The 59,801-nt window shown below is 45.8% G+C and overlaps 2 protein-coding genes across 2 annotated transcripts; both read left to right on the top strand.

Annotated features, from left to right (window-relative positions):
* The first annotated feature begins 39,340 nt into the window (after window positions 1-39,340).
* On the top strand, window positions 39,341-43,863 carry LOC120699477 (wall-associated receptor kinase 2-like). The gene is made up of 3 exons (XM_039983479.1): window positions 39,341-40,312; window positions 40,543-40,704; window positions 42,444-43,863. The coding sequence occupies exons 1-3, from the start codon at window positions 39,385-39,387 to the stop codon at window positions 43,634-43,636; spliced, it is 2,283 nt and encodes a 760-aa protein (XP_039839413.1). The 5' UTR covers window positions 39,341-39,384; the 3' UTR covers window positions 43,637-43,863.
* Window positions 43,864-55,855: 11,992 nt separating this feature from the next.
* On the top strand, window positions 55,856-59,154 carry LOC120699479 (the record flags this gene model as incomplete). The annotated part of the gene is made up of 4 exons (XM_039983481.1): window positions 55,856-56,889; window positions 57,003-57,522; window positions 57,676-58,454; window positions 58,563-59,154. Coding segments are annotated over exons 1-4 (2,925 nt in total), but the record flags the coding sequence as incomplete, so codon positions are not given.
* Between the last annotated feature and the right edge of the window lie 647 nt (window positions 59,155-59,801).

Genomic DNA, 59,801 nt, shown 5'->3' on the forward strand with positions numbered 1-59,801 from the left:
GCTTGTGACCATCGGTTAAACCGATGCTTGGGCGTTGGTTAAACCGGTGGTACTTGATCGTCACGTGTAGCCATTGCACTTGAACAATTTCAGCTGACGCCATTGCACCTACGCATTTCTCCTATCACCATCGGTACAACCGGTGCTAAAAGCTCGGCTTCTACGCACTTGACATCGTCTCTGGGCAATATTATGGTGATTGCACCGATGCCTATCTTTGATGATGCATCCGGCCCAGGTGGGGTTGGCCGATGCCCAACAAATTAAGGTTGCCCGGACCCCAACAATTCTTAGTGCACACTCTTTTAAGGCCCAATCTCCCTAAAAGACTAGTCTGATAGGGAAATGGTGGCTCTCTCTTTTAAGGTGGCTTCCTCTCAAGCTAAGCAATGTGGGATTATTCAGAGACTCACATGGTCGTCGCCCGACTACAATTGGGCCACTTGGCCCATTTTTCGTTGCATCTTTGCCAGCGGGTAATAGTGGAGGATGTCCTCACCATTAGAGCTGTCGGTTAAACCAATGTCTAAGGGCTATCTCGACTTGATCCCATCTGGCGCCACAAATTGCACCGATGCTAAGACGTTGGTGTAACCAGTGACCATTGGATGAACCGATACGTGGGCATCGGTTTAACTGGTGCAGCTGATTTCTATAGAACTCGTCCAATTTAACGTTTCTTTGAGTTCTTTCTTTGTGTTTTGCTTTGCTCGGGCTTTTGACTTCATCCCTGGAATCTAGAGATGTTCACTCAATAAAACCATTAGTCCCATTGATTGTGTTGTCAATCGATCACTAAAATTACTCAAAATGGCATATATGGGGACATGTTCGTTACACTCACCTCCTCGTCAGCTCACCTGCTACCGCCCCCTCCCTCTGCGCGTCCCCATCCCTGCCGCTTGCCTCCCCCTCTCTCCTCCCCTCCCCATCTCTAGCAGCGCAGGCCACAATGGCGCCTGGCAACAGCAGTATTTCCCCTCACCATCTCCCGCAATGTGGCGCCAGCACACGGTGGCCACTTCCTGCGTGGCCCATGTTAGAAATATAGGCATTTCCGGACATATTTTAATTTCAAAATTAAACATGTAATTAAACAATATTTCCATGACTATTGTGAGTGAAACAGAGCATGTGCAAGTGTTCAAAATTAACAAAAAAATAAACAAAATGAAACACTTGAGTTTCAGACTGTACCCCATGACGGGACCAGTGTCGGAGGCACCGGTTGCGTCGTTACCAGCTGGAATAGCATCCATGCTATTCGACTGACCTTGCTTGAAGTAGCCGAACTATGTCGATGCAGGACAATGTTCGTAGTGTAGTCCCACGAACAGCAACCAGGAAGTAGACGAAGTAGTTGTTCTGGTCATCGGGACGTAGTCGTTCAGGCCACCAGGAAGTAGAGGACGTAGTCGTTATGGAGCCTTGCGAGCAGTCGCGTCAAGACACTCCCCAAAAACTTGATTGCCTATCCCGTGCAGGACCTTCAGCGGGCAATGGTTTCAGAGGCCTGCTCTCGCTAGGACTGTGCGCGCAGTGCTAGTGATGGAGATTGCAGAAAGCAACAGAGGGAGAAGGGAGAGGTCTCCTAAGCAGGAGTACCTGAGGCAAGTGCTTGAGTGAGTGAGAATGAGAGGAGAGGGGGCTGGTTTATATAGCTGTGCGGCACCCTTAGATTCAATGAACATGGATGTTTTTAGGTGCAACAATGGCCATAAATTTGCACCATTAACCAGCCATCAATCCTCTATTTTAATCACCAATATTTACCTCCTCATGATTCCCTAGCATTAGTAGTGGGTTTTAATTCTTTTTTATTGAAATATTGAAATAAATTCCAACAATCCCCACAAAAAATTTCAAGCCACACTAGAAATGCTCTCAATCCCTCTTTTGATATACTAGTATTTGACAGAGACTGTTAAGTTGAACTTCTATCTAGAACTAAGGCTACACTTGCTCACAACTGTACAATGGACTATGCCTTAAATTGTTAGTCTTATGCGAACAAGTTTGACCAAAGTCCTACATTGGTACTAGACTGCATAAGCATCCCCGTGGTTTGGAGCTTATAAGTCATACTCCAGGCCTTTCATGAGTTTTTAGAGAATACCCACTTCTCATAGATTATGACTAGTAGTCAAGCTCATATATGTGTGTTTCTTTCAGATGTTCTGTAGGATAACATCTTTGTTTCAAGAAAATAACTCATTTGTTTTCTAGAAACCACATGAAACACATTAAGGTATAAACCATCCTGCCATACAGATTAGAAGAGAAATGCACCTTTCACATGGAACGAGCTTTTTACAAAGGTTCTCTTCTCTTAGTCAGACTATAGTTTGTTTCACCATCCTACTTCATGGGATCTCCGATCACATAGAACAGGTTACCACTACAGAATGACTCACGTGTGTCTCATGTCCAATTCAAAGGATGCATTGTCTATCACATTTCGTGATAGACCCTTTGTGAATTGATCTGCCAGGTTCTTCGCCGTTTGAACATAGTCCAAGGCAATAACTCCGGAGTTTTTCAATTTCCTGAGAGATTTCAACCGCCTTTTTACATGCCTAGAAGACTTCATATTGTCCTTAGAATTGTTCACCTTGACAATCACATATTGATTATTACAGTTCATTAGGATAGCCGATATCGAGTTTTCAACTATCGGCAAATCCATTAGGAGCTCATGAAGCCACTCAGCCTCAACAGTGGCGGTATCTAATGCTGTGAGTTCTGCTTCCATTGTTGACCTCGTTAAGATGGTCTGCTTGCAAGACTTCCAAGAAACAGCGCCACTTCCAAGTGTGAACACATATTCATTTGTGGCTTTTATCTCATCAGCATCAAAAATCCAGTTTGAATCACTATACCTGGCTTTTATCTCATCAGCATTAGAAATCCAGTTTGAATCACTGTACCCTTCTAGTACCCTAGGGTGCCCGGTGTAGTGAATTCCGTAGTCCATTGTACTTTTTAGATAGCGCATAACTCTTTCAAGAGCCTTCCAATGATCATCTCCTGGGTTTGAAATAAACTGGCTCAATTTGCTCACAGCAAATGAGATGTCAGGCCTTGTTGCACTAGCTAAATACATCAATGAACCAATAATCTGGGAATACCTTAGCTGATCTTTCATTATCTCTTTATTCTTCCTCAGAACCACACTGGCATCGTAAGATGTTGAGACAGATTTATAGTCACTATAACCAAAGCGACTTAAAACCTTCTCCACATAGTGAGACAGTGTAAGAGTCACCCCGCCATTACTTTCTTTTACCAGTTTTATATTAAGAATAACATCAGCTTCTCCCAGATCCTTCATCTCAAAACTCCAAGATAAAACATCTTTGACTTCTTTAATCACATTAAGGCTTGTCCCAAAGATTACTATGTCATCAACATACAAGCACAGAATCACTCCTTCAGCCCCACATAAACGATAGTACACACATGTATCAGCTTCGTTTACAACAAAGCCCGCAGATGTTAAATTTCTGTCGAACTTCTCATGCCACTGTTTAGGCACTTGGTTGAGGCCATATAAAGATTTCAGCGACTTACACACCATTCCTTCTTGACTTTTTGATACAAAACCATCTGGCTGATCCATATAGATCTCCTCCTCAACTCTCCATTAAGGAAAGTTGTCTTAACGTCCATCTGATGAACGAGAAGACCATGAGAGGCTGCCAAAAAAAGTAACACTCGAATCGTGGTCAATCGGGGCAACAAGTGAATAAGTATCAAAGAAACCTTCTCCTTCTTTCTGGGTATAACCCTTGGCCACAAGCCTAGCCTTGTACTTTTCAATAGTACCATCTGGCCTGAGCTTTTTTTTGAACACCCACTTGCATCCTATAAGTTTGCACCCATAAGGACGTTCAACAACTTCCCAGGTACCATTAGACATAATAGAATTCATCTCACTCCTCACTGCTTCCTTCCAATATTCAGCATCAGGAGATGAATATGCCTCTTCGATGGTTCTAGGTGTATCATCCACGAAGTATACAATGAAGTCATCACCAAAAGACTTTACAGTCCTTTGTCTCTTACTCTTTCTAAGAGTTTCATTGTTATCCTCCTCAGGATTTTCCACAAGTGTAGGTTCACTGTGTTCTATAGATTCAGTAAAGTTATCATTCTCGATAAACTCTTGCCTAGATGGACTTGTTTCATCTCTCATAGGAAAAATATTTCAAAAAATGTAGCATCTCTATACTCCATTATAGTACCAACATGCATGTCAGGTACTCCAGATTTCATAATTAAAAATCTATAACCAACACTGTGAATAGCATAACCTAGAAAGACACAATCCACAGTTTTAGGTCCAAGCTTACGTTTCTTGTTTATTGGCATATTGACCTTGGCCAAACAACCCCATGTACGTAAGTATGAAAGTGTTGGTCTTTTCTTCTCTCATTTCTCGAATGGTATCATCTCTTTATTATTTGTAGGAACACGATTTAGGACATGACATGCTGTCAATATAGCCTCACCCCACCATTCCTTGGAAAGTCCCGCAGTATCTAACATGGCGTTAACTAAATCAGTTAGAGTGCGATTCTTTCTTTCGGCAACTCCATTTGACTGAGGTGAATAGGGAGGCGTCCTCTCATGAATAATACCATGTTCTGCGCAGAATGAAGTGAAATTATTTGAGAAGTACTCACCACCACGATCCAACCTAACCCTTTTGATCTTTCTCTCAAGTTGGTTTTATGCTTCAGCTTTATAGATTTTAAAGTAGTGTAAAGTTTCATCTTTCGACTTCAACAAATAGATGTAATAATATCTAGTGCAATCATCGACTAAAGTCATGAAATATTTTTTTACCACCTTTTGTCAACACGCCATTCATTTCGCAAAAATCAGAATGAATTAATTCAAGAAGTGCCAAGTCTCTCGCCTCAGCAGCCTTGTGTGGCTTACGAGTTTGTTTTGATTCAACACATACATGGCAATTAGAATTTTTGACAAAGGTAAATTTTGGAATTAAACTCAAATTAGCTAGCCGCATCATACAACCAATACAACTAAAATTAACGTGACAAAGCCTCGAATGCCAAACATTTGATTCATCAACATTAATAACATTGTTCACAACTTTATTACAATCATCTGACAAAGACAAACGGAACAAGCCTCCGCTATCATAATCTTTTCCAATAAAAGTACCAAATTTAGACAAGACACATTTATTGGACTCAAAAACTAACTTATAACCATCTCTACACAGTAGAGAGCCCCTGACTAGATTCTTCTTAATGGTGGGGACATGTTGCACGTTCTTCAACTGCACGGTCTTTCCCGAAGTAAACTTCAGATTTACCGTACCAAGACCAAGAACATGCGCATGTGATCCGTTCCCCATCAACAAGGAGACAGTCCCTGGGACCTGGTAAGAAGAAAACAAAGAAGCATTAGCACACACATGAATATTAGCTCCAGTATCCACCCACCACTTAGGTGAACAAAATACAGAAAGAATTATAGGTAATAAATTACCGTAGCCCGATGTTCCTCCAGGCTCGGTAATGACCATGTTGGCAGATTTCTTGCCTTTGCGATTTGGACACTTTGCAGCAATGTGGTCCGGACTGTCACACACAAAGAAAGCTCCCTTCTTCTTCTTCTTCTTCTTGAACGTGGTTGTTTGTTTAGCCTTTGAATGGTTCTGCGGTGGCTTCTTCTTTTTCTTGTGGGGATTATTCTTTTGAACAAAGTTGGCGCTAGAAGTTCCAACTATTAGTTTCCCACGTGTATCTTTTACTCTCGTCTTCTCTTCAACATCAAGAGTCCCAATGAGTCAATCAATGGTTTAGTGAAGTAGCAAAATCTCCCCAAGAAGGTGGCAACTTAGAGATAATACCTCTGGCCACAAACTTATCGGGAAGTACACATGGAGCATCTTTGCTGCAATTTTTGAGATCTTTTGCCAGCGTATGTATCTCATGAGCTTGTTCTACCACAGAACGGTCTTCAACCATCCTGTAGTCTGGAAATTGCTCCATGATGTACAACTTGCTGCCGGCATAAAAAAACTCCATATTGAGCCTCAAGAGCATCCCACATTTGTTTGCCAGTCGTGAGACAGATATATGTGTCCACAAGGTTTTCAGCAAGCATGCTTATGAGACATCAGAAGTTTATTAACAGAGTCAGGTTTTTGGAAGAGGTTATCGGAAGTTTTGAAAGCACTCCTCCTCTAGAGTGTACTGACTAGGCTTCCCCTCTGTCACATACATCACGCGCATTACCGTAAACCACAATATAGCACGTTCACGCTAACGCTTGTAATTAGAACCAGTAAATAGTGGCGGTTTGATTGATGATGCAAAGCTAGCTACCGAAAGCTTATTAATAGAGTCATGTATTTGGATTGTTAGAAATATAGGCATTTCTAGACATATTTTAATTCCAAAATTAAACATGTAATTAAACAATATTTCCATGACTATTGTGAGTGAAACAGAGCATGTGCAAGTGTTCAAAATTAACACAAAAATAAATAGAATGAAACACTTCAGTTTCAGACTGTACCCCATGATGGGACTAGTGCCGGAGGCACCGGTTGCGTCGTTACTAGCTAGAACAGCATCCATGCTATTCGACTAGCCTTGCTTGAAGTACCCGAACTATGTCAATGCAGGACGATGTTCGCAGTGTAGTCCCACGAACGGCCACCAGGAAGTAGACGAAGTAGTTGTTCTGGTCGCCAGGATGTAGTCGTTCAGGCCACCAGGAAGTAGAGGACGGTATCGTTCAGGAGCCTTGTGAGCAGTCGCGTCAAGACGCTCCCCAAAAACCTGATTACCCCGCTATCCCGTGTAGGACTTTCAGCGGGCAATGGTTTCGGAGGCCTGCTCTCGCTAGGACTGTGCGAGTAGTGCTAGCGATGGAGATTGCAGAAAGCAGCAGAGGGAGAAGGGAGAGGTCTCCTAAGCTGGAGTACCTGACGCAAATGCTTGAGTGAGTGAGAATGAGAAGAGAGGGGGCTGGTTTATATAGTTGTGCGGCACCCTCAGATTCAATGAACATGGACGTTTTTAGGTGCAACAATGGTCACAAATTTGCACTATTAACCAGCCATCAATCTTCTATTTTAATCACTAATATTTACCTCCTCATGATTCCCTAGCATTAGTAGTGGGCTTTAATTCTTTTTCATTGAAATATTGAATTAAATTCCAACAGCCCATCGGGTTATGCCGCTCCAGACCTTGCGGCGGCCGGCCTGTTACCCTCTCCCGTTCCTTCAACGGCGTGGCGACGAGCGGATGGTGACAGCTCCAGGATTTGTTTTTTTAAAGGATAACTCTACCGGGTGAAGAAGTGATGGTAGAGGGTATAGCTATCACTGTCGAATTAAATCCAGCGATGAGCAAAATCGACGGTGATGATGTTTTACAACCAGCGGTGATAGGGGTGGATGGAGTAGTGTAAGGATGAGATAAAAGCCAAAGGGTCAAGAATAATGAACAGGAAGACCAAATATATGTTAAGAATGATTCATATATCTGTTGCTATCTAGGCTAACATTTTATTGTCGACACGGCTCTAATATCACTTGTCACACCCATGCTCCAAAGCCGCATTGCTCAGCCCTTCCGAGGGGCGGGCTCGCATACATAAAACACCCGTGTTTTACTCTTTCATCTTCGTTTTGTGTAAAAAGGGTCAACCTGAAGGTGTTATAGCTGGAGGACCAACGTTTATAAATTGGCTCCATCTTTGCTCAACTAGCAAGATGGTACTGAATATATATACACACGCAACACTCATATCCCGGGCCATTACTAGACCACATCCAAATTGGACCGGGTGTCGCATATATTCAATAGGGATGACCCTCCTATTTCCTTAAAAAGACAATCAAATCCAGACTTGTAACACCCTAGAAGAAAAACACAATAATGCTCTGGAGAATTACCACACTGCAGCACAAGAACATAACCAAGTACGCAGAAGCAACATAAATCGTTCAGATAGATTAACAGAATTCCACTGGAGTGAAATAAACATTTCACAAACTGAACCATGTGAGAGAATTTGAAACAGCATCAGAATCTTCACATCCAAATATTTTATTATAAAACATTGGTTCAAAAAAAATTGATAAGTGTGTGCACACGTGCTACTACTTCCATTCCAAGCATGCAACATCCAAGCTTAAGCACCTATGAGGGGAAAAACAAGTGTAAGGTTTATGAAAAAACCTCAGTAAGCAAACTGCTTTAACCAAGCTATTTAAATCACAATTTGATTAAACATTGAATTAATAATTCATATAAAAGAGCACCATACTGAGACAGTGTAACTTCAGGTAGAGATCTTCATAAAGATGCTTCAATGCATATGCAAATTGTGCAATGCATTATGAATGCTTCAATGCACATGCTTATTGTGTAATGCAATGAATGACTTTACTTCTATCCACAAATTCCAAGGAAAGAAGTGAGGGCTGCAACCACATTGCTATATCTCAACGTGTGTTGCTGTACCGGTACTTACCGCACCAATCCGGCTACGATTTCTTCATATGCATCTTAAATATGAGAGTGCAAAAGTATGATTGCAATGCACGAACTTCATATATATACCTCCAAAATTTATAACTCCAAGAGTAATGCCACAAGTGGATAAACATATAAATCCAGCAATAAAGCAAAATTAAGATCTTATCTGGCTAGTGTGAGCTTCTGAAATTTAATGGAGGCAATTCAAATAACAAAGTTAAAGCGAGTAGACCACATCGCTACGTTTACTTGCCTTCACCGAAGATCAAGAACGTGAGCAAACCACGGTCCGAAGAAGCACCACCTCTTCACAAACATACCTCAGCACCAAAACAAATACACTTCAAAATATAAACATCAAGTAAAGCAATCCTATGCCCAAACCCCACGTCCTCACATCAACACATGTTAATCTAGTGAAAACAATAGCACTGTTATTTCTTTTTTTCGGAGTCTTTAATTCTGATGGTGAAAAATTCTGATATTTTGCCACATGAAATATAACTTCATAGCCTACAACTTTGTAGTTATCAAAAAGTGTAGGAAAAATCATTAGCATTGGGTAAACTCGAGGTGAACATTAATCTGACAATCTGACAGATTCTGCAGAACAGTCCTACTAAAACAGTCATAACTGAAGCTCCAAAATTCTGATGAAAATGATCTTTACCAATATGGAAATCCTATGAAATTCTCTAGAACTCTTTTAACTACCAGGAAGTCCAAAAACGCGATTAATATTTCCAAAACTTCAGGTTAACAGACACTGCCCAGAATTACGAGACTGAAAAACAGTCAGATTCCCTCATCTTAAATCCGATTGAGGTGTTCTCTGCGGCCATGGAAAGATCTCTAACTCTTCTCCAACTCATATAGAAGTTTGATATTTTTTTGAGATAATTAGGAGCACAAAAAACTGCCATGAATAGAAACTGCGCAGATTGATGGTGTGCTGAGATTATTGACGAGGGCAAAACCTTAACCCTAGCCAATAGGTGACCAATACCGCTACTCCCAAGAGCTAAAAACTTCTAAAACTAGGGGGAAATATGTTCTACAGCAAGGGTATGTGAAAGGATCGATGGACCAAGAGGGGGGGGGGGGTGAATTGGGCCTTTTCAATTTCTAAAACACAATAAAGCAACTTTAACCTATGCAATGCTAGTAAGGCACCAATTCAGCAACCAGATAACTAAGCTACCTACACAAGCTATGAGAGATATAACGAGAAGTAAAGCCTAGCAAGGTAGAGCTAAGTTATGATCTCTAAGTCAAGCACATGAATAAATTGCATGAAAGAAAATGCTTGAATAAAGAGAGTGGACAAGAGACGACCGTATTTTTTCCCGTGGTATCGATGTGTTGGCACACACCCCTAATCCACGTTGTGACACTCACAAAGAGTTTTATCACCTCCCATGTCACCGAGACGTGGGTGCTCACTAAGAGTCTCCATTCACCATCCCGGCGTGGTGGAGATCAAGCCATGTACAATCTTCTTCTCCGGGCTCCCACAATCCTTGGCAAGCTCCGCGAGAAACACCTCGATCACCAAGATCGCCTAGGTGATGTCAATCACCAAGAGTAACAAGCTAGAGCCTTTACTTGAGCAAGAACCAATCACCAAGAACGGATGCACACAAGCTTCTCTCTACTCAAGTCCTTAGCCTTGCTTCTTGAATGATTGAATGATCAATTTAATGGAAGATGAAGCTCAAGGTGGCTCTTGACTATATTATGAGTGTATGGATGTTGCCTGGTGTCAAGAGTGGCAAAATGACCCATTGGAGGGGTATATATAGGCAGCTCACACGGACAGAGCCGTTGGAGAAAAAGCTGCCAGAAAAGTCCGTAGCGCCGGTTAATCCGACGTCCCTCCAAAAGTCATCGTCGGTTCAACCGATGAATGTAAACTGCGCCTTCTGAAAACTAGCTGTTACAACTTGGGCAGATTAACCGACGTATCATTGGTTTAACCGGTGAGTGTAGTTTTCCACTGATCAACTGAAAAACCAAGTCTCTGGACAACTGCACCGACGTTAACTCAAAACCATCGTCGGTTTAACCGGTGAGTACAACTTCTGAAATCCCTGGAAAAACCATCTCACTGGTCAATTGAACCAACGTCTCAATTTAGAAAGCGTCGGTTTAACCGGTGTATAGAACCTTGAAACACCCTGGAAAAGCCAACTCTGGACTAATGCACCGACGTTAAATTCAAACACGTCGGTTTAACCGGTGTATTGACTTGTGCAGACTCTGCTGTCTTCGTTTAACCGATGTATAGAAAAATGAAAGCGTCGGTTAAACCGGTGTTAAAGACTTTTTCTGATTTTGCCTTTTCTGATTTGAGTCTTGAATGAAATCCAAATATACTTTGAGATATGAGTTGAAAACCACTTATTTGAACTTCTAGGAACCTGAGTGATCATAGTGTGCATCCATTTTTGATTGACCATGTCCATGCTCAAGTTACTTGGCCTTAACCCCTCTTAATAGTGCGATCACTACAAAACTATAAAACCTATACTAACCTAAGTGTCCTTCTCAACCTTATGACACTTAGGACTAGAAAGATCCTTAGTCTTGACATATAATTGAGTTGAATACCGAGATCGCATTTTTGAATAATGAGATTGAGGGGCCTCTTTTGACATATGACCAAATGAGCGATAATGATCTATTAAGCTGCACAAACTCATTAGTCACAATAATGGTTGTCATTAATCACCGAAACATACCTTGAGGGCCTAGATGCTTACAATCTCCCCCTTTTTGGTGATTGATGACAACACAAACATAAATAACGAGAGAGCGAGAAAGATAAAACAGGATAAACACAAGCAAACTCGAAAAAGAACCAAAGAGCACAACGGCTCAAACGAAATCCATAGATATGTCTCAAACCACAGCATACTCAAGCGACAAATGTACATATCCATGAATTAACTCCAAATGTGATACAAAGCATCAAAGTCCTGATAACTATGAGCTCTCTCTATCTCTACCCTCCCCCTGACTCCAACGCCCCCTGACTCTCTCTCCGCCTTTGGCGTCAAAGCACCAAAAAGGCGAGCTGCTGATCCGGCTGTCGAGGTACGGCAAGGAAGCGGTCCGGATCGTCATCGTCGTCGTCGTCGGACGGAGAGCCCTCTGTGACGGACGGGAGCTGCTGGTCTGAACTGCCTGCTGGATCTGAACTGATTGGGGGTGTAGCTATCGTCGAGGCTCTCGTGCTGGCACTGCCTGGAAGAGGGTCCATAGAAATGGTAACCGGCTCAGCAGAAGATGTGTCAACATCTGAAGTAGTAAGTGCTGAAGCTGCCGGCTGTGTCGACTGCTGAAGTAAAGAACCCTCTCCTCCCCCCTGAAGGTAGTGTCTGTGGTACGACGGTGAGGGCGACTGACTGGACTGCCAAAGGAGACTCCTGGAAGAGTGACGTCGCTGGCAGTGGTGAGAAGAGTGGACGACCGGCAGACCCAAGTAGTGCGGACATCGAGAACGTGGTCTTCGGTGTCGCTGAGGTAGCTGGAGCTGCAGTAGGGGCTGGAGCTGGAGTGACTGCAAGCTGAGGTGCTCCAACACCCTGAAGACCTGGCTGTCCTGGCTGCTGTGGGACGAGTCCAGTGTGAGTGTACAACTGAGTAATCATCCCGAACATCGCCATCATGCCATGCTGTATCTACTGAAATGAGCGTCTGTCCTCTGTGATACTCGATCAATAAGGCCGACAAACCGCTCCTCCGCTGCAGCACGCTCTCGGGCGGCCTACCTCTGTATCGCTGCAAGCTGAGCCTCATGAGCTCTCCTGGCCTCCTCCGGAGCAATCTGATCCTCTCTCTGCTGAGTAACAAGCTGCTGAAGAAGAGAGGTGAGCTCGGACGGCTGAGTCACCTGGGACTCTGTGACAGTGGCAGGTGCTGGTGACTGTGGAGCTGGCTCTCTAGACCCTCCTGCCTCGTGGTCGTGACTAACTGGGGCTACTGCAGGAAAGTACTCGACGTCCTCGGAGGAGTCTGACTCAAGCTCAGACCAGTGTATCTCATCATCTCCTCCGGGAAGCTGGGCTTCGGCAGCTAGCAGTGCCTCATCCTCCTGTGCCACTCGGGCCTGTGCCTCAGGCGACAATTGTGCCATGGCAGCTCTCTCTGCCTGTCTGCCCCTCCTCCGGTCCTGGGGAGCTATCGGACGGTAAACTGGGAACCAGGGAGCCTCGTCCTGACGGTACGCTGCACTGACGGGTGACTCAGCTGGCACGATCATAGAACATATATAGCTTATCCAGAGAGCATACGGAAACTGCCTCACGACCCCCATCCCGTCAGTGATAAAATCCTCGATCTCAGCCAAAATGAAGTCAACTATATCAAATGGCTCGTGAGTGAGGATGTGAAGTAGTAGCAGCTGCTACAGGCCAGTGAACCCCTCTGGGTAGCCACTCCTCGGTAGCAAAGTCCTCCGGAGTGCCATGTGAACAGCGTATGCCTCTGGGGTCAGCAGGCTGGGGACTCTGGCGTACGAAGCTGGAAACGGCTGGTGGAAGCACTGAGAGATCGCCTCGTGAGAAGGTGCAATCCCGCCAATCATCGCTCTGCGCGGTGGATCTGCGTCTCCATAAACCATCTCGAGCAGGGAGACGTCGACCAAGTCAACTCCGAGAATCCCTGCTATAGTCACCCTGGACAGACCAAAGACCTGGCCTCCAAACACGAAGTGTACTGCTCTGCGCTCTGGAGCTATCCAAGCTGTGGCACAAAACACTCTGACCCAGTCCTCGATATATCTGTTCTGCTCTATCTGGAGTAACCTGGGCAGGCCTCTGAAGTGACCGAAGTGCTCTCTGATGTCTGCTCCCCCTGCAGCTGTCCTCAGTGACACCCAGTCAAGCACTCTGTGCGGGAAGATCCTGTGGCCCCGCCTCTGGTAGGTCTCGTAGAAACTGGCCTGAAGAAGCGTTCAGAACCTACGGTCGACCCTGCTGTCACGGGTCACGGGGAATCAGTCCTCCTCCCCAACACTCCACCTGAGCCTCTTGACCTTCGCCGCATTGGCCTTGGTAAAGTTCTGGAGCAGCACACCTGGCTCCAGGCGCACAACAGTGTCCCTACGGAACACTGCGCGCTCGGCCTCTAGGGCCTCGGCTCTACGAGCTGCTGCTGCTGCTGCAGACCTGCGAGGCTCCTGTGGCTGGTGACCTCCTCGCGTCCTCAGTCCAGTGCGACTCTCGGTCGCTGGAGAAGACTTTCCTGCTGGGGACGTCTGCCGAGTGCGGCCAGAACATCGTAGAGTCGGTGACTCCTGTGTGCCCTGCCCCTGCGACTGCTCAGACTGCTCTGCCTCTGAATCTGCATCTGACTCTGCAGCTGAAACTGACTGATCCGACTCTGCTGCTGCCTCTGTCGTGGCTTTGGTGGCCCTGGCACCTCTGACTCGGCCCATACCTCGGCCTCTGCCCCTGCCCCTGGCTGGCAGATCCCTGATCGCGAACGGGCGAGCACGGCCTGACGCCTGCTCCTCGGCGGCCTTGGCCACCATCTCGGCCCTCTCGGCCTCTCTCTCTGCACGAGTCCGCTTGCGGACGGGCTTCTCCACAACTACCTCCTTCCCCTTTCTCTTCTCGCGACCCATGTCGGTCAGGCAAAAATTCGAACACCTGTTGAGCGCGGAGCGGCTGCGGCTGCGGTGTGGATGGCGTGGAGGCGCGGCTGCGTGGGCGGCACAAAGTGCGGGAGCTGCGGCTCAGACGCGGCGGTGGCGCGGAGTAGCACGGCGGTGCCTGGCGGCGGAGGCGCGTGCGAGCAGCGCTTGGCGGTGAAGGCGCGTGCGGGTGGCACTTGGTGGCGGAGGCGCGTGCGGGGATGCGCGGCGGCGGGTGTGGTGCGCGGCGGCGGAGGCTCGGGCTGGTGGCGTGCAGGCGAGCAGCGGCGTGGAAATGGCGATGGCGGCGGCTCGAGTCGGGTGCGGGTGCGGAGCAGCGGCGGCGAGGAGAAGGAACTGAGAAAACAGAGGCCGCGGGCAAGGGATATATGACAGGTGGGCCCTGCGATTTTCTTTAACACCGGTCGATCCGACGCATAGGGTTTGAACGCCGGTTGATTGCGTCGGTTTAGTTGACCCGAGACTTCAGCAAAAATTCATCTGATCGCCGGTTGATCCGACGTAATGCATTTTGAACTCGCCGGTTAAACGCTGCTAACACTGGTTGATTGCTGGGACAGAACTTCATTACGTTCACCGGTTGATCCGATGTCCTGACTTTTGCATACGCCGGTTGAACGCCTGTAACTGACTGAGCTGAGACACAACTTAGTAACGCCGGTTAAACCGATGGGTATAGGTCCATTGAACATCGATTTAACCGGTGAACCTAAAAACCTTCACTCAGCTCACACTTCTATGCTAAGTCCAATAAACTTATAAAATTCAACTAAACTCAAGTTAATGGACTTGCATAGGCGACTTTACCCCTCAAAATAAATAGGATAGCACACTAGCTTAAATATTTTTTCTTTTTGAACACAAGGAAAAGCCGCAAAGCGAGACAAAGCGCCAAATAAAATGTATGAGCCATGTCATAGGAATATTGAAGATAGAGAGCTTCAAACTCATCATGACATGACTCACTAGGCAATAATGCACCTAACACTTTGCTCTTTTCACTTTTCATGAATTAAGATCTTGCATATGAAACAAGTCTCATTTTCATCAAGTGATCTCCTTTGTGACCCTTACGAATGCAATGATGGTGCAAGCTACAGCCATATGCGAAAGTAAAAGTAAACATGAAGTGCACATCTATATGACAAGAAATGCATAACAAGAATTTAAGATCTACTTGTCAAGTTTGAACCCACGGGAAGCTTCTTCATGATGAGCCTTTCTTCAAGTCTAGAGGAAAACAAGTGAACCACCACCTCTAGCTAAACCCTTGCTCATCACTATCTTACCATGGTTAGACAAGTGTCCTATATGTATGCATTTTTCTATATGACATGGCAACTTACATGACGTTTGCCGCATCTAGCACATTAAGCTCATTCCTTAGCCTTACAAAATTACTCTCGTCTAATGGTTTAGTGAAAATATCCGCCAATTGCTCCTCGGATTTCACACCTTGAAGAGATATGGCTCCTTTGGCTTCGTGATCACGCAAGAAGTGATGGCGAATATCAATGTGCTTTGTGCGAGAGTGTTGAACCGGATTCTTGGCAATTTTTACGGCACTTTCATTGTCACAAAGGAGTGGTATCCTATCTAGTTTCACACCAAAGTCCAAAAGGGTTTGCTTCATATATAGGATTTGGGCACAACATGCACCGGCCGCTATATATTCCGCTTCCGCGGTGGACAAAGCCACGGAATTTTGCTTCTTACTCGACCAAGAAACTAGAGAACGCCCAAGCAAGTGGCAACCCCCGGAGGTACTCTTGCAATCCACACGGCTTCCGGCAAAATCCGAATCCGAGTATCCCAAGAGATCTAAGCTAGCGCCTTTGGGGTACCACAAGCCTATGCTAGGGGTGTGCTTGAGATACCGAAGGATCCTATTCACAGCCGAGAGGTGTGACTCCTTTGGATTTGCTTGAAAGCGGGCACACAAGCACACACTAAATATTATATCGGGCCTAGATGCGGTAAGGTAAAGCAAAGACCCTATCATTGAACGATAGAGGGATTGATCAACCGATTTACCGTCCACATCCAAGTCGAGATGCCCATTAGTTGGCATGGGTGTCTTGATTGGCTTGCACTCATCCATCTGGAACTTCTTCAAGATATATTTAGTATATTTTTCTTGATGGATGAATGTCCCTTCCTTCAATTGCTTGACTTGAAAACCAAGGAAGAAGGTCAATTCGCCAATCATGGACATCTCGAATTCCCTAGACATCATGGTAGCAAACTCATGGCTTAGTAAATCATTAGGTGAGCCAAAGATAATATCGTCAACATAAATTTGACAAATGAAAAGATCCCCGTTGACGTCTTTTGTCAACAATGTGGTGTCCACCCTCCCGATCTTGAAGCCTTGCATGATTAGGAAGTCACGAAGCCTCTCATACCAAGCCCTTGGAGCTTGTTTGAGCCCATAGAGTGCCTTGTGCAACCTATAAACATGATTAGGATTTCTCGGATCTTCAAACCCGGGAGGTTGCTCAACATAAACAAGTTCGTTAATCAAGCCATTTAAGAAAGCACTTTTCGCATCCATTTGATATAATTTGATATTATGATGAGAAGAGTAAGCAAGAAGAATATGGATAGCTTCAAGTCTTGCACCCGGAGCAAAAGTTTCACCAAAATCCAAACCTTCGACTTGAGAAAACCCTTTTGCCACAAGTCTAGCTTTGTTGCGTATCACCACCCCATGTTCATCTTGCTTGTTTCGAAAGACCCACTTGGTGCCGATGATGTTCTTGTCTTTCGGAGGAGCTTCGAGGACCCAAACTTCATTGCGGGTGAAGTTGTTCAATTCTTCTTGCATGGCCATCACCCAATCCGAGTCCTCAAGCGCTTCCTCTATGCTAGTGGGTTCAATACAAGAAACAAACGAGTAATATTCGCAAAATGAAGCATGCTTGGAGCGAGTTCTTACTCCCTTGGAAGGACTACCAATGATTTGACCAATTGGATGATCCTTGGAGATGCGACCATGCTTCACTAGTGGTGCTTGCGTGGATGCTTATTGGGGTGGATCATGGGTGACTTGTGCTTGTGGTGGAACATTTTGCTCTTCTTGTTCTTGGACTTGGGGTGTTGGCGTTGGCACATTTTCTTGAGGTTGTGGATCATCTTTTTCTTTATCTTCATCTACTTGGGGTGCCGTAGAGGTGCTTGGTGTAGACGAGGAAGGTCCTCCCCCTTGATCATTGCCTTCATGCACCTCTTCCGGCTTGATATCGCCAATGAACATCTTCTTCAAAGCTTCTTCAATTTCCTCATCACCTACATTGTCATAGCCAACAACCTCCTCTTGGGAGACATTAGATTCATCAAACTCCACATCACATGTTTCTTCAACTAACCCGGAGGTTTGATTGAATACTCTATATGCTTTGGAGTTTGATGCATAACCAAGAAAGAATCCTTCATCACATCTACTTTCAAACTTACCGAGCCTTTTTTTCTTATAGATGAAGCATTTGCAACCAAAGACTCGAAAGTAGGAGATGTTTGGCTTCTTCCCGGTGAGGAGTTCATATGGTGTCTTCTTGAGGAGTCGGTGGAGATACACCCGGTTGGACGCATGGCATGCTGTGTTGATTGCTTCCGCCCAAAATTTCTCGGACGTGCCATAGTCATCCAACATTGCTCTTGCTAGAGTGATCAATATCTTGTTCTTTCTCTCCACCACTCCATTTTGTTGAGGCGTGTAGGTGGCGGAGAACTCATGCTTGACACCCTCTTCATCGCACCATTCTTCAATTTTCATATTCCTAAACTCGGTGCCGTTGTCACTCCGGATCTTCACAATTGGGGAGTTGTACTCCCTTTGAGCTCTTCTTGCAAATGTCTTGAAGAGTTCCGGAGTTTCACCCTTATCGCCTAGAAACATAACCCAAGTGTAACGTGAAAAATCATCAACAATTACTAGGCAATAGAGGTTACCACCAATGCTCTTGTATGTAGTTGGACCAAAGAGATCCATGTGAAGTAGCTCGAGCGGCTTGGAGGTAGACAACATCGTCTTGCTGGGATGATGTGTTGCAACTTGCTTTTCGGCTTGACATGCACTACATAGCTTGTTTTTGTCAAAGGTGACATCCTTCAAGCCGGTGATCATCCCTCTCTTGTGGGCTTTCTTGAGGTTGCTCATGCCGATACGAGCAATTCTTCTATGCCAAAGCCACCCAAGAGAAGACTTGGTGAAGAGGCATGTCATGGAGGTTGTTTGCTTTGAAGAGAAATCCACCAAGTAAATGTTGCCATGCCTAAACCCCGTGAATACCATTGACTTGTCTTCAACAAATGTAACTACAACACCATTCTTGTCAAAGATACACGTTAGTCCAAGATCACACAATTGAGTAATAGAAATAAGATTAAAACTAAGAGATTCTACAAACAAGACATTTGAAATAGATAAATCTTTAGAGATTGCTATTCTACCCAAACCTAAAACTTTTCCCCTTGAGTTATCACCATAGGTGACATGTTCATGATCGCCGGGGTCTTCAAGAGAGGTGAACATGCTATCATTGTCGGTCATGTGTTGAGAGCAACCGCTATCAAGTACCCAATGTTTTCCACCGGCTTTGTAGTTCACCTACACACATGAGAATCATTGTTGAGTTTTTGGAACCCAAGCAAGCTTTGGGCCTTGCACATGTGTGACAAGACTTTTGGGAACCCAAAGTTGCTTGGGGAGCTTCTTCTTTGACTCCTTAGTGAGTTTGCCAATGAATTTGGCCTTCACCTTGCCCTTCACTTTACTCAAGAGAAAATGGTTATTTTGAAAAATTGATGAGTAATTCTTGGGTAAATTAGGAAGAGGACGTGATGGTAAAGTGCACTCCTTAGTGTGGTGCCCGGTGACTTGGCAATGTTGGCAATATGAACCAACTTCCTTGATGAAGCTAGTCTTGATCTCCGGAGAAGGAGTAGTAGCTATGTTTGGCTCCGGAAATGAACCAAGACCTCTCTTGCCATAGTCACGGGCATTGTTGAAGAGAATCTCCTTGTGGATGTATTCTCCTCTTGAGAGCTTCTCCACACTACTCTTGAGGCTTGCCACTTGATCCATCAATTCCTTTTCCCTAGAAGGTGCAAGCTTGGGCAAAGCATTAGTAGCATTTTCATTGATGAGTAGGTCATCACATGAAGTAGAAGCATTGACTTTTACCAAATTTTCATTGGTAGAGTTCTCAAGACTTGAGTCAATGGCTTCATAGGCAAATTCAAGTTCTTGATACTTGTGAGCCAACTCCCTATGCTCTTGTTTAAGATTTTTGTGGCTCTCTTCAACTTGCTTAGCAAATAGAAGTGACTCATTGTGCTTTTTGAGCAAGTCATTGTACTTGCCAAGTAAATCGGAGTGGGCAAGCTCTAACTTGGCATGAGTGCTCTCAAGAACCTTGACTTTGCCCTTTTCCCTCTTGATAACGGATGTATACTCATTAATGAGGTTAGCAAACTCATTAGGGTCAAGCTCATCATCACTATCATCTTCACTCTCACATACCTTGGAGTTACCTTTGGCCATGAGGCACATTGGAAGTGGAGGTAGCGATGGTTCTTCATTTGTGAAGGAGATGGTGACGATATCTTCTTCCTCATCGCTTGACTCTTCGCTTGATGAGACATCGGTCACCCATTCTTGTTTTTCTACCAAGAAGCTTCTCTTGGTGTTGCCCTTTTTCTTTGGGAAGAGCTTGGTCTTCTTGTCATGGCTCTTTTTCTTCCCAAGTTTCTTGTTTTTGTTCTTCCTTTCTTCTTCATCATCATCACTTGAATCATGGCGATGCTTGCTCTTGTTATCCTTGTCTCTTTTGTCCGGCTTGGGGCAATTTGGACGGATGTGACCTTTTTCTCCACAATTGTAGCAAATTTTGTTCTTGACATCCATTGGCCGGAACATTCTTCTTTTAGAGTCAAAGTTGAAACCCTTCTTATTGATCTTGTCATTCAAGCGTGTGAACTTTCTCATCATGAGAGCAAGTTCTCCATCATCTTCAACATCGGATGAGCTTTCATGATGATCATCTTCTTCATTGCTTGAGCTTGATTCTTGCTTGATCATCTTGAGCTTGCGGGATTTGTTTGCCTTGGTTTTTAGAGCAATTGATTTGCTTGAAGTTGGCTCTTCGGACCTACCAAGGATACCCATTTCATGAGCGCGAATTTCGCCCACAAGTTCTCCCACGTCCATTGTATCAAGATTCTCCTTTTGAAGCATAGCATTGATGATGTTGTACATGGGCTTCGGGAGGAGTATGAGAATCTTGCGATTGATGGAGCCACTGTCAATTTTGGATATTTCAAGTGCATTAATGTCCTTGACAATGACATTCAAGCGAGAATACATATCATTGGAATTTTCATGAGCTAGCATTTTAAAGGAATGATACTTAGCTCTAAACAAGTGATATTTTTGCTCACGAACTTTAGTGGAGCCTTCATGAATTTCAATGAGCTCCCTCCAAATATCACTTGCTAAGTCCATGCCATTAACTCTAGCAAAGACTTTCTCACTAATGGCTTCGAAAATTGCATTTCTAGCCTTGGCATTCCATTTTAATTGTTCCGAGGTGGGAGTTCCGGTGAACCCGGTCTTTGTTGCCAACCACACTTCGGGGGCAATCGCATCAAGGTATGCGGCCATGCGAACTTTCCAATAAGCAAAGTTCTTGCCCTCGAAGTGAGGAGGCGAACCACCCATCTTGGCCATAGCTCTAGGCGGTGAAGCCTAATGATCCAAATGAGCAACGAGGCTCTGATACCAATTGAAAGGATCGATGAACCAAGAGGGGGGTGAATTGGGCCTTTTTCAATTTCTAAAACACATTAAAGCAACCTTAACCTATGCAATGCTAGTAAGGCACCAATTCACCAACCGGATAAGTAAGCTACCTACACAAGCTATGAGAGATATAACGAGAAGTAAAGCCTAGCAAGGTAGAGCTAAGTTATGATCTCTAAGTCAAGCACATGAATAAATTGCATGAAAGAAAATGCTTGAATAAAGAGAGTGGACAAGAGACGGCCGGATTTTTTTCTCGTGGTATCGATGTGTTGGCACACACCCCTAATCCACGTTGTGACACTCACAAAGAGTTTTGTCACCTCCCATGTCACCGAGACGTGGGTGCTCACTAAGAGTCTCCGTTCACCATCCCGGCGTGGTGGAGATCAAGCCACGTACAATCTTCTTCTCCGGGCTCCCACAATCCTTGGCAAGCTCCGCGAGAAACACCTCGATCACCAAGATCGCCTAGGTGATGCCAATCACAAAGAGTAACAAGCTAGGGCCTTCACTTGAGTAAGAACCGATCACCAAGAACGGATGCACACAAGCTTCTCTCTACTCAAGTCCTTAGCCTTGCTTCTTGAATGATTGAATGATCAATTTAATGGAAGATGAAGCTCAAGGTGGCTCTTGACTATATTATGAGTGTATGGATGTTGCCTGGTGTCAAGAGTGGCAAAATGACCCATTGGAGGGGTATATATAGGCAGCTCACACGGATAGAGCCATTGGAGAAAAAGCTGCCAGAAAAGTCCGTAGCGCCTGTTAATCCGACGTCCCTCCAAAAGTCATCATCGGTTCAACCGATGAATGTAAACTGCCCCTTCTGAAAACTAGCCGTTACAACTTGGGCAGATTAACCGATGTATCCTCGGTTTAACCGGTGAGTGTAGTTGTCCACTGATCAAATGAAAAACCAAGTCTCTGGACAACTGCACCGACGTTAACTCAAAACCATCGTCGGTTTAACCGGTGAGTACAACTTCTGAAATCCCTGGAAAAACCATCTCACTGGTCAATTGCACCGACGTCTCAATTTAAACAGCGTCGGTTTAACCGGTGTATAGAACCTTGAAACACCCTGGAAAAGCCAACTCTGAACTAATGCACCGACGTTAAATTCAAACATATCGGTTTAACCGGTGTATTGACTTGTCCAGACTCTGCTGTCTTCGTTTAACCGACGTATAGAAAAATGAAAGCGTCGGTTAAACCGGTGTTAAAGACTTTTTCTGATTTTGCCTTTTCTGATTTGAGTCTTGAATGAAATCCAAATATACTTTGAGATATGAGTTGAAAACCACTTATTTGAACTTCTAGGAACCTGAGTGACCATAGTGTGCATCCATTTTTGATTGACCATGTCCATGCTCATGTTACTTGGCCTTAACCCCTCTTAATAGTGCCAAAAGGCGAACCTGACTCTCTGTATCATCGTTATAGTTCCTGGATCAGTAGCTATCACATACAGAACCCATTTCAATCGAATATCACAGACATAACTCATGTTACAACATCACAAGGGTTTATTTATTACATAATCCAAAGGATTGTAATACGAATCTCGGAGTACAAGCCCCTTGGGCTAAAAGAAAACAAACAGAAAGCGAAAACGATATCTAGTCTTCTAGGCAGACTACATCTTCACGAATCCTCTCCACAGGCAGCTCGGTGAGTAGCTTGGGCCTTCCTTCTCGTCGTCTTTCGTTATCGTCTTGTCGACTCCTTCACTCGGATCCTGCATCTATCAGGCTATCGCCAAGGACGGGATAGGTTCACGTCACCATCCATATGCAAGCTTTATTTTGGTGCGGGTACTCCCTCTCCCCGCACCTCAGCTGCTATCCGAGTAGGAAAAGTGGTACTAGAGGGAGGTAGAAAAGTATGTGTGGGTCTAACTACATTTGTGGGGCCAGATCCAGAGTTGTACATAACCGACTACGGGGCTATACGTATAGTTTTCACCCTGCAGGGGTTGTATACCTGTACCCACTAGCCATGAATCTGGCCAGGAGCGACCCGACCTTCTCCGAGGCACCAGTCAACGAAACTAATGGCTACGGCACCATTCTACTCCCGGTCTGGGGCGCGTCCTCCCGCAGAAGGTCGCCCGGGGCTGTGAAGCTATCTAGAATGGAATCTCTATGGATCCTGCGATCGGGGGCGATAGGGTCCTGCCCTCTTCTCCTAACACTGAAATGCTATCCTCCTGCTGTAATGGTGCCGCGCATAGCTAGCTCGGGCTGGGTCCCCCCTCATAAAGGATAAGTGGTATGCACGTTTGACATAGTTCCGTCACTAGGGCCACAAAGTCAAGTCCTTCATCCAGTCGAGGTGAGCGTGTTCGTCCAAGATAGCATTCCGTCAACACGGTTTGCAATCGATACCCATCACAAGTATCGGCTTCTTAACTACTCCTCTACTAAAGTTCCCACCGGAACAGTCTGGCACCCACCACAGATGCTCGTCACCCATCACAGGTGCTCACAGGATTGTGCCCAACACACAATCCCCGGCTCTCGATCCGAAGATCAGAGAAAAGGATCCGCTCGCCCCCGCTGTAACCTAATCACCAACTCCCATATATGTGGAGGCAACTTTCAGCAAGCAAGGACTATCACATCATATATTCCCATACCCCAAAACTCACTCATAGTAGCAATAGCATACAACCAATCATTTCAAAGTATGTGAAACAAGGAATACGGTAAATAAATGGCCATGCAAGCTCATCTCATCACACTCAATTTGGAAGCGTAGCATAACTAGTAAGCAATGCCTAATAGGTATTCAATCGCGAATGGGCGTGAACCTGATAGGTCTTCGTGGTCTTCCACGGTCTCTGACATCTTCTGGTTGTCTGGTACGTCCCTCTGGGTCCTCCAGGTGTCAGGGTAGTCCTTCTGGATCTTCTGGTCGTCCGGGACGTTGGTCAACTCCTCCTCGTCAGGACCTAATCGAAATTACATATAATACAGGGGCCAAAGTGCAAAAATACACAAAACAGGCTCAAAAGAGATCCAACTCACAACAAAACCTATTCTAACGCGTAGAACATGATTTTAGAAGAATTATGAAACTGGTTTCATATTTTTTGGAGCTCCGGTTGATTTACTATGATTTTTCTGAGATTAAAGTATTTTCTAGAATTAATAAATGATTATCAGAAAAGGAAAAACACAAAGGTGACATGTGGCAGCACCAAAGCGCGCCATGTGGCATGATGACATCAGCATGATGTCATCATGACGTCACCAGGCGGGTCAGCAGTGGCTCTGTTGACGTCAGCGTTGACCAAGTCAACATTGACTGTTGACTGGTCAACCAGGTCAGTGGGGTCCGCAAGTTAGTGGGTCCCACTGGTCAGCATCACACCAGAGACTTACAGGTGGGGCCCGCGTGTCAGGTTAAACCAGAAAAGAAAAAGAAAAGGGCTGTTGGTTCACTGGGCTCTAAACATAGTTGGGCCGGCTCGGTGGCCTAACTTGGCTCGGCTCACACTGGCAGGTCGGCTCCGGTGACGGCTCGCAGGCCGGCTCGGGCTGTGGCTTGGACGAAAAGGGTCGGCTCGGCTTCTTGGACTATTGGGCCTAAAGAGGCCCGACTTCTTTTTTCCTTCTCCTGTTCCTCCCTTGGCTCCCTTCTCCCCCTTCCTTCGCGCAGATCACAGCAGGCACGATGACGGCGTCCTCCCTTCGGCGGGGACGGTGGCTTGAGACAGCTCACGGGGCTTCTCCTCCCTAGGCGGCAGCGGGCTCCCTGGCGGCGCGTCTGGCTTCTGGGCGGAGTCCGGGCCCCTACCCCTCCTCGACAGCTCCGGCGGTGGCGGCCACGGTCGGCGCGGTGGCAGGGCTACGGGCGGCTCGAGGACGAGGGCAGAGGCAAGGGTTTGGCCCGAGTGTGTGATCGTGCGGTGGCGGAGGGCTGGCGCGCTGGACGGGCATGGACAAGGGCTTGGCTCGGTCCTGGCAGCGTGGCGGCACTCGAAGCGGCGACGCAGAGCGCCGGAGACAGGGCTCGATCGGGGGCAGCGGCAATGGCGGCCGGGTCAAGGCGAGGTGAGGACAGGGCTCAGGGGTGCGCACGCACGACATCGCGAGCGCGGCGCGGTGCTGGCTTAGTCTGGAGGAGCCAGGACGAGTCTGTGCAGGCCGTGGCGTGGCATGTGTTCGTGTTCGTGACATCGCGGCGTGGCCGTGGCCACGGCGCGATGGCGGCGGCGACAAGGCCAAGGAAAGGCATGGCCCTTCGGCCTGTGTGGGTGTGCGCGCTGACCTGCGCGTGGCATGGCCACGGTGTGGTCGCGGCGGCGTTCGGCCCGTGCGCGTGCGAAACCGGACAGGCTGAGGCGTTCTCGGGTCGGCGGGGTGCACGTGCGTGGCCTGGGCCAAGGCGTGTACTTTGGCCCGGCGGCGAGCAGTGCGAGCATGTGTGCGGGGGTGCGTCCAGGCGTCGTGAGGGACATAGGCCGTGCTCGTGTGTGCACGGGCACGTGTGCGTGCGAGGGTCGTGGCTAACAGGCGGCGAAGCTCACCCAGGTAGTAGCACAAGGGGCTGAGAAGGGTGATGACCTACCGGTGGGCTCGAGGGCGGCAAAGGTGACACTGTGGTAAGGCGAAGCAGAGTCGAGGCGAGGCCGTGCAGGGAGAACCGCAACGGCGATGTGGTCGAATAGGCGCAGGCTTGGCATCGGCGTCGGTGTTCTCCGGTGGTGGCGCTCCGGCTGCTCCTCCTCTCCCTTGGCTCCTCTTGGCGCAGCGGCGTCGAGCTTCGGCCGGCGTCCTCCTCCTTCCTTCCTCTCCTCTCCCTTCTTCCTCTCCTTCTTCTCCCATCTCACTCCTTCTTCCTCTGCTCTGGCGGTTGTGGCAGCGGATTGGGAAAAGCAAGGCTAGGGTTCGTGAAGGGCGATGGCCGCGGGTTTTATAGGTGTGTGGCTAGGGTTTGAGTCCGGTGAGAGGATTGCCAGCGGCGGCTTGGGGCGCACGCAGGGGTACGTGGCGTGCATCGCGCGGCTGCGCGGCGCAGTGCGCTAGGATTGGGTGCTGGGTGGTCAAAAGCGAGCTGCAAAAGGAGAGCGCGGCAGCCTCCGCCGCTTGTCGCGGAGCGGTGTGGGCGCTGGTGACGTGAGCGGAGCAGGCGGCGTCGGCGATAAAGGCGGAGGCGGAGTGGGGAAGGAAGAAAAATAGGGGAAGGGGAAAGCTGCGCGTGGGGCCGGGCGGTCAGCGGCAGCGGCGGCTCCGGGTGGCTGGCAGATGGGGTCCACCTATCAGCGGCGGCGGAAGGGAAGAGGCGCGTGCTGGCTAGCTTGTCCGTGGAGGGGTGCGCGTGGTAACGGGCCAGCGGATGGGCCGGCTCGCGCGTGAGGGTGCTGGCAGGCCGTGGCGAGGCGGTGATGGGGCCGTGCGCATGTGGGCCGCGCGCTGGCGAGCTGGGCCACGGGGTGTGTGTGTGGAGCAGGCCGGCAGAGCTGGGCTGTTGATGGGTCAGGCCGAAAAAGAAAAGGGGACTAGTTGGGCTGGTTTGGGCCGGTTTGCAGAGCTGATGCTAGGTTTTTGTTGGGTTTAGGTGGGTTTCGGGATCAGGCCGGGTTACGGCCTGAACTTGGGTTGGCGTCGAGCTTGGGTTTGGGTTGGTCCGGGCTCGAGCTTGGTGATGGGTCACAACAGGTTAGGTTAGCGGGTCAGGGTTAGAGTTTGGATTTAATTTGAATGGCTCAATTCAAATTAAATCCCACTCGAGTGTTAGCAGATGAAATTAAATTGAGGGGCACACCCCAATTTAATTTGCACACATTTCACACAATAAAATAATCCAATTCGAATCAAATTAAACAAGGTAAAGCCAAATAAATCCAATAACTCCAAATATTCTCACACTAGCAATTCTTTATCCTTAATTAAGAACAAAGTTTTAATTTACTAGGAATTTTGGAAGGCGGAAATCCTACTTAAGTTGATATTTACAGCATTGCCACGAATTTTTTTTGAAATCCACATTTTTTGACTTTATAACATTCCAGAAAAATCCGGGATGTTACAGGTACTGTAGAGTGGGCTCCACTACTAGAAAACGGGCCATCGGTCCAGGCCAAAGGTACCAAAGGCCAAAGGTGCATAGGCACCGGTTTGAACCACCACCCGGTACCAAATGAAGGTGGCGCTATAGGCACCGATTGATGGTAATAACCGGTTCCTATGGTGATGAAACGTGGCTGCTGCCAGGAGATCGGGCCTAAGGCACCGGTTGGTGCCTTGACCCGGTACTATTGAACAAAATTTAGCACCGGGTCATTAAAACCAACCGGTGCCTTTGGCCCGAGCCTATAAATACCCCAGTCCCTCTCCCCCTCAAGCTGCCGTGAACTCACTGTTCATGACAGCTGAGTGAGGTGAGGGGAGGCGAATTTTTGCTTTTGTTTTCTGAAAAAAAGGTTAGTTATTTTTCTTTATAACTTAGCAATTAATTTTTAGAAACAGTTATTACTTGATTTAGTTTATACATGTGATAATTATTTTTATTTGTAGCATCTTATTGTAGTTATATGTGTTATCAATTTATTTGATACTTGAATACTATCAAATTATTGTATTTATATGTTTTATCAATTTATTTGATAAGTGAATAGTATATGTTTATTATAGTTATATGCATTATCAATTATATAAATATATTGTTATAAATTGGTAGTATGATTGAACTATTTGTACAGTACAATAATGTATATAAATGTATTGTGGACCCAGATGAGTCGGCAATGGATGTACATGGCCGACCGGCGTTCAAAGGAGTTCATGGATGGCGTGCATGAATTCATAGAAGCGGTCGAGAAACACAAGTATGTCGGTTTCGTTCGTTATCCATGCAAATTCTATAAGAATGAGAAGGATTACTCATCATCAAGAACCATCCATAGTCACTTGTTCAACAGTGGTTTCATGCCGAACTACTATGTTTGGACCAAGCATGGCGAAAGAGGAATTGTGCTGGATAATAATGTAGAAGAAGAGGACAGGATTCCTGACTTTGCAGCCAATTATAATTCCTTTTTCAGTGACACTGCAATGGGTGATATTGAAGAAGATACTGAAGGATACGTTGTAGAAGATGATCTTGGTCAGATGCTGCGCAAAGCTGAGGAAGGTTACGAAATAGAAAAGGAATCGAGAGATCTGAAGCGTATGTTGGAGGACTACAGAACATTGTTGTACCCTGATTGCAAACAAGACCAAAAGAAGTTGGGTACCACATTGGAATTATTGCAATGGAAGGCATCAAATGGTTTGTCTTACAAGGGATTCGAGGAGTTGCTGAAACTTATAAAAAACTTACTCCCTGAGGGTAACACCTTGCCGGAGACAACATACGAGGCAAAAAAAGTTGTTTGTCCTTTAGGATTAGAGGCACAGAAGATACATGCTTGTCCTAATGACTGCATCCTATATCGAGGTGAGTATGAAAATTTGGATTCATGCCCTGTATGCAACGCATGCCGGTATAAGATCCCTCGAGATAATCCAAGCGACGTTGAGGGGATGCGTGTCAAGAAGAGGGTGCCTGCCAAGGTGATGTGGTATTTTCCTCTAATACCACGTCTAAAACGTTTGTTCATGAACAAAATGAATGCTAAATTGATGCGATGGCACAAAGAAGAGCGTAAGCAAGACAATATGTTGGACATCCCGCTGATGGGTCGCAGTGGAGAAAAGTGGACAGAACATTCCCAACATTTGCAAATTATGCGAGGAATATAAGATTCAGCTTAAGTACGGATGGCATGAATCCTTTCGGTGAGAAGATCAGTGGCCATAGTACCTGGCCTGTGACACTCTATATATACAACCTTCCTCCCTGGTTGTGTATGAAGCGGAAATTCATTATGATGCCGATGCTTGTCCCCAGCCCGAAGCAACCCGGTAACGATATAGATGTGTATCTGAAACCACTGATTGAGGATCTTCTATTGTTGTGGAAAGAGGAGGGTGTTCGTATGTGGGATGCGCACGTAGAGGATCATTTTAACCTTCGTGCATTGCTTTTCGTAACCACCAATGATTGACCAGCACTAAGTAACCTCTCTGGACAATCCAATAAGGGTTATAGGGGCATGCACCCATTGTTTAGAAGAAACCGACAGCATGTACCTCAAGCACTGTAGGAAGATCATGTATATGTGTCATCGTCGATTTCTTCCGATCAAGCACCCATTAACGAGGAGGCATGCTCACTACGATGGAAAGGCAGATCATCGTACCAAGCCTAGGCACCGTTGTGGGAAAATGGTGTTTGAAATGGTCAAAGATATAAAAGTAGTATTCAGAAAAGGACCCAGCAGCAAATCAGTGCAGAGTGATGACGGACGTGCACCTATGTGGAAGAAGAAGAGTATTTTTTGGGAGTTACCTTATTGGGAAGTTTTAGACGTCCGCAACGCAATTGATGTGATGCACCTAACAAAAAATCTTTGTGTGAACCTACTAGGTTTCCTTGGTGTCTACGGTAAGGCAAATGATACATTGGAAGCGCGGCAAGATCTTCAACGTATTAAACAACGGGCCGCCCTACGTCCAGAAAAGGGATAAAGGACGTCATTATCTAGGTCCTGCGTGCTACACTCTTAGTAAGGAAGAGAAGCAAAGTATGTTCGACTGTTTGAACAGTATCAAGGTCCCATCAGGCTACTCTTCGAATATAAAGAGGCTACTGAACTTGAAAGAGAAGAAATTCGCACACGTAAAGTCTCATGACTGTCACGTGTTGATGACGCAATTGATTCCAGTTGCACTTAGAGGTATTCTACCAGCTAATGTTCGAGCAACAATCATAAAGCTATGCGCCTTTCTCAACACAATTTCTCAGAAGGCAATCGATCCATCGAGTTTAAGCAGGCTACAAGAGGATGTTGTCCAAAGTTTAGTCAGTCTTGAAATGATATTTCCTCCATCATTCTTCAGTATTATGACGCATCTTCTAGTTCACCTGGTCAAAGAGATTGGTATTCTCGGTCCTGTTTTCCTACATAATATGTTCCCTTTTGAACGATACTTTGCAGTCCTAAAGAAATACATTCGTAATCGGGCTCGTTCAGAAGGAAGCATTGCGAAGGGTTATGTCACAGAGGTGGTCATTGAGTTTTGTGTTGACTATGTGGAAGAACTCTGCCCAATTGGGATTCCAGTATCACGTCATGAGGGGCGGCTGATTGGAAAGGGCACACTTGGAAGAAAATCAGTAAATGCCACAGATCATGCCACGTTGACCAAAGCACATCTCACAGTTCTGCAACAATCAGCCTTGGTGGCTCCATACATGGAGGAGAACATGCAAATTGTGCGAAGCATATACCCTTTGAAGTCTGAGACATGGATTACAAAACATTATAACGATACATTCGCCACCTGGTTGCAGAAGGAAGTCATGGCTAACAATCAAATTCATGAGCAGCTAGCTTGGCTGGCCAGAGGTCCGGCAAATTCAATCTTGATGTACCAAGGATATGAAATTAATGGTTACACATTTTATACAAGAGCCCAAGATAACAAGAGCACCAATCAAAATAGTGGTGTCCGTATAGACGCCACCGACTCTAGTGGCCAAACGAACTCATATTTTGGTTACATTGAAGAGATCTGGGAACTCGACTATGGGCCGTTGAAAATACCTCTATTTCGTTGTCAATGGGTTAAACTCATAGGAAAAGGTGTCGATATCGATGAGTACGGAATCACAACGGTAGACCTCAAAGAGCTTGGCTATCGAGACGAACCATTCGTCCTAGCTAAAGATGTCACTCAAGTTTTCTATGTGCAGGACATGTCTAGCAAACCGAGAAAGGACAAGTCCACGAATAAATCAAGATTTGTAGGTACCGGAGATGAGCCAAAGCGCCATATTGTTCTGGGAGGAAAAAGGAAAATTGTGGGAGTCGACGATGTCACAGATGAAGAAGAGTACAATAAGGTTGAAGATATGACTCTGTTCGCAGTGGAGGTTGACACAAGTATTTTTTTAGCCGAAGAGGAGGCTCCGTACGCACGTCATGATCATAATGAAGGGACGATTGTAAAGCGAACCATCGTTAATATTCCCTTAGTTGAATGATTATGTCTTGTAATATTTTCTGTGAACATTATTAGATTTCTTATGCAATGAATTGATTTATTGGACAATTAAATGATTTATTATGCAATTATTTGATTTATTATGCAATTAAAATGATTAGTTATGCACCTAAATGATTTATCATGTAGTAATTAGAATTATTGTGCATTTAAATGATTTATTATGCAATTATTTGATTTATTAGGCAATCAAAATTAGTTATGCACCTAAATGATTTATCATGTAGTAATTAGAATTATTATGCATTTAAATGATTTATTATGCAATTATTTGATTTATTATGCAATTAAAATAATTAGTTATGCTCCTAAATGATTTATTATGTGGTAATTAGAATTATTGTGCATTTAAATGATTTATTATGCAATTATTTGATTTATTATGCAATTAAAATAATTAGTTATGCATCTAAATGGTTTATCATGTAGTAATTAGAATTATTGTGCATTTAAATAATTTATTACGCAATTATTTGATTTATTATGCAATTAAAATAATTAGTTATGCACCTAAATGATTTATTATGTAGTAATTAAAAGAAAGCCTTAGGTACCGGTTAGAATTATCAACCGATACCTAAGGCGGCAATTCGAAAAAAAAGGGGTGGGCGCGGGGTCGAACCGTGGCCGCGGTTCACAAATTACACAGAGTTACCATTGAGCTATCGAGGGATTTCAGAAGTTATCCTGTCAAAAATCTACAAAAGTAAATTTCAAAGACCCTAAGGCACCGGTTTTCGTTCCCCACCCGGTGCCAAAAGGGGAATTCAGTTCCCGCCCGTTGGGCACCTAAGGCACCGGGTGGGAGGTCACCCGGTACTTAAGACTTTCCTTAGGCACCGGTTAGATACCCAACCGGTACCTAAGGCTGCCTTAGGTACTGGGTGACTTTATCACCCAGTGCCAAAGGCTTCCACCATATAAGCACCGGCCCTGTCCATCTTCCTCCACTCGCTGCCGCCCTCCGCCGCCTCGACCTCCGCCGCCTCGACCTCCGCCGCCGCTGCGCCGCCGCCCCACGTCGACGCTCCTCGCTCTGCAGCTCTACGCCACTGAGCACCGCTCCCATGCGCCGCCGCCGTCGATCCGCCGCCCCGCCGTGCCTCTTCGCCGCCCGTTCGTCACCGGAGCTTGGTGAGGTGGTGAGGAAGCCCGGCCCATACCACATTTCCCATCTCTCTCTGTCGCTCTATCTCGCCGGGGATTCCTCACCGAAGCCGCGGCTCCCCCCCTCGCCGCCGAGCGGCCACCTCCGGCAACCGCCGTACCTCCTGGACCCCCTAGCCGCGTTCCCCGTCGCCCCCTCTACCTCCCGGCCTAACCCCGCCACGAACTGAGCCCCGGAGCACCGTTTTCGGTGTACTCCGGCGGTCCGCCGCCGCATCTGCTCGCCGCCAGCGCAAAGTGCCGCTTGCCCGAGCCGCCGGCTCCGCCTAGCGCCAAGCCGCGCCGTCGCCCGAGCAGAGCCGAGCCGCAGCTGAGCCAGCTACCGCGTCTCAAGCCGCCCCCACCCTGTTTCAGCCATTGGATCGAGATCCAACAGATCGGATCTGTTAGATCCGAGCCGAACTAGAGCCGCCCCGGCGCTTTTGCTAAAGAGACCCTGAGTTTCTTCAAAATTAACCCGCAGTCCTTCCTAGTTCAAAAGAAATTCCAGAGAGGCCCTTTATAGATTTTTCTTGCAAATAAGTCCCTAGAATCTTGTTTTAGCCATATCTTTTACATTTTGACTCCGATTTAAGCGATTCTTGCGCTCATGCGATCCTTGCATCGTGCATCTATTAGATCCGAGCCGAACCAGAGCCGCCCCGGCGCTTTTGCTAAAGAGACCCTGAGTTTCTTCAAAATTAACCCGCAGTCCTTCCTAGTTCAAAAGAAATTCCAGAGAGGCCCTTTATAGATTTTTCTTGAAAATAAGTCCCTAGAATCTTGTTTTAGCCATATCTTTCACATTTTGACTCCGATTTTAGCGATTCTTGCGCTCACGCGATCCTTGCATCGTGCATCTATTAGATCCGAGCCGAACCAGAGCCTCCTCGGCACTTTTGCCAAAGAGACCCTGAGTTTCTTCAAAATTAACCCGCAGTCCTTCCTAGTTCAAAAGAAATTCCAGAGAGGCCCTTTATAGATTTTTCTTGCAAATAAGTCCCTAGAATCTTGTTTTAGCCATATCTTTCACATTTTGACTCCGATTTTAGCGATTCTTGCGCTCACGCGATCCTTGCATCGTGCATCTGTTAGATCCGAGCCGAACCAGAGCTGCCCCGGTGCTTTTGCTAAAGAGACCCTGAGTTTCTTCAAAATTAACCCGCAGTCCTTCCTAGTTCAAAAGAAATTCCAAAGAGACCCTTTATAGATTTTTCTTGCAAATAAGTCCCTAGAATCTTGTTTTAGCCATATCTTTCACATTTTGACTCCGATTTTAGTGATTCTTGCGCTCACGCGATCCTTGCATCGTGCATCTGTTAGATCCGAGCCGAACCAGAGCCGCCTTGGCGCTTTTGCTAAAGAGACCCTGAGTTTCTTCAAAATTAACCCGCAGTCCTTCCTAGTACAAAAGAAATTCCAGAGAGGCCCTTTATAGATTTTTCTTGCAAATAAGTCCCTAGAATCTTGTTTTAGCCATATCTTTCATATTTTGACTCCGATTTTAGCGATTCTTGCGCTCACGCGATCCTTGCATCGTGCATCGTGCATGTAACTCATGTATTTATCATGTAACTCGTGTATTTCTGTAACTCATGTATTTATGATGTAACTCGTGTATTTCTATAACTCATGCATGTATTTATGTATTATGAATTCTTCATTCTTACTTATGAAATCAAACCCGGCGCTCTCTCCTTCTTAACGACTTCTTAACGACGATCGGTCTCTCGCTAACTCTCGTTGTATCCTTGTCCCCGACGCTCTCTCGCTGCCTCCCCACCGACGCTCTCTCGCTGTCTCCTCACCGATGCTCGGTCTCTCGCTCACACACACACACACACACACACACACACACTCACACTGACTCACACACACACACACTAACTCTCTCTCTCTTTCTCTGTCCCACTAACACACAAACACACACACACACACACACACTAACTCTCTCTCTCTCTCTTTCTCTGTCCCACTCACACACAAACACACACACACACACTCTCTCCCTCTAACATACATACACTCTCTCTCACACACACACTCTCTCTCTCTTTCAAACACGTATATTCGTTCAAAGAATAAAATTCTCCTGCTTCATTTAACGAAGGACACATACTCTAACACATTTTTACAGTTTCAGTTAAGGATGGACCCCTTCGGTGATGACGAGGTCGCTAAGCAATACATGTTGGACGCAATAAACGAAGATACGAGGGCCAACACCACCCAACCAATCGCTGAAGAAGATGCTTGGACAGCTGATTCGTTCCTGAGTATGTTTGGAGATGCCGATGAAGAAGATGATGACTTTGCGCCGCCGCCCAATCAACAGCAGCATGTTCCGGTACGAATCTTAAAACTATATGCATGGTGACTTCAGTAGATTAGTTTTGCGATTAACATATCTTTTCTGTAATTTAGCCGACCTCCGCATCGACTTCGTTGATCCAGTCAAAAGGGAGACGCCGGCCAACCAAGAAAATGGAGGGAAGACAGGTCGTCACAGAAGTGGACGCAGAGGGCTGTCCAAGTGCTCCAGAGGCTGCTAGCACAAAATTTGTCAACCAATGTGGGGTTATTGTTCGGGCAAGAATTCCGATCGCCACAAGACTATGGAAAACGAGCAAACCCGAAGAACAGCAACACGCCGTGCCTGCACATCAAAAGGAAATGCTTTGGGCAGAACTCAAGGATATGTTCACTCTTCCTGAAGGAGTTGACCAAGAACTTGTGAAGAAATGTGCCTTGAAAAAGATGGCCCTTGCCTTTGCAACTTTCAAGAAGAAGTTGTACATTAATTACATCAAGAAGGATAAGGAGCCGAACTGGGACGACCTTCCTCAGGTTAAATCATACTGGGAGGAGTTCAAACAATACAAACTATCAGAGGAAGCCCAAGAAAAATCCGAACAGGCCAAGGTGAATGCAGCAAATAAGAAGTACAACCACCACCTTGGGGCTGCCGGGTACAAGAAGTCAATAAAAAAATGGTAGAAGATGGAGCAGGACCTTATGGATAGAGGCATCAGGCCGACGACTTGGGATTGGCCGGATAGATCCAAGTGGTGGTTATTTGCTAATGGCGTGACACTAAATAAGTTGGATGGAAATTTGGTCGTGCCCGAGCATATGCAAGAAGTGTCCCGCGATCTAGTCGCTGCAATAGATGAGACCCAACAAGGAACATTCCAGCCTCAAAGGGAGAATGATGAGCTGACCAGGGCATTAAAGAATCCGGAACACCCTGGACGAACCCGCGGCATCGGCGTGGTCCCATGGAAAGTTGCTTGGGCAGGAGATTCCTCTTACAAGACTCATCGAAAGAGCAAAGCCGAACAGGAAGAGAAACTTCGTGCCATGCAAGAAGAGATGACAAGGAAGATTGCGTCCTTGGAATCTCAGATGGACGCCAGGGTCAATAAGGCAGTGCAGCTAGCTCTATGCCAAAGGGGCACTGCTGGGTCGCACCCGGATGTTGTGATAAGCCCGGTCTCTCAGCGACGCAGCAGCTGTGCATCCACAGCGGCGCCCGACGTACAAGCGGAACAGCAACCCCAGATTGAGCCAACGGCGGTAGATGACCAGAGGTATCCAGTGGACGATGTCACCATGCCGACACCGTGCGAGCTTCATGTGCGAGCAAGAAATATATCCATTCATGTCGCATACGGGTCATCCCTGCCACTGAATCCTTCTACTACAATTCGTGGAAGGCCGATACCCCCTGGCTACACCTCCGTCACAGTCGAGCAGATAGTTGGAAACAATGAGGATCTTGAGCTCGACTTCGTTGGAAGGGATGGAGAGAAGACATTGGGAGAAGCACTGCACAGGGTCGTTCTATGGCGCAAGGCCGACATCAAACTTACTACAAGCACAACGGCTCCCGTGCAGACCGATCGCCCGTCTCCGCGGTCTCCCTCACCGCCATCCCCACAACCACCTCCTTCACCACCGTCTCCGCCGGCGCAAAGGGCCACGAGTACTCCAACTCCTCCTGACCCAAAAAAGGAAAGAAAAAGACAGCATCCCTCCCAGCGTCTGGACCCTCAAAGAAGAAGCAGAAAACGGTTGAAAGAAAATTAACCTACGAGAAAACTGCTGAGGAGTTGGAAGAGGAGTCTGCTCGATATATAAAAGAACAATTGAAGCCTAAAGTCCCCCCGCCAAGGGAAAAGGTACCTCTAGAACTAGGGAAAAAACTTCTCGCAAACCTAGACAACCCATCAAAACCGAAAAGCTTACCCTCGGACTATGATCGTACTCTGACAAAAGCACACAAGGTGAGAAATCAGAAGAAAAAATGTGGCAAGACCATTCCTTAGCATGGCACACAACAAAAAGGACTCGAGCCCCTCCGGGTGTCAGGGTTGCCACTCCTACACCCGACGGACGTACAACTCCAGGCGGACCTACAGGCCGCGATATTTCTTTCTGAAACTGGATTAACGCTAGAGGAGGCAACGGGGCAAGTGGAGGCAGAAATCCCTGTCGCTCCCGTTCTTACTCCATTCTAGCATGAAAAACCTTTTGTCACTGAGGAAGAGGAGAAAAGTCTAGGCACGCAGATGTTCAATTTGCATAGATGGTACCTGCGAATGTCGAAGGACCAAGGGAAAATGTTTGGAGTCAAGTATCGTGACCATGATTTCTTCCGCGGGGTGGAGGACTTCTGGGTGTACTTCGAAAATTTATATCACATTTACCATCGACAAGCCCTCGACGCCTCTATCATCACCATTTGGGTTTTGTAAGTATCACTTACCTCTACATTAATACTTTTTGTTAACAAGAACATAATTATATGTGTGCATTATAAAATTTCTATTGTATCGTTTAGACAGGAGACCCAAAGAAGCCGAAAATATGGATGGCACCATCAGATCGGCTTCATGTCTCCTTTGCTAGTCAACCAGAAAGTGCTCAACGAAAATTACAAGGAAACGTGCCAAAACATGTATGATTCGTTGACTAGGCAAAATTACAAATCCTATATATTCATACCATACAACTTTGGGTAAGCCTTGGTCAACTCAATCCTCTGTTATATTACTAAATAAATACTAAGTCGTCTAATGCATGTATGTATATATCCTATCTATATCCGCAGTTATCATTGGATTTTACTCATACTTTCCGTAGAGACCGGCAATCTTATAGTCTTTGACTCAATGATAGATGTCTCAAATGGGGGATGAATGTTACTCTACGGATCGGATCAACGCCGTGTGCGAACAGCTCGCCGGATTCATTTTGAACGAGATCTTGGATCCTAGAGGTGAGTTCTACCACGACGGTCACATCCATAGAGGACTTCCATCGACCTCCTGAGGGGACCAGTAGTTGGACTACAAACATGATTTGTACATTTGTAAATATTTTTAAACATTATGTCTTGATGTTTGTAAATTTGTAAATATATTAGTTCATCTAATTATCTTAATTATATACTCGCATTTCACTTTTAGTTAGTTTCAAATATTCTCTGAAAACGAACACGAACGACCAATGAACATATAGTACTGTAGAGCTTGAGTGCGTTTAGCAATTATAAAAGAATAAACAGTAATAAATATAACAAACAAAACTGGATTTGGGAAAAAAAGAAAAAGGTCATTGGTACCGGTTGAAAAGACCAACCGGTGCCAAAGGGGCTGCCACCTTGCGTCAGCGTGGCAGCCTCTTTGGTACCGGTTGGTGTTTCCAACCGGTACCAATGGAAGCCTAAGCCACCGGTTGATAAACCCGGTGTCTTAAGGCGAGGCTATTGGTCGCGGGGCACCGGTTGGGAAACCGGTTCCTTTGGCCCTTCTCAGCCGGTGCTGAAGGCCTGTTTTCTAGTAGTGCTCGCCCGCCTAGCAGCTAAAAATGCCATAACTTTTTGATCCAAACTCCAAACACGACATATAGATAGTCAAATAGAATGTACTCAACGAGCTCTACGCAATCACCGTGTCCATCAGTCCGTTCGATTAATGGATCAAAAAAAGTTAATTTTATCTATCAATTTTACGTATTCCTATGTAGAAAACGTATTTTGCCCTTTGTTCAATTTGGGTGTTGCAAGGCTGTCCCGCAGCAAAGCGTGGGGTACCACCTAGAAATAAAATGATAGAAAGGGAGAGCTGCCACTAAGTTGTTATGGATGACTACAAAACTCAAGACTTGGTGGTTTATTAAGTCGTTGCCCGTACTTGTTATGGAACCCGTCGTCGGTACCAGCGACTGCTCCGCTTCGTCCAAATCGGAGAGAATGCATTACGTATGGGCGGAAAGAAACGTCGTGTCTCTCGCTCGCTCGTCGTTGGCTGTCGAGTGGACTGAAAGAATGATCAAAGAACGCACAGCTGGGGTGCTGAGTCCTGAGTCCTGACAACATGCTGGGATGGAGAGACTGCAGAGCGCAGAGATGACTTGGTCCTCCAGGTCGTCGTTTGACTGTGTCACATATTAATCGGCCGGATACCGTTCTCAGCCATGAATGTCGATCGTGTGGATGGTGGAGGTTGTGGACATGTATAAGCTCTGAAAACCTTAACTCCTCCGGACAGCAAAGGTAGGAAGATCGCATTCCACCACAAACTGGCGCTCCTCGTCATGCCGTCCCAAGCAGTAGCATTATTAGTTCTACTGTCGCGGCCGTTATACTCATAATAAAGAGAGAGAGAGGCAGAGAGAGAATGATAGAAAGGGAGAGCCACCACTAAGGTACAAAACTCAAAGACTTGGGGGTTTAAGTCGTTGCCGGTATATTACTTGTTATATATGGAAGTCGTTACCACATCGACCTCTCCGCAAATCGGAGAGAATGCGTTTGGAATGGGCGGAAACATCGGCCTCGTCGACTTGTCTAGTGGACTGAAGGATAGATAAATGAACACTCAGCTTTGGGTGCTAGGTCCCTACAGCATGTTGGGATAATGGGGTCGCCTTCCAGGTCGTCGTCTGACTTGGTCACATATATAGCAATCAGCTGTTGCGATCTGGACTCCAGATACCGTTCCCACCAGCCGTGCCGATCGTGTGGTGTGGGCGCTGGAGGTTGTGGGCATCTATAAACTGTGAATGAAGACCATAACTCCTCCGCACAGCTAGGAAGATCGCATTCTAACGCTCCTCATGCCGTCCCAAGCAGTAGCATTAGGAACTCTACTGTCGCTCGTAGCGCTGAGGCTCATCACCACGAGCACCGCCGAAGCGCAGCTTCCGCCGTCAACAGGTGGTGGCGGCGCCGAGGAATGCATAAGGAGATGTGGCAGCGTAGACATCCCCTACCCGTTTGGCTTCGGGCCAGACCACTGTGCATTGTCCCAGGCCTACATGCTCACCTGCAACGACACTGGGAACGGCACCTTCGTACCCTTCGGTTGGAAAACGGTCCAAGTCCTGGACATCTCCCTAGAGCGTGGGCACATCCGGGTAATGAACTTCATCTCTTTCTACTGCTACGACGCAACATCTCAGGGCATGGATTACAGCCGGTGGCACTGGGACCTGACCAACTCGGTGTACGCGCTGTCCAACGACAACAAGTTCGTCGTCATCGGGTGCCGGACGCTGGCCTTCATCGGCAACGTGAAGGACATGGGCAAGAAGTACATGACAGGCTGCGCGGCCATGTGCCCGATCGACGGCAACCAGACGCTCACGGACATGTCCTGCTCCGGGATGGGCTGCTGCCAGGCTCCGATCCCGCCAGGCCTGCAGTACTACGAGGTGTTTTTCGACGACCGCTGGAACACGTCTGCCATCCACGGCTTGAGCCCCTGCAGCTACGCGGTGCTCATGGAGTCGTCCAACCTCACCTTCTCGGAAACCTATGTGACCTCGCCGGAGTTCAACACGACGTACGGCGGGCGAGCGCCCATGGTTCTTGACTGGTTCATCCCTAACAAAAATTGCCAAGTCGCTCGCACAGATCCTGGGTACGCGTGTGTCAGCAGCAACAGCGAGTGCGTTGACACAGCCAGCGGACAAGGCTACATCTGCAACTGCAAACGAGGCTTCCGGGGCAATCCCTACGTCAAAGGCTCTGATGGATGCCAAGGTGTGTCTCGCTCCCATCTCATCTCGGATATATATGATCCCTTCTCGGTACCAAGCCAGCTATCTCGACGCCACCTGCTACCTAGTACAAACATGATATATATATATATATATATATAGGAAAATTTCTTTCTACACTATATATATAATTCCATTTTTTTCAATTTAGCAAAAACCTCTATGTGTTATTTCTAGGATCGCAGCAACATTTATTTCATATTTTGCTCGCAGACATAAATGAGTGCGACGATCCAGTCAAGTACGGCTGCCACGGATCCTGCGCCAACGCACCGGGAACGTTCAAATGTTTTTGCCCCAGGGGTACCCGAGGAAATGCGTCGGCTGGACCATGCCAGAAAGAGTCGTTACCCAAGGGGGTACGGCTCGGTATTGGTAAGCCAAGCAAGCTCCTACAATAATTATTGCTCAATTTCAACTCAAATCGTACTAGTGTTTTGAGAGGTTTGTTCGTTCCTATTATTGGGAGGTAATTTGTGGTACCTTGCCGTACCTGTTGTGCAAAATTTTTCAACTCAAATCGTAATAGTGTTCAACTCGAATTGTAGTCAGTCAACCTAATCAAATAATGGTTTAAGTGGTAAAGTTAGAGGAGAGGTAGGCAAACTAGACTCCCCGGGATGGTCCTTGTGTCCCCCAGGGTCTGGAACCGCCCGAGGTCTTCCTCCAATCACGTCCTAGGCTGCCGTGGGCTCCACCCCGCCGTCCACTCCCAGTTTGATGGGACATGGCATGGGGGCTGGTCTCCCCGAGCCGGCTTTTGCATCAGAGCATGTATTATGGCCGGCGCGGAGCGGGCGGAATCCGACGTGGGAGCAGGTGAGAGAAGAAAGTCGGCGACTCGCGATACGCCCGCTCGGACCGGCGACAACGCGCTCAGCGAGTTGTTATTGGCTCAGCCGCCTGCAACGCATTAAATAGAAGCGGGTCCGCAACCTACGCACTCAACGTTACCGCTCGCTGCCGGCGAAATCTTAAGCCATGCTCTCATCTGTAAGCACGACTTCTCCATAATCATGATGATATTTTTACGGAAAGCCACGCTGCACTTGGCCCCCATGTCGTGGTGCTAGTGCGATGTAGTAAAGGCTCATGCTGCATCATCCCCGCAGTGTGGTAAAAACTCCTTTCACCCGGCTGTTCCTTCTCAGCGAAGGAAACCCTCCGCCTCGTGGTGACGTGTCATCTAGGCGTTGGGCCTCCACAGGTGTGACCTTTATACCGGGTCTAGCTCCGGCCTGTTAGTCACTTCAACTAGCTGTACCATTGCAACCAAGCCCCGGGATTGCGTCTTTGTCTAGGGTTAGATGATATACCCTCTTTCCCGTAACACTGACACCGGTTGTCTAAGATAACACTTTTTAGATATAGGAACATTTCAATATTCCAGCCTCTACATCACAGTGTGAAATATCCAGCCATTATTAGAAATGGAGAACCATGTATGGAGGAAAAACGATAAATTTAGTAAACAATTTATTATAAACGAAGTCTATTACTAAACTACCACCCATTTTTTGCGAAGATCTTTATAGCCATAGACTCCAAAACTCGACAATTCTCTGATATAATACTTTGTCCTCTTTTTGAAGCAAAGCCCAAAATTTTGTCCAGCATGTCGCCCTGAAAAGGATCGGCAAACAAGATCGTGGGTTCATTTTTCAAAAACAATATTGTTTTTACTTACCATATGGCCTAGCAAACAGCACTTACACCTGTAAGTATTAAATCTTGTTCCTTCCACCTAATCGCTTGAAACCAAGTCCCAAACATATGAATGACATTGTTAGATTTTTGTGGACCAAAGGTGATGTGAATTATTCTCCAAATTAATCTAGCCATATGACACTAAAAAAAGAGATGTTGTATAGTTTCATTATTACTACAATGGCAATATTTCTCGTTCCCGTGCCAATTTCGTCTGAATAAATTATCTTTGGTTAGAATAACTCCTCGGCAAAGGAACCATAAGGGGAGTTTTAGTTTCCACAAAGATTTTTGCTTAGATGTTATCTCGTCTGTGATAACACTGTTTCCCCCTTAATTACCTTAGATGTTTTGCCTGGGGTTTGTTATCTTGAAATATGTTGGTTTTAAATATACCATTTCTGCAGGGATTTTTGCTGGTATTTTTTCTTGCCTGGTTGTCTTTCTTGCAATGGAAGTTGTTCTCCATCGGCGTAGCATCAAAAGGCAAGCTCTGCACAAGCAAAGCAACCAATATTTTCAGCAACACGGAGGCCAGCTGCTCTCGCAAATGTTGAGAGTAGAAGGCAATGACAATGCGATCATCTTCTACGAGAGAGAAGACATCGTGAAGGCGACGGCGAACTTCGACAAGGCCAACATCATAGGAGAAGGGGCGCAAGGCACCGTTTATAAGGCGACCCTTTACGTTGATGGTATTGCGACCACCGTGGCCGTGAAGCGATGCAAGGAGATCGACGAGAACAGGAAGACGGAGTTCCTGCAGGAGCTGGTCATCCTTTGCCGCGTTAGCCACCCCAACATCGTCAAGCTTCTCGGCTGCTGCCTGCAGCTGGAGGCGCCTGTGCTCGTGTACGAGTTCGCCCGGAACGGGACCCTGCAGCATCTGCTGCACGGGAGGCCCAGGCGGCACCCCGCCGTGAGCCTTGCGACCAGGCTCAGGATCGCCGTGGAGTCTTCCAGGGCCCTAGCGCACCTGCACAATCCACCGCACCAGATCCTCCACGGCGACGTGAAGCCGGCCAACATCCTCCTCGGCGACGGCTGCGTCGTCAAGGTGTCCGACTTCGGCTGCTCAACGATAGATGACAGCACACAGGTGGTGCCCAAGGGCACCATGGGCTACCTGGACCCGGAGTTTCTCTACGACTTCCAGCTCACCAAGTTGAACGACGTTTACAGCTTTGGGGTGCTGCTCATAGAGCTTCTGACGGGCAAGAAACCACTGGTCAAGGAGCGGAAGAACCTGACGGCAATGCTTCACGAGTCTCTGGGGAATGGCACCCTTGATGAACTACTGGATACGGACATAGTCGGCGAAGGCAGCATGAGGGTGATCCATCAAGCTGTGGAGTTGGCGAGCCGATGCATAGCGATTCCCGGTGAAACAAGGCCCACGATGCAGCAGGTGGCGGAGGAGCTCTGGCGGCTATCAGAGCAAGTGCCGGAACGAGCACCGCCACCAGAGGACCTGGAAGGCCGTGGCTTCATGGACACGGTGACAGCATTGTCATACGGTTATACTACCGGCGAGAGTGAAACCACCGGATTTTATGGACTTGAAAGCAACGCTGCTCTGAGCATAGAATATGCTAGGTGAAAATTGCTTGGACATCGAGGTTGTTCTACATTTATTTTGTGTTCACATGACGACAATACATACCTCTCCCTTTTCCCTAGTCCCTACCGAATGGAAACAGTGAATGCTGTCATGTAAAACTTAATCAAGGCCAAACAATCGGATCTGTATAATTGTGGATGAATTGTCGTCTTTAATTCTTTCTTCATATATAGAAAGTAACATTGTAGGCTCGTAGCCTAGCATAAGTTGCGACCGCTTAGATTAAAGATCATACATGATGAAACTGTTTGGACTCCCACTTGATGGTTAGAAATTCCAATTTTCTCTCCATTTCATTAATAAGAGATTTGCCTGTTGCTCCAGCGGTCTTGAGTTGACTAGGTCAGTTAGTTGACCGGACAAGTGGCATTCTGATTCGAACAAGCCATTGTAAGTACTCATGCTCAAATTCAGAAATACAGAACAGCTAGGGAGTAGTAGTAATGCAGTACAGAGTACAGAGGCTCTGCCTCGAGCTCCATGGGTTTTGGAAACTAAAGTCCTCGTCGATGACAGAGCGTTGAAGTTCCCGTCACCATCATATCATCAAGTTATCAACGGGGAACGAAACTGAAGGTACATGGCAACCAAAGCAGCAAGAAGAACCGATGAATTAGTAAGAGCCAGCGAACAAAAGCACAAGCGGTTGGTAGAAAGCTCTAACTGTAATCAGAAGTTGGTAGCTGCCTTATACCCAGCCCAACTATACGCACAAGCTAGGTGCAGGGTGCTCCTATTGACCGACGATGGTATCGGCTAAGCCCTTATTCACTGTTCCTGTTGTCTCCTATCCCAACTGACTATTACACAAGGAACGGCAGAGTAGACACGCTGACAGTTCATATATCGCTCTTGGTCACGACATCATTTTTATGTGTACTCAGTTTCATCTTTTTTCAGGACTATGATATGTCTTGTGCGCCTTTCGGTACTACACTCCTATTGTTGCTTTGCAGACTCTCGTGCTAATTCATGTAATGTATACTACAAGTGTCCTGGACTACAAAAAGATCTATGCACGAGAGGCTAGAGGGTAGTGCTTATTTATAGTGGTGTGTGTTGTTTTTCAGACAACGGAAAAATGGTTCCCTCTTTTTGCCGCTCTTCTAAATGGTAATAGAAATTGAATAATAGAAATTGGAGGCTCGTTTATCTGCTAGGTACTTCTAATAGGTAATAGAATCGGATCAAGGTTGGTAATCGTTATCGAGCCTCGAATTTTTTCACAAACCAAAACCGATGTGGTGTATGTGGCTGTAAGTCATAAAAGATGATGGAATGAAATGCGTTACACGGTTAGTGGTGAATGAATGGAACATAGGGTGGTTGCTTGGGCTGTCACCACCACTATGTAGGAAAAGGCCTATAGTGACGGGCGTCATCTTCCTATGGTGACGGACATCGCACCCATCACTCCTACATCGTCACTGTTTAGAACAGAAGGGTGACGGGTGTTTGCCCGTCACCTAACACTATGTAAGAAACGACCTATAGTGACGTGCACAAAAGTGACATGCCGTTGTTGCCCGTCACCTCACAAGTAGAGGTGATGGGCTTTATCTCCGCGCATCACCCTCGGACCAGTCTGAGCCTCGCGAGGCCTCGGCAGATACGTGGCCCGTCACCTTTGAGATAGGATAGGTGACGGGTATTAACAACGCCTGTCACCTAGACGGCAGGTGACGGTCCACATTCTTTGATCGTCACCTATATTACATTCAATGGTGACGGGTCATGACTGAAGCTGTGAAGGTGACAGTCCACATTCTTTGACCGTCACCTAGATTACATCCAATGGTGACGGGCCGTGACTGAAGCTGCGAAGGTGACGGCGTTTACGTAGCCCGTCACCGCGTCTTGTGATGCGCTTAACCTATTCTTCTTGAAAGGTGACGCATTACGCGTATAGTTCGTCACTTATGTGTATGCGTCATCTTATCAGTGGCCACGAGAACTTAGCCATTTTTTGTTGGACACGCACGTCGCCGCAGTTCTAAGAAAACGATGAAAATTGCGAGGTAACACTGCTGAGAATCGCCCTATTCAAAGGTCGATGGGTTCAAGGGTCACAGGGAGTGACACGTAACAAGAATGGGTTTGTCAGCGTTGATCTTCGTAATGTTGGGTACAACACACAACCCTTCATTTTGGAAAAAGATGTGATGCAAGTGTTTTATGTGCCTGATACAGTTAGGACGATGCGGCATATTGTCCTTCCTGGCAAGAGAAGGATCGTTGGAGTGCATAATGCGGTGGATGAGGAGGAGTTTAATTAATTTGATGAAATCCCTCCTTTTGCAATTTGTGAGCTCCCCCGCCTAAATGCCAATGACAAGACCCCGTACCTGCGGACCGATCACAACGAAAAAATCCGTGTGAGGTCAAATTCAGGCCGTGGACGTGGGCGTGGATGTGGACGTGGACGTGGACGCAAAGAAACCTAGTGTAACATGGTCAAATTCTGAATTTTGATGTAATGAAAGTGCAACTGCAATGTACAACAGTCTGAATTTTCTTTCTGGAAGTGTAAGTGCAACAGCAATGTACATCACTCTGAATTGCTTTTTGTAAGTTCAAGTGCAAGTGCATTACCCGTCACCTATCAGTCATAGGTGACGGGCGACAGCTGTGTGGCCAGTCACCTAAGAATAAATGGTGACGGGTCCAAAACAAAGCCCGTCACCTGAGACATAGGTGACGGGCCACACTGAAAACAATCTTCAGGTGCCGCACAGAAAGGTGACGGGCTACATTACTTGCCCGTCAGCTGAGTCAAGTTCGAACTGGACTTAAAGACACCCCCCTTAGCCATAATTCTTCACGGCTTCCATTTCAAACCCTAGATTGCCTCCGCCTCCTCCGGTAGCGCCGCCCTCTTGGCCGTCGCGCAGGCCCACCTCCTCTCCTCCTCCGGTCGCACCGCCCTCTTCGCCGTCGCGCAGGCTCACATCCTTGCATCCTCGGGTCGCACCGCCCTCTTCGCCGTCGCGCCTCCTCATTGCGGCCCCCGACGCCCGCCCTCGCCCTCGCCCAGGCAAGAGCCAGAGGCCAGCCGCCGCCAGCAATCAAGATCCAGAGCTGGGCGCGCTGTCGCCTAGGCAAGATCTAGAGCCCAGCCATCGCTAGCGGGCAAGATCCAGAGCTGGTCACGAGTCGCGCCCGTCCTCGTCTTCAGGCAAAATTGTTCTTGCTGTCATATATTTGCTTGGAATTGCTTGGATTTGCTGTCTATTTCTGCTGTTCGAAATATCAGTCTGAATTGCTTGGATTTGCTGTCTACTTTTGCAATTAGAGGCAAATGATGATATGGGAATAGTGAATATCTTATTGCCATCTTTGCCATAGAAAATTGAGAGATTGAGAGATTCATACTTGCCGTGAATAGGTCAGCCTCGAACGGCATGAAGCAGATGCTATGAACACTCGCTGGTGTGTGACATCTGCTTTTGCCCTTTGAGGCTGAGCTGTTCATGGATTCTGGAGAGTGAATCAGTCATTGCCACCTCTGACAAATAAATTTTGAGAGATTGAGTTGTTGCCATGAACAGGTCAGCCTCGAAGGGTATGAAGCAGATGCCATGAACACTCGCTGGTGTGTGACATCTGCTTCTGCCTTTCGAGGCTGAGGTCTTCATGGATAGTTAGTTAATCCAAACATATCTCTCCCACTTCTGATGCCTTTCTATGTTATATTTTTGATAGTTGACATGCAAGTGCTGCTGATCTTTTATGTCTAAGGTCAATTTTTTGTATTATTCGATCATTTTGATTTTATTGAATCTTTCTGCAAATGATGATGTGGTAGATTTGCTGCCTATTTAATTGGATCATCATGGTTGATTTTTCTGCCTATTTTTGCAGGATCAGTGGAAGCAGCCATGTCGAAAACTAGATCCTCCGATTCAAATGCACAACTTGACCAAGTGCCGAATCTTCAACCCGAAGTGTCTGCACAAACAACTTTGTTGATTGAGCTAGCACAGGGGATTGTGCAACCCGGGGACAAGGAATGCCACACGATGCCAGTGCAGGATAGGTATGTCGTGGTCAAGATTGATTTTGTCCACCAGAACGCTAAGGATATCGCTCTGCCCATCGCACTGCCAGAAGCCGACATTTATACTTTGGGGGATGCCGTTACCATGCGGATCCAATGGATGAAAAGTTGTATTCTCATCCCCCCATTGGTCGGTCGACAACTAGTGGTGCCCCAAAGCGGCCACGCACCCCAACACCTGATCCTGAAAAAGTGAAGAAGGATGCCGCGGCATGCGATGACCCTCCCCCTACACCAAAGAAAAAGAGACCAGCCACCCCAAAGAAAAAGGAAAGGGGTAAGGCAGAACCCAAGCCACCAGCACAGAAAGCAACAGAATCAAAGGGTAAGGTGGCACCCAAGGAACCAGCTGCAAAGAATGTATGGACCTCTACTCACTCCAAGTTTGAGATGGGCAAGCCAATGTTGTCAGAGCTGGATCTGTCCACTGCAGGGGTGAATACCAAGGGACTGCACAAGCACTACATGACCCATGCCAACGATGATGATACATCAATCGTGAGTCATTACAAGGCTGAGGACTTGCACAGTGGGTCTAGTTATTTCTCCATTTCTTGGTTTGATCTGTACGACGTCTTCAACCTCGATGCCTTGGACATCTCCCACATCCGTTGCTTGACACTGTGAGTATATATAGCACAAAAGATTGTTCACTATCATTCTTATTACTTCGTAATGATAAACCCTATGTCAGTTTTCTGAAAACTAATGTATTTGTATGTAGGCAATTGGCCAGAGAATCAAAGAAATATCAGCTTGGAGTTGAATTCATTGACCCCCAGGATTTCTCTGCCAGTGTGATCAATTCGGATCCGCAGCACGTACAGTCTGCCATCACAAAGGTCTTGGGCTCCTCACCATGTTGTGTGATTACCGAGCACCACACAGGCTCCCACTATTTCCTAGTCGTCATCTGTCCGAAGTGGGAAATAGTGTGGTACATGGACTCCTTAAGACCACGTGGCGACGATGGCATCACTCTGGGACAACGAGACTTCACCAGCATCAGGGCGGTTATTGATAGGTATATCTCTGAGTTACCACATTCGCAATCTTCTCATTTGGAGCCTGTCACCTATTTAATCTGCAGCTAATGACATCCATAACGCCTAATGCAGTGCTTTCTCCACCTTTCGAGCCGAGCACTATCTTCCAAAAACCAAGTTGACGCACGTGACCGATTTTCCGGTATATCTCTAACCTCCTGCGTACTAAGTTTTCATGATTTCACTAAATAATATATTTGTCCTAACAGTATATATCATCTTGGGCAGTGCATGCAGCAAGGACCTAAAAATAAATGCAGGTTCTATGTTGCATACCACATGATCCGCCTTACTACAAGTTTCAAAACCCTTAAAGGATCAAAATTAAGCCTTTGTCAAATATATCTCTGACCGCTGGCTGCATCGATCAACACATATATATTTGTCATACAAGCACTCATCATTTGACTGTCACTTTTTTGTAGGACGTGCGGGGTCATCCGGACAAGCAATTGGACAACAAGAAGCTCTTGGCTATTAGAGAAAAGCTTGCCTTCTTCTTGCTTCTAGATGTCATAAGCGACAAAGGTGACTTCCACTATCACAGCTGAATTGATAATTGTATATGTGTACAGTTGATTCTTTCATAGACGTACTCTCAATTTATGTGATTATTGTATATGTGTACTGTTAATTTGTAGTGCAGAGATACAATATATAGTTTGTCATGTACAGTTGGTGGTTGTTTCTTATGTAAGCTTTGTGAGATATCAATTGAGTTCTATTCTGTGTGTTTGCTGGATCAACAAGAAGGCTGCCAAATCCTAGCTGTGCTCTAGGATGCAGCCAGGAAACAAATTTCAGCTTGCAGGGGTTAGGTTCTAAGGTGACGAGCAACAACCAAACCCGTCGCTTCTGTATACACACCAGGTGACGGGGCCGTAAAGCACAACCCGTCACTTATCTAGAATCGTAGGTGACAGGCGTCGTGAGCAAACCGTCACATGTGTTGGACAAAGGTGACGGTCGTAGACCCCATACGGGGGGCCTGGTCACCGAGAAAGGTGACGGTGCTAAAATGAAGCCCGTCACCTTCTGAATACTGATAAGTGACGGGTATTGTTACAGGCCCGTCACCTGGAGTACACAAAGGTGACGGTCGAAGACCTCACAAGGGGGGCCTGGTCACCAAGAAAAGTGACGGTTGTCTATTGATATCCGTCACCTTTCTGACACATAGGTGACGGGCACCCTTCTGTTCTAAACAGTGACGATGTAGGAGTGACGGGCGCGATGCACGTCACCATAGGGAGATGACGCCCGTCACTATAGGCCTTTTCCTACATAGTGTAAGTGATAGAAAGGTGACGGGTATCAGTAGACAGCTGTCACGGTTTTTGGTGACCAGCCCCCCATATGAGGTCTTAGCCCATCACCTTTGTCCACTGCAGGTGACAGGCCTTTGTGAAAACCCATCACCTATGATTAAGTAGAAGGTGACAGGCTTGATTTGAGCGCTGTCACCTTTCTTGTGACCAGCCACCCCGTATGAGGTCTACGTCCATCACCTTTATCCAACATAGGTGACTGTTAGCTCACAACGCCCATAATCTATAATTAGAGATAAGTGACGGGTTGTGCTTTCTTGCGCCGTCACCTTGTGTGTATACAGAGGTGATGGGTTCGGTTATTGCCCGTCACCTTGGAATCTGACCCTCTGCATGCTCATATTTTCTTCCCGGTTGCATCCTAGAGCACAGCTAGGATTTGGCAGCCTTCTTTGTTGATCTAGCAAACACACAGAATAGAACTAAATTGTTATCTCACAAAGGTTACATTCACAAACAACCACCAACTGTACATGACAAATTATATATTATATCTCTGCACTACAAATTATAGTATCTCCACTAGAAATAATCACATGAATCGAGAGTCCATAAAAGAAAACAGTTCAGCTGCGACAATAGGGGAAGTCACCTTTGTCGCTTATGACATCTACAAGCAAGAAGGAGGCAACCCTTTCTCTAATAGCGGAGAGTTGCTTCTTGTCCAATTTATTGTCCTTATGACCCCACATGTCCTAGCAAAAAGTGACAGTCAAATGATGAGTGCTTGTAGGACACACACACACAAACATATATATATATATATATATATATATATATAGTTTTTTCTACACTCGCGTGTAGCTACTCTCATCATGAGTATACCACCGTGCATATTGTCCCATACTCATTTATCACTTTGAGCGTCTGGACCCTCAAAGAAGAAGCAGAAAACGGTTGAAAGAAAATTAACCTACGAGAAAACTGCTGAGGAGTTGGAAGAGGAGACTGCTCGATATATAAAAGAACAATTGAAGCCTAAAGTCCCCGCCAAGGGAAAAGGTACCTCTAGAACTAGGGAAAAAACTTCTCGCAAACCTAGACAACCCATCAAAACCGAAAAGCTTACCCACGGACTGTGATTGTACTCTGACAAAAGCACACAAGGTGAGAAATCAGAAGAAAAAATGTGGCAAGACCATTCCTCAGCTTGGCACACAACAAAAAGGACTCGAGCCCCTCCGGGTGTCAGGGTTGCCACTCCTACACCCGACGGACGTACAACTCCAGGCGGACCTACAGGCCGCGATATTTCTTTCTGAAACTGGATTAACGCTAGAGGAGGCAACGGGGCAAGTGGAGGCAGAAATCCCTGTCGCTCCCGTTCTTACTCCATTCTAGCATGGAAAACCTTTTGTCACTGAGGAAGAGGAGAAAAGTCTAGGCACGCAGATGTTCAATTTGCATAGATGGTACCTGCGAATGTCGAAGGACCAATGGAAAATGTTTGGAGTCAAGTATCGTGACCATGATTTCTTCCGCGGGGAGGAGGACTTCTGGGTGTACTTCGAAAATTTATATCACATTTACCATCGACAAGCCCTCGACGTCTCTATCATCACCATTTGGGTTTTGTAAGTATCACTTACCTCTACATTAATACTTTTTGTTAACAAGAACATAATTATATGTGTGCATTATAAAATTTCTATTGTATCGTTTAGACAGGAGACCCAAAGAAGCCGAAAATATGGATGGCACCATCAGATCGGCTTCATGTCTCCTTTGCTAGTCAACCAGAAAGTGCTCAACGAAAATTACAAGGAAACGTGCCAAAACATGTATGATTCGTTGACTAGGCAAAATTACAAATCCTATATATTCATACCATACAACTTTGGGTAAGCCTTGGTCAACTCAATCCTCTGTTATATTACTAAATAAATACTAAGTCGTCTAATGCATGTATGTATATATCCTATCTATATCCGCAGTTATCATTGGATTTTACTCATACTTTCCGTAGAGACCGGCAATCTTATAGTCTTTGACTCAATGATAGATGTCTCAAATGGGGGATGAATGTTACTCTACGGATCGGATCAACGCCGTGTGCGAACAGCTCGCCGGATTCATTTTGAACGAGATCTTGGATCCTAGAGGTGAGTTCTACCACGACGGTCACATCCATAGAGGACTTCCATCGACCTCCTGAGGGGACCAGTAGTTGGACTACAAACATGATTTGTACATTTGTAAATATTTTTAAACATTATGTCTTGATGTTTGTAAATTTGTAAATATATTAGTTCATCTAATTAGCTTAATTATATACTCGCATTTCACTTTTAGTTAGTTTCAAATATTCTCTGAAAACGAACACGAACGACCAATGAACATATAGTACTGTAGAGCTTGAGTGCGTTTAGCAATTATAAAAGAATAAACAGTAATAAATATAACAAACAAAACTGGATTTGGGAAAAAAAAAGAAAAAGGTCAATGGTACCGGTTGGAAAGACCAACCGGTGCCAAAGGGGCTGCCACCTTGCGTCAGCGTGGCAGCCTCTTTGGTACCGGTTGGTGTTTCCAACCGGTACCAATGGAAGCCTAAGCCACCGGTTGAAAAACCCGGTGTCTTAAGGCGAGGCTATTGGTCGCGGGGCACCGGTTGGGAAACTGGTTCCTTTGGCCCTTCTCAGCCGGTGCTGAAGGCCTGTTTTCTAGTAGTGCTCGCCCGCCTAGCAGCTAAAAACACCATAACTTTTTGATCCAAACTCCAAACGCGACATATAGATAGTCAAATAGAATGTACTCAACGAGCTCTACGCAATCACCGTGTCCATCAGTCCATTCGATTAATGGATCAAAAAAAGTTAATTTTATCTATCAATTTTACGTATTCCTATGTAGAAAGCGTATTTTGCCCTTTGTTCAATTTGGGTGTTGCAAGGCTGTTCCGCAGCAAAGCGTGGGGTACCACCTAGAAATAAAATGATAGAAAGGGAGAGCTGCCACTAAGTTGTTATGGATGACTACAAAACTCAAGACTTGGTGGTTTATTAAGTCGTTGCCCGTACTTGTTATGGAACCCGTCGTCGGTACCAGCGACTGCTCCGCTTCGTCCAAATCGGAGAGAATGCATTACGTATGGGCGGAAAGAAACGTCGTGTCTCTCGCTCGCTCGTCGTTGGCTGTCGAGTGGACTGAAAGAATGATCAAAGAACGCACAGCTGGGGTGCTGAGTCCTGAGTCCTGACAACATGCTGGGATGGAGAGACTGCAGAGCGCAGAGATGACTTGGTCCTCCAGGTCGTCGTTTGACTGTGTCACATATTAATCGGCCGGATACCGTTCCCAGCCATGAATGTCGATCGTGTGGATGGTGGAGGTTGTGGACATGTATAAGCTCTGAAAACCTTAACTCCTCCGGACAGCAAAGGTAGGAAGATCGCATTCCACCACAAACTGGCGCTCCTCGTCATGCCGTCCCAAGCAGTAGCATTATTAGTTCTACTGTCGCGGCCGTTATACTCATAATAAAGAGAGAGAGAGACAGAGAGAGAATGATAGAAAGGGAGAGCCACCACTAAGGTACAAAACTCAAAGACTTGGGGGTTTAAGTCGTTGCCGGTATATTACTTGTTATATATGGAAGTCGTTACCACATCGACCTCTCCGCAAATCGGAGAGAATGCGTTTGGAATGGGCGGAAACATCGGCCTCGTCGACTTGTCTAGTGGACTGAAGGATAGATAAATGAACACTCAGCTTTGGGTGCTAGGTCCCTACAGCATGTTGGGATAATGGGGTCGCCTTCCAGGTCGTCGTCTGACTTGGTCACATACACTACTACAAAACAAGCCTTTGTTTCTGGCCATTTGTCCCGGCAGCCTTTGGGCCCGGGATAATAGGTGGCTTTTGTCCCGGGTCCAACGGCTAGCCGGGCCAGCGGGGGGGACGGGGGCCTTTTGTCCCGGTTGGAGACACCAACCGGGACAAAATGGGAGCCTTTTGTCCCGGTTGGTGGTTCCAACCGGGACATAAGGCCCGCGTAGCCTTTTGTCCCGGTTGGAACCACCAACCGGGACAAAAGTCCCCCCTTTTGTCCCGGTTCGTGCCTCCAACCGGGACAAAAGGCCTTGCGCCCCTTATCCCCTTCCCTCTCCCCCCGCCCGAGCCATTCAGCTCACTTGTTTTCTTACTGTTCTTGGCTCGGGACAGAGGAGTTTTTGCTCATTTCTTCACCACATTTGTGAAGATCTTTGATTCCCCGTCCATCCGTCTGCTCTAAAGGTTTGGGGCTTGTTTTTCTCTTCTTCCTTGGCTTGTATAGCTCATTTCATACTTTAGAAATAGAGAAAATGTGTAGCTAGCTCATTTCTTGGACATTTATTAGCTAGCTAGATTGCATATGTAGGTGTAATTTTCTTTTAGATTTAGATGAGTATATGGATAGTAGAAATTTTTAGAATGAGTGTAGATACTTCATGTGATGTACTTGTATATATGACCATATTGTGGATAGTTGATTTTTTTATTCGTGAATGAATTAATGAAATAAGTATATTATAGAATTTTTTGTATTATGAATGGATTATTTTGACACTCTAGTGATGTATTTAATCAGGCTCACATTGAAACCATCTAGAAGCTTAAAAAATCTTTATTTCGAAACAAGTATACGTCGTTAATCTCCATCCAACGGTGATGGCACTACCTTTCAGGGATACACGATGCGCTATAAGGACGTCGCAAATCGGTTGGTCGCATCACCAGCACTTCCGATTGATAAGAAGACAGCATTTGACGCAGTCAGCATGCCGTTGTTGTACTGAGAGCATATGAACGAGCATGCTGCCTTTGCCAAGTGCTGTGCCTATTAATCGTAAATGTTGGTGCTGCGACTAGCCGATTGGTGACATCCTTGTACCGCACCGTGTCCCCCCGAAAGGCAGTGTCATCACCGCAGGGTTGAGGTTACTGACATATACATTTTCAGAAATAAAGGTTTATTTTTCTTCTAGAGGGTTTCTGGATATTGAAAAGAGTGTACTGGAACTGAAGGGTGTCAAAGTAATTAGAAGTTATAGAGATTTCTTTCAATTAATTAGAGATTTCTTGAGGATTAATGATACATTTCGTCTTTTTTTATATAATTTCATTGTTATTTGCAAGAGTTATTAATCTGATCATTGTAATTGTAATAGTAAATAATTTTTGCTTTGTAATGGTAAGAATTTATAATTTTGTGGAAAATAAAGGTATTTTTCAGTAAAATATGGCTTCAGCAGCTGGAGGGAGTGGCGCCGGTGGGGGTGATCGTTGTCCTTCTGGAGAGAAGGGCACAACTCGAGTAGGTCGTCGGTCCAAAAAACCTAGTGCTTTTCATAGGGCAGCGCTCCGTTATTTGGAAAAAGAATATAGAGAATGCATGGCAAGGGGCGAGGAACCTCCGTTTGATCTTGAGGATTTATTGCGGCGTTACGGTTCGTCACCACCAAACTCGGAGGTTTCAGCTCCGCCATCTTATTCTGCGCCTGCAAGAAATCCGTTAGAACATTCTGCGTTCCAACGCAAGGACGGTTGAAAACCTATGTGTTGTTGACCGAATTTTTAAATTTCATGTATAGTACTCCTTTGTTAAGTTCTGTAATGGATTAAGTACCCCTTTTAATTAATCAAGATGTATGATAGATATTGCATATCTTTTAATTATTCATGTTATGTTACATTTAGTTTAATTTAGGTTTGATATATTTTATTTATTCGATACGTGTAAAGAATTCAAATCGATTTATTTAAAATGCAGATGGACCGGCAATGGATGTACAATGCTGACCGACGTTCGAAAGAATTCATTGATGGCCTGCATTATTTTTTGTCTGTGGCTGAGGCAAACAAGCAGAATGGTTTTATGTGCTGCCCGTGTGTTCATTGCAACAATAACAAGGATTACTCATCTTCAAGAATCCTACACAGCCACATTTTCGCAAATGGTTTCATGAAAAAGTATGTTTGTTGGACGAAGCACGGAGAACAGGGGGTTACCATGGAAGACAATGAAGAAGAAGATTTTGACGACCACTTTCCCGGGAATGCTGGAATCGGTGCATTCGATGACGATATTCCCATGGAAGAGCCCGAAGTAGATGTAGCAGAAAATGATCCCAGCGACGATCTGGGGCAAGCATTGCACAATGTGCAGGCAGACTGTGAGAGTGAAACGGAGAGGTTGAAGTTCCATAAGTTGTTAGAGGACCACCATAAGTTGTTGTACCCAGATTGTCAAAATGGATTTAAGAAACTTGGCACCACCTTGGAGTTGCTGCAATGGAAGGCGACAAATGGTGTATCCGACAAGGGATTTGATGAATTACTCAAACTTGTTAAAAAAATGCTTCCTAAGGACAATGAATTGCCTGCCACAACGTATGAAGCCAAACAACTTGTTTGCCCTTTGGGACTGGAAGTGCAAAAGATACATGCATGCCCCAACGACTGCATCCTCTACCGAGGCGAGTACGAGAATTTGGATGCATGTCCCGTATGCAGTGCATTGCGTTACAAGATTAGAAAAGATGATCCTGGAGATGTCGAGGGGGAGCCTCCCCGGAAGAGAGTTCCTGCGAAGGTCATGTGGTATTTGCCTATAATACCACGTTTGAAGCGTCTGTTTAGAAATAAAGATAATGCTAAGTTGATGCGATGGCACAAAGAGGAACGCAAGAAAGACTCGATGTTGAGACACCCCGCTGATGGGTCGCAGTGGAGAAAAATAGATAGAACGTACCCTAAATTTGATTTGGATGCGAGAAACATAAGGTTCGGTTTGAGTACGGATGGCATGAATCCTTTTGGTGAGATGAGCAGTGGTCATAGCACTTGGCCTGTGACTCTTTGTCTGTACAATCTTCCACCATGGCTCTGCATGAAACGAAAGTTCATCATGATGCCAGTGCTTATCCCGGGTCCAAAAAGCAGCCCGGAAATGACATTGATGTGTACCTAAGACCATTGGTCGAAGAACTCTTATTGCTCTGGGGCGATGAAGGTGTACGGATGTGGGATGAATACAAACAGGAAAACTTCAACCTACGAGCATTGCTATTTGTAACGATCAATGACTGGCCTGCTCTTAGTAACTTGTCAGGACATTCGAACAAGGGATACAAAGCATGCACACACTGTTTAGATGATACCGATAATATATGGTTGACTCACTGTAAGAAGGTTGTATACATGGGTCATCGTCGGTTTCTTCCCATCAGGCATGCGGTACGAAAGAAGGGCAAGCATTTCAAAGGCCAAGCGGACCACCGAACAAAACCGATGCACCGTAGTGGTAAAGACGTCTTCAACATGGTAAAAGATCTAGAAGTTGTTTTTGGAAAGGGATCTGGTAGCCAACCTGTTCCGAACGAAAACGGAATGGCGCCCATGTGGAAGAAGAAATCTATATTTTGGGAGCTACCATATTGGGAAGTCTTAGATGTTCGTCATGCAATTGATGTGATGCACCTCACGAAGAATTTTTGCGTCAACCTGATAGCATTCTTGGGAGTGTACAGAAAGACAAAAGATACAGTAGAAGCACGTCAAGAATTGCAACGTATGGAAGAACGAGATGCCTTACATCCACAACAGCGAGATAATGGACGACAATACTTAAGTCCTGCCAGCTATACTCTTAGCAAGGAAGAGAAAGAAACCATGTTTGACTGCTTGAGCAGTATAAAGGTTCCATCTGGATACTCATCCAATATAAAAGGAATCTTAAATTTGGCAGAGAAGAAATTTACAAATCTCAAGTCCCATGACTGCCATGTGCTTATGACCGAACTTCTTCCGGTTGTGCTGCGGGGGATTCTGCCTGATAACGTCCGGTTAACCATCGTGAAGATATGTGCCTTCCTCAACGCAGTTTCTCAGAAGATAATTGACCCGGAGAATTTGATAAAGCTGCAAAACGATGTGGTGCAATGTCTTGTTGGCTTTGAGCTGATATTTCCACCATCTTTCTTCAACATCATGACACATCTTCTAGTGCACCTTGTCAAAGAGATTGATATTCTCGGACCAGTATTTCTACACAACATGTTCCCATTCGAAAGGTTCATGGGGGTACTCAAGAAATGTGTTCGTAATAGAGCTCGTCCAGAAGGAAGCATCGCCAGTGCCTACGGAACTGAGGAGGTCATTGACTTTTGTGTTGACTTTATTGATGACCTTAAACCGATTGGAGTCCCTGAATCGCGATATGAGGGGAGACTAACTGGAAAGGGTACATTAGGAAAGAAATCTTATGTCTGCACAGATGATTTCTCATTCAAGAAAGCGCATTATACGGTTCTTCAACAATCATCCTTGGTTGACCCATATATCGAGGAACACAAGAAAATTCTGCTCTCCAATTTCCCGGAAAAGTCTGAGGCATGGATTACACGTGAGCACATGAACACTTTCTGCAGCTGGTTGCGGAAGCATCTAATGCATAACATGGATATAAGTGAACAACTGTTCTTATTGGCTAGGGGACCATCTTGGAATATCTTAACATACCAAGGGTACGAGATAAATGGAAACACATTTTATACGATAGCCCAAGATAAAAAGAGTACCAACCAAAACAGCGGTGTTCGTATGGATGCCACGGACAATAATGGAAAAAAAGACACATATTACGGCTACATTGAAGAGATATGGGAGCTGGATTACGGTCCCAATTTCAAGGTGCCTCTATTTCGTTGCCAATGGGTTAAGCTATCTGGAGGAGGGGTAACAAAAGATGAGTATGGGATGACAATAGTTGATCTCAACAATCTTGGGTATAGAGACGAGCCATTTGTCCTAGCCCAGGATGTCGCTCAGGTTTTCTACATTAAGGACATGTCCAGCAAGTCAAAGAAGGGGATCAACAATCAAAAGGATGAGCCTAAGCGACACATAGTTCTATCAGGAAAGAGAAACATCGTTGGAGTGGAGGACAAGACAGACTTTTCAGAAGAATATAATAATTTTGTTGCCATTCCACCTTTCGAAGTAAATGCTGATCCATGCATCCTGCTAGCCAATGATGATGCTCCATACTTGCGCCGTGATCATAATCAAGGGACATTTGTGAAGAGAAAGTCTGTTACCGCTAATCCTTCATGTACTTGAATCATTTTATATTATTGTATAAAAACATAATCGCAATTCGAATACTTTTATTATATATGTACTGTACAATTATACTTTATGTGTTATTTATATTATTTTATATATATTTCACTTAATTACTAGACTCAATTATAATTTTCATTCAATAATGGATTACTCAACTAATTTATTTATTTCACGAAATTACATTCACATTAACACACTATACTCTCTCACTAACACACACAATCTCACTAACACACTATCTCTCAAACTCACACACTACTCATTAATATCATGAAATTGCTTAATTTTATCTAAAATTCACTTTTTAAACGTTAATATCGTGATAGAATCCACTTTCTATCGAAAAGCAACAGTTTGAAAAAAAATTTCACCTAATATATTTTTGCATGGTCAAAATAACAAATATGATTTCAAAAAAGTTAGATATTTCATTGACCCAATCACTTGAATGAAAATTAATTATTTTTGTTGCGTGTATCAAGTTTATATAGAGATAATAAGAAATTTTGTTCCATAATTTTTGGAATCATAATTTTATTATCTGAATTAACAGATGAAAGCCAATTTTAAATGAGAAGTAAAAAAGAAACAAAAACAAACATAAC

Source organism: Panicum virgatum, chromosome 3K, assembly GCF_016808335.1.
Source record: "Panicum virgatum strain AP13 chromosome 3K, P.virgatum_v5, whole genome shotgun sequence".
In the NCBI taxonomy this organism is placed as follows: domain Eukaryota; kingdom Viridiplantae; phylum Streptophyta; class Magnoliopsida; order Poales; family Poaceae; genus Panicum; species Panicum virgatum.

Excerpts from the sequence above, each read along its gene's own strand:
- LOC120699477 (XM_039983479.1), top strand. The coding sequence starts at position 39,385 with ATGCCGTCCCAAGCAGTAGCATTAGGAACTCTACTGTCGCTCGTAGCG. Across the intron at positions 40,313-40,542 it reads AGGCTCTGATGGATGCCAAG|ACATAAATGAGTGCGACGAT; the intron begins GTGTGTCTCGCT and ends TTTTGCTCGCAG. Across the intron at positions 40,705-42,443 it reads GGGGGTACGGCTCGGTATTG|GGATTTTTGCTGGTATTTTT; the intron begins GTAAGCCAAGCA and ends CCATTTCTGCAG.